The 60,948-nt window shown below is 40.4% G+C and overlaps 1 protein-coding gene, 1 long non-coding RNA gene and 1 pseudogene across 2 annotated transcripts; all 3 read right to left on the minus strand.

Moving 5' to 3' along the window:
* On the minus strand, positions 4,553-5,388 carry Gm7940 (predicted gene 7940; annotated as a pseudogene).
* Positions 19,016-26,855, minus strand: A830082N09Rik (RIKEN cDNA A830082N09 gene). The gene has a single exon (NR_015526.2). It is a non-coding gene; the product is annotated as an RIKEN cDNA A830082N09 gene (long non-coding RNA).
* Positions 26,856-28,354: 1,499 nt separating this feature from the next.
* Rwdd1 (RWD domain containing 1) lies at positions 28,355-51,416 on the minus strand. The gene is made up of 7 exons (NM_025614.3): positions 51,166-51,416; positions 43,872-43,937; positions 40,793-40,923; positions 34,224-34,367; positions 33,458-33,590; positions 32,937-32,999; positions 28,355-28,648 (listed from the first exon to the last, which is right to left on the minus strand). Exons 1-7 carry the CDS (start codon positions 51,236-51,238, stop codon positions 28,527-28,529), a joined length of 732 nt encoding a protein of 243 aa, NP_079890.1. The 5' UTR covers positions 51,239-51,416; the 3' UTR covers positions 28,355-28,526.
* Positions 51,417-60,948: the final 9,532 nt, after the last annotated feature.

Below are 60,948 nucleotides of genomic sequence, written 5' to 3' on the forward strand. Positions count from 1 at the left end.
TTTTCTAGCATTTAGCATATGTGCTTTTACATTATCTTATCAATAGTTTTGATTTCTGAGTTTTCAATTATTCTTGGTCTAAGAATGCAAATGGGAAATCTGGAGTTAATTCATAAGCGTTAAATTGCGTGCCTTTCTACACACCATTATGAAACTTTCTGCTATCCTACCCCATTACAAATATTTTTTGTTCACACTGTGAAGTGCTTTTTTAAATGAAAATATGAAACTTTTTGATTAATGAAAGAAAAATTAAGTTGAGGTTAATGAAATATATGGTAAGGGGAAAATCATTTAACCATAAAATTATAAAGAACTAAAATGATTTTGTTGTTGAAACTTGAACTTTAGTGCCTGACAAGTACTTGGTTAAATTAGAAAGATATTATATTTGTGTCTATGTGTATAGGAAAACAATATAGACCTGTGCATGATTTTAGGCGTCCACTGGTGGCTGAGAATGTATTGTCAACAGAGAAGGAATGAGAATATAAGCCACTACTTTGTATCTGAGGGATGAGATTAAGGGATATATGAGGTTGCCAGTTTAAAAAAAAAAATCGATATAAATTGGGAAGAGACTCAGTACTGATAGTGGGGGGAAACGAGCTGATATTTGAGTAAGTTTTTGTATGCCAGGCATTTTTCTTAGCTACTATATACATTCTTACACATCCAATGGTTCTTTTTTATGCATATTTTGCAAGAGAAGACATTTGGATATACATATATTAGGTAATTTTTTTCATGCCACAGAAATTAGTAAATAGTATTTGAACTAAAGCTCTCTAGCAGGAAGAGAGCGAAGATCACAGAATTGATGTGATTTAATTTTCTATTTTCCAGGCTTGGAAATAGTTACCGAGATCTGCAAAGTGTCTTGATCACTGTTCACTTCATGGTGTTCAGTTATAGTAATAAGAGGGGTTAAAACACTTTTGGTGCTGGAGGGATTAAGACATTTCTTCTGTCATGTTCTTAGTTGGTGTTCTTGTTGGTTTGTTTGCTTGTTTCAGACAGTATTTCATTATGTAGCAAGGGCTGGCCTCAGAGTCTACATCCTCCTGCCTCAGCCTTCTGAGAACTGGATTACAGATGTGCATCTGAGCACACCTATTGATTTTTCTTTTTAGTAGAAGATATATGACACCATTCATTACAATATAAAGAACTAGAACTAGGCCTGGTACACACACATGCCTGTAATTCTACATGAGGCAGGAGACTGAAGTTTGAGACCAGGAAAGATACTTTTTTAGGGCTCACCAGTATGTGCAGGATACTTAAGTTTGAGCCTCAGCATCTTAAAATAAAACTAAGAAAAGAAAATAAATATATACTATTAGTGGTGGTTTCTTTTACAAAACCTTTCAGATCATTTTTTATTACATTTTCTCTATCTTTGCTACTCAAAAATTTTCAATTTATTTGTGTACATGTAATATATTTTAAAAAACTAAAAGAGTTTGCAAACATGAAGCATTTAGGCTTTTAGTCTTGATGTGTGACTTAAATATTAGAAAGAGATATCAAATACACAGTTTATTGTTTTAAATTATTTCATTTAATAACCAATTAATAGCAACTATAATCATTTTGATACCCATATCTTGCATAATCTTAAAATAATAGGAGAATTCCCTGGTACTATTATCGTATTAGATTTTGGTTTTAATCTAAATTTCTACATTTTGCTAAGGAAACTTGATATTAAATAAGGAAAATAATTAAATATTAACTCATGCTTTTTCTTCAGGTTTCACCTTGCTTAAATGTCTTGCTTAAATGGTTGTTGTTTAGCAGTGATCTAGATGTGTTAGCAGATGTGTGCTGGGCCCTTTCTTATCTCTCTGATGGACCCAATGATAAAATTCAAGTAGTCATTGATTCTGGAGTCTGCCGAAAATTGGTGGAACTTTTGATGTAACTATAATTTTTGCTTAGTAGCTGTGTGATTATGTATTAAGTTTAACAATTAAGGTCATGGCCTTAAACATTTCAAAGTCACCTTCTTTAAGAAGAATTAAAAAGTTACCAATTCTACCCTTTCTAGAGTAGCTATAATCCTTTAATTTATATCCGGAAATTCAAGAAAATTATTTTTTTAAGTTCATCTCTGTATGAATGAACCCTTTTCTTTATGAAGAAGCTTAATTCAGCAAGTATTTAAAGAATGTCTTTTGGTACCAAAGGTGACATGTGAAAATGTTATTTGAGAGAGAACACAATTCTTGCTTTCCCAGAACCAGTAGTCTAGTTTATTATTCATTACAATGATTATTAACTTATTTACAAAGCCAAAAAAATTCATTTAGTGTCTCCATGATGTTTTTCTTACTGGCCAGTTATTATTACCTGTGTTCAAAGTCATAGCTTCTCCATGCAAAGAAATTAAAAGAAAATTATTGTTTAAAAAGAAGTTATAGCTGGAGAGATGGCTTAGGAGTTAAGAGCACTGTCTGCTCACCCAGAGGTCCTGAGTTCAACACCCAGCAACCACATGGTAGCTCATAACCATCTATAACGTGATTTGATACCCTCTTCTGGCATAAGGTATACATGCAGATAGAACACTCGTACATAAAAAGATGTTACAGATTCTTTATATTCCAGCCTTCTTTTAAAATTGTCTTCCTTTGTTTTGTGAAAAAGCCGATAGTAGTAAGCCAAGCATGGTAGCTCATGCCTTTAGTCCCAGCACTTGAGAGGCAGAAGCAGGTAGATCTCTTTGAGTTTTAGGCACAGCTCTGTCCAGACCAGATAGAGCTACATAGCAAGACCCTGTCTCAAAGAACAACAGACCCAAAGCAAAAGGTCATTAGTTATGCCCCAGTAAGGCAAGTAGCACAAAGAACGAGTTGTGTTAAAGGGTTGTCATTCCAATATGAGGACAGTATCAGGGAAAGAGAGATAGGTACAGTGGGATGGCCAAGACCCTAGCTTGAGAGTGGTTTCTACTTTAGTCGACAGACAAGCAGCCAGAACAAGGTTTAGAACCAAAAAGTCATGACCTGGTAGCCTGTCTGTCAGATTATCTGTATGTAGGAAAAATGTGAACTAAAGCAACTAACTTCTTGTCAGAAAACGTGAAGGGAAAAAGTCTTTAGATTAGAATGAGATCCCTCAGTGCAAACTCATGGCTGTCAAAATAAGGAGCTATTTAAGTATGTGTGTATGTATTGCATTAAAGTTCTTGGAGCAAAGACCCCTCTAAAAATATGTTGAGTACATTGAGGGCACAATTCTTGGTTTCTAAACATCACTGTTCACTTACAGAGTGTTGGTATTTTAGAGAATGGTTGGATTATGGAGGAGCAAAAATGAGGTGAACACAGAAAATAATGATCTTGGTAATAAATTACAGTAATGTATTATAAATTAATAAATAGCAGGAACCCCAGAGTCCACATTAAAATAGGTGGACGGATCAATAGGTAAATATGGCTGAGATGATAGTATTATAAAATAGCTAGTAAAAAAATGCAAATAGAGCCAGGCATGGTGGCGCACACCTTTAATCCCAGCACTCAGGAGGCAGAGGCAGGTGGATTTCTGAGTTCGAGGCCAGCCTGGTCTACAGAGTGAGTTCCAGGACAGCCAGGGCTACACAGAGAAACCCTGTCTCGAAAAAACAAAAAACAAAACAAAACAAAAAAGTAAAAAATACAAATAATTTCTAATTCAAATAATGAGCATACCTATATAAGTATTTATACTAGTGGTTAAAGTGTGTGTGTGGGTGCCCTGAGAACATATATTATGTCGACTGAAAAAACTTATATTTAGGTATATGTATAGACATGTACATATATGCTTGGAATAACAAATTGTGAAAAAAAGAGGCTATGAATTTGAAAGATAGAGGTGATGGGTATTGAGAGGGTTTAGAGGGAAGTAAAGGAAGGAAAAAAATGTAATTATAATCTCTAAAATAAATAGATTAAAGAATGGGAATTTTACATGGTCTCCAGTATTTCTGCATCAAATACTGAATATAAAGGAGATATTAGGACTTGTGAAGAATAGCATAATCTTAATTAGTGACTGAGTTAAGTACCACAATAATGGGATAAAGCATATACAATATGCCACCCAATAAGATATAATGGCATTATATTAGCATTTATGATATAGGATTAGATTTTTGTTTTGTTCTAAAAATATTATTAGGATGTCAGGTGAAAATTGAGAAGGGGATCTGAGTGAAGAATATGGAAATTTTCAGTACTGATTTTGCAACTTTATATAAATTCTATCTTACCTCTTATTTTTATTTTTAGGCACAATGACTGTAAAGTTGTATCACCTGCATTAAGTGCAGCTGGTAATACTGTAACTGGTGATGATATTCAAACACAGGTGAGTTCAAGATTTATGGCACATTGTTAATATTTTCCATATCACTTGATTGTATATTCATAAAGGCCTTAGTACTATAATTATACAGGTATCTGTGGCAGTAAGTACAGTTTTCAACTTCAGTTACTTTATTGGGAATTGCCAAGTCCACCAGGTGTTCTGCTTGCAGGATTCAGAATCCTTTTTTTTTTTTAATTTTGTAATTATATTTATGTACAAAAAAACTTAGTGTACATTTAACCCAATTTAGTGGCGAGTTCTTTAGCCTTTGCTTTTTCCAGCTTGGCAATGGGAGCCACAGACTTAGGACCCAGGACGTTGCCTCCCCAGTGGCGACTGATCTTGTCATAATTGATCCTAATAGCTTAGCCAGAGCACCTTGTCTTCCGAGTTAACCTGGGTGAAGGCAACAGTGGTGCTTGTCTTCCTCTGGACCAGGTGCCCCAGCCTGGCCTTTCCCTTGATGATGCAGTAGAGCACCCCCATCTTTCAACACAGGGCAGGCAGGAAAACCACCAGCTCAATGGGGTCTACGTCATGGTCAATCACCACCAGCTGAGCCTTCTTGTTCGCCACCAAGGTGGTGACTGTATTGACTCCTGCTCAGAGGACAGGTGGTCTCTTAGTTGGGACATCGCCTTTGCCAGCAGCTTTCTTCTCAGCACGGGCCAGTAGCCTTTGCTTCTTCTCTTGCTTTGTCTCTGGTCTGTACTTGTGGGCAAGCTGAAGCAGCTGAGTAGCTGTTTGACTATCCAGGGCCTGGGTGGACTGGTTAATGACAGGAGGGACTTTGAGCCGCTTATAGAGGATGGCTCTTTGCCACAGCAGCCTGATGTAGCGGGGCCATTTGACGACGTGTGTTAGATCTCTTTTGGGCTGGATGTCCTGCCCAGTGCCAAAGTTCTTGGGTCTTTTCTCAAAGGATTGACCACCTTTTTGGCCTCCTGTTTCTTGACGACAGAGGGGGCTGGGGCCACCTTCTTCCCGTTGGCCTTCTATCCTTTGGGCATCTTGCTTGGCTGGTGGAGAGAGCAGGATTCAGATTCTTAAGTAGGTAAAAGTCATACTGAATTAGGTCACTCAGTAGAGCTTGAAATTCTTAAAGCAGACTAACAGGGAAATACATGTGCTATGAACTGATCAAGTTCATATGAGAAGATGCTGTAAAGGTTTTATAAAAAAAGATATGATGAGAAGCTGTAGTTTCTGTAAATGAGTGGAACTGAACAAGTAGAATAGTATGAAGGTAGATGAGATGAGATTTACATGGTCATGAAAGAGGCAGATACTTTGTTGTGTGTTTAAGAACCATTAAACTCAACTAGAATAGAAACTGGTTTATTATAAATAGGTTATAGGGCTTAAAATTCAGATTATGAGATGAAAGATTATTATAGCAAGAAAACAGTTCCAGAATTGATAGTCAACTGTGTGTAAGTGTGCCTCTTTTGGAGAATGGTAAGATGTTAGGATTGACTCCAGATTTAGGCTAGAATTCTATTTAGATACTCACTAAAGCTGTTACAGAAGTAACAGTAGCAATTGGTAATACCCATTTTTAAGTAGTGCTCTATATTGGTATACACTGTGCTCACAAGATGAATTTTCAGTGTACTGCTACGCCAAACCTTTCACCTTCACTAAGTCAAAATCACTATGGGTAATTGTGAATAAAAGGACAAAGTAGACACTTTTGACTGGTTGGTTTTTGTTTGAGATAGTAGCTCCAACTGACTTTAAACTCAGAGACTGGAATTAAAGGCACGCGCCACACACTTGAATAGATAATACTTCATTATAAAAGTCAAATTGTGAAAATTCTGTACTTGAAAATTTTTTCTAATGTTATAGAAATGTATGTTGAGAATGAATATTCAGTCAGTTTTGAAAATGAAGATGAATCTTCTATCACTAAGTCATTCTTCAAATAGTTTTGTATGTTGAACTTTACCTGCATTTTCATGGGTATGACTAGAAGTCATTACTGGTTCACATTCTCAAATTTCAATTCTTTTCTACTTGGTAATATTCTTCAAAATACAATCTATGTTGATAATGCTATAGCTAAGTTACTTTAATTTGTGTATTTGAAGGACATGTTTCTGGTTCACACTTTAGTGGAAAACAGCCATTTACTACACCAGTATTAAATAAGCTTTGCTAACAGCAAGGTTTAAAAGTTAGCAGTTGCCTAGGTTTTACTTTGAAAGGAATTTACTTCTTGTTTTTCAGATTTATTTCTGTACTTCTAAGTAATTCGTAAGATTTTTGCATTTTTACTAAAATACTTTTTGTTTTCCGTCTTATCTATTTTAGGCCATTTTGAATTGTTCTGCATTTCCCTGCCTTTTACATTTGAGGCCAGAATGAGCTGTATGGAGAGACCCTGTCTGGGCAGGGTGGTTTGCTCAGCTTTAAATGTTAGGAATCATCTTCCTGTTAGCTTTAAATGATTATTAGGATCTGTCAAGTTTCTTGCGTCAGAGAATACTTACACATTTTGGTTAGTTGCGTGCTTACAGCTTATCACTTTAATATTTATGTTTTACTGACATGAGCTTTTAAAAAGAACTTTCTGAAGAATGGAGAATGTCAGTTAACAAATCCTCCATTGCAAAATCATCTAAATGCTTGTCTGCCTCTGTGTACATTTTTTAGTATTTGCAATTCCGTTATTGCTAATTATGTGAAACTGGAGAAGCTTGACCGATTGTAGAGTAAATAAAAAACTTGCCAGATATGGTGACTCCAAATCCCAACACTCAGGAGACAGAGGCAGTCAAATATGTGAGTTTGAGCCAGCCTGGGCTACATAGTGAGTTCCAGGCCACCAAGGGCTAATGGCAAGACCCTAACTCAAAAAAGAACAACAAAAAAGTATGTGTCGAACCCTTTCATGATTGGTAATATAACATTTTATTCTGGTTTTGTGTTACTATAATAAACAACATATATTTAGGTAAAATATTAATATAATATTAAATCCTCCCTCCCCCAATTCTCTATTTTAAATTTCTGTGAAGGTACTTGGTAACCTCGGGCTGTATTAAACCACTTTGTGACCTTTTGACTGTCACGGACTGCAGATGGAGAGAGGCTGATTGGGGCTGGTCCGCGGCATTGGAGAACAAGAATCTAAGCAGAATGGAGTGGGTGTCAATCCATACTGTGCTCTCATTGAAGAATCATATGGTAAGCAAGTAGTTGGAAGTTTGTAACTGTAGTTACTTCTTAATTATCTGCCCTAGGTGGCCTCTCCCCAATATGCACCTCTACCTTTTCCCATTTTATAAGTTGTTTTCATAATTATAAAAGCTAGTCCCTAATCTCCTATACTCACAATTCTTACTGAATAAGATGTAAGTGTGAAGTCATTGATTTGTGCAAAAAATAAATTTAAAGAAGTGTCCTAGTCTTTGTGGAGTGAACGGATGCTATTGGTTTGGTATTGTCATATAGTATACCCGGCAGCTCTAATTAATAATTTGTTTCTTTTTTGTGTTCTTTCTGTGATAGGCTTGGATAAAATAGTTTCTGCAAAGTCGTGAAAACCAGAAAATTTACCAGAAGGCATTTGATCTAAATGAACAATGTTTCGGTGTGGAAGATGATGATCCCGGTATTGCACCTCAGGTGGATGAAAACCAACAACAGTTTGTATTTCAGCAGCACGAGGCACCAATAGAAGTGTTTCAACTCTAACAGGTGGTGGGGGAAATGACTGACAGAAATGAGCAACTTCTGATAGCTCTTCAACATGACCAGTACTGGTAGAAAGGGTTTTATACAATACAGGAAAGAGAAGATTGCATGCATTTTTTAAAAACAAATATAAAGCAAACGTTTCCATACCAATGCACTGTTTCTGTATAGATTTTCTGTTTGTTGTTTTGGTTATTTGTTTTGATGTTTGATAGCTGTTTATTTGTCTTCAGTTGTTTGGATTTTTGTATCTATTTGTGACTATACATTATGCAAATATTTCATTCAAGCTTGAAAGGGAGAACTTGGTGAATGTTACGTGAATGATTCTGAACTTTTCAGGTGTTCTTGAAGACTGCATAATAGCAGTGCTGTGAATATTGATAATTGCATTTTTGTCAATAAGACTTGACAATGCCCAATCTTTACTAAATCTACCTCTGTCTTGAAGCCAATGTAAAAACAAAAAGCTTCAGAAGCATGAAACCACGTAAGAGCTGAGTCAGAGTGAGATAATCTTAATTACTGTAGATTATAAATCACTGTGCTTTAGGTTATACTTCACAGAAAATTGCAACAGAAAACTTAAAAAGGTTTTATAAAACTGATTGATGCATTGATGGATAAAATATGGCAGTTATGAAGAGAGAAGCTGTTCATGTTGATCACAATACAAACCTATAAAACAGTTGTGTTGTTTACATAAAATACTATTATTCTAGTGTATCTTATATTTTATCCCAAGATACTACCCTCTTTGGAATAGTATTTATTTTCACACTTCATTTTAAAGAAGATCATGACAGAGAGGTGATCATGTATCTAAAGTAGTGCTGCATACCTAAATCTGTAATAATTTCCTTTGATTTTTCAGAAGATATTAAAACATTTTATTCTTTGTATAATAATGGACTTGAGTACTAGAAGGGCAAAAGTATCCTGAAGAAATCACCTTGTTATGCATTAAATATTGTTAATGCATTTAATGTTTTGACTAAATACGTGATGCTAATGAAAACTGCTAAGGATTATTTAATGTGTAGAAGTCTATATTAGGAATCTTCATTTTGGTGATGCACAGAGGGTCATACTGCTGCTGATTATAAACTAAGTGGCGATGACCTTTGCATCAGATTGGCCAGTCTCATTTATGCTTTATGAGTTAACAGCAAAAAGTCTCTTGAAATATGAAAGTCTAAAGTGTTGTAAGCTGGCCCGAGGCCTATATGAACCGGGTACACCTGGGAGGCAGGCTGGGGCTGAAAGAGACTTAGATGCCAAGAAAGGAATATGAACCCAAGATAAACGTGGTGATCAAGGCCCGAGAGTTTACTAAAGAGAGTGTGCTTATAAGGGGGAAGGCCCATCCCCTGCCAGCCCATTCTTGGTGCCTGGAGCCAGCCCGTAGGCAATCTACAGGGAGTGTCTTCAGAATGTCTGAAGGACCTTTCAGCAGGAAGCAGAGTCTTGGAGAAGAGCAAATCAAGGTCAGAAGGCTCTACCCTAGGTAATCTCCTTCTTAGTGGCAGCAAGTTCAAAGTCTGGATCAGCCTGCTTCAAGGCTGAGGGAGGCTACACTAAAGGTTTTGATAGAAAATTTACATTTATTTACATATGTGTGTTATTCTGTAGCTATGTAGGATAAAGCACCATAGTTCAGTTACTTAAGGAAGGAGGGCACATACTTCCAGAGGGATCAGAGTTGTCAACATCACTATTTTGAAGCCTCAGAGTTCATCACCAGTGATACACTTCCTTCAGCAAGGCCTCACCTCCTCTGCCTCCCGAACAACCACCAACTTGGGAGCAGGCATTTAAATGTCAAAATTTGGGGGGGGGGGATCTCATTTAAACCACCTCAGTAGTGTGTATCTTACAAAGACTATTTAAAATGGAGAAATTGTTCAGCAAAGTTAGCACCTCTCATGCTTTTTAGACATTTGCACGCTTTTCTCCAGCCTGACCTTACTAATCTTACTCCCGTCTGTAGCGTGTCAGAGTCCTTTCTTGCAAATCTTCACGAACACTTGCTGGTTTTGTTGTTGTTGTTGTTGTTTTTGTTTTTTTGTTTTTTTCTGCTTAGTAAGGGCCATTCTAGTGAAGGAGACACTATCTCATTTTGTTTTGATCTATGCCTCTCTGATGGCTAAAGAAGGTGAACCCTGCAGTCCATATTCCAAAGCAAAGAAATCAATATAGCAAAGAGCTAACTGCACCCACAGTTTCCACAGCACTGATTTCCTAACAGCCAAGATGGAATCAACCCGTGTGCTTTGTTCTTGAGATGATTAACAGCCTACAATTAAGTTATGGGGAAAAAATCTTTTTTTTTTCTTACAAGCTTGTTTAAACTTTGTAAACAGCCTTTTTTTTTTTTTTTCTACATTCATCTATGTTGATGCAATATAGGTTAAAAAGGAATAGATAAGCTGTCCTGGAAATTAACTTACAACATTGAAGATTCTTTACATTCTTAATTAGTTGTAATTCTAGATATCAAAATTTAAGCCAGCTGAGACTTTCTTGTCCTTTCTATATTTTTATTTGAATCATCATCATCATCATCAGTCATTATTTGGGGGATTTGAGACAGGGTTTTTATTTGTCATTTTGGCTATCCTGGCCCTCACTCTTTTGACCAGGCTGGCTTTGAACTCACAGAGCTCCACAGTCCCTGCTTTCCTAGTGCTGGGATTAAAGGTGTTCTTCACCACTGCCTGGCATAAAATATTAAATTTTAACAAGCAGAATTTATGCTATAAATTTTTCTTAGACTGATTCATATTCTCAGCAGTTTTGAGTCTATAAACGTCAGAGTGAAATTTGCTTAAAATAATTAGAAAATACCTTTAAGTTGAATAACCATGGAAAGATTTCAAAAGGTCCCTTTTTATTTTTTAATGGTTGCTCAAAGAACTGAAAGAAAGAAAACTAAATTTAAGACTTCAAAGCCCTAGCCAGAAAGTTTATTCAAGGTCCATGACTCATGCGGCTTGCTAGTTAGGAGGGCGTTTTGGGCCTAGAGCAAAGAACAAAGGCCATAAAGTCATCTCAGGAACCAACTAGCCATAAAGATAGGGAAGACATACAAGAATGTCCAGACTGGCCGGGTGCCTCCCTATCTCCCGCCCTTCTGACCTAAGTTAAATGTTAACCAGATGCTCTGCTGTTACCTCAATCTACATGTACAGCCTGCTGCTGTTTAAATGGACCAATCATGTGAAACCACGCCTCCCCCAGACCCAGAACCTTTTCTATAAAAATCCCTAGCTTTCAAGCCTCGTGGTCGAATCCATTGTCTCCTGTGTGAGATATGTTTTGATCCAGAGCTCCGTCACTAAACTACCTCGTGTATTTACATCAAGATGGTCTTTTCTTGATTCTTTGGGTGCACACCAAATCGGGAATTGAGTGGGGGTTTCCCCACTAGGTTCTTTCAGAACAGGAAATGTTTCAGAATGAATACCTAGGTGTGCATTTTTGCAGCATGTGTTTTCCCTTTTCCATTTACTTGAAGCCATTTATGATGAGACCAACCATGCTGAAGCTGCCTAGCTACCCAGGACCAGGAAACCATGTCATTCTCCTGTACCCTAAAAGTCATACCAGGACTCTTTCCTTGTATCGAACAGTAAGGAGACCCCTCTTTGTTTCTTTTCTCTCCAGCCACACCACTGGTATGGTGATTGAGGATGCAGTCTATCGTGGGCATAAGGCCTGATGTTTGTTGCTGAAATGATCATATGAATCGCCATGAAGTCAAGAGTGACAAAGGCTTAGACTCGGCTTTTTTATTCAGTCCACAAAACTCCACCACCACCAGTTTATAGTTGGTCTTCCCTCCTCAGTTAACCTACTCTAGTAATAACCTCACAGACATGCTTAGAACAATGTCTCTTCGGCAATTCTGTATCCTGCCAACTTCCTATTAACCATCACAGTACTCATGAGCTCTCCAGGAACCCATAGCTGCAAGACTAGGAATTGTCCAATAAGCTCATAAGTTCTCAATTCAACTTGTGCACTCTATAATTCCAGCTACCCACTGTCTAGTCGAACATCTGACCTGTAGGGGAGTAAACTCGCTATGTCAGTGTTAGTTGGAAGAACTGTGTAGCTCTATGGCTGCCTTGCTCTGGGCACCAGCAAAGCAGTTTGGAAAACACATCCCATCCCAGGCTGCAAGTCTCCCATCGGACGAAACTCAGGCAAGGACCCATCTTCACCCTTACTGTACAGTGGGTGGGATCTCCTCTATAGATCTGAAATGCCCGGTCCACAGCAGAATTTTCTTGTTGAATTTCAAAGGCTTGTACTGGGCAAGGATCCTGTGAACTTTTCTCTACAGCGAATGCAACAGGCAGATCAAGAAGCACATTGTATCCACAAGTTGGATTCCTCCGTAGCCCACTCCCTCCCAGCCCTGCCCTACTCTGACCTGGGATTCTGGCCACTGGAGCTACAGGGCTGGCACATGGCCTGGAGACCCCATCCCGGCCAGCGGGTGATGATTTGAGGAGCACAGTGGATGGTGAACCTCAAGCCTAGGTGCAGAACGCTGCCGGGGACCCAGAGCATCTTACACACTTGCTGGAGCCCACTGGAGAGCTCGGGCCTCCTCCTAGTCCTGGATGCTGAGCTACATGCGTGTGCATTGTCTACACCCCGTTCCCGCCCTAGGGGGACACAGGACGATCCTCCTGTGGGCGGGCTGGGTCCCAGGGAAAATTTCGGGGCGCAGACCCACCAATCCTTGAAGCAGCTCACTGAATCATTTAAAAACATTTCTTGGTATTGAGAAGATACGGTTCTTATCAGGATTTGAGCTTTGGCCCCATTAGAGAATAAAGCCAAACTTTCACTGTCTTTTGAATGCAGGAAATGTAACTCTTTACCAAGCAAGGGCCAGGAACTCTATAAACAAACTAGAGATTCCCGTGAGGAAGCTCTGTGAAACCAGCTCTACTCTTTCACTCTGTAATTTATTGCCTGTCTAGGAAAAAACAAAAACAAACCCCCCCCCAAAAAACCCCAAAACCTCAGTTCCTACAAGTGTTTTTCTCTACTTTTCATTTCTTAGTCCAATACTTGAATAAGGTGGGGAGCAACTGCGGAGGTCAGAGGTTAACTCCCAGAGTTGATTCTCACTTTCTACCCTGTGGGTTCAGGGAAATGAACGCAGGCCCTCAGGCTTGGCAGCAAACACCTTGAGCAATTGAGCCGTATTACAGGCTCCCAAAGTGTGCCAGTCTCCGGTTTCTTTCTACCCTCTCTCTGCTGCTGAAAGGAGAAAATTGTTCTTTACCACTAAACAGGACTAAAAGTTCAGAAAGAAAGGATTTAGACAACAGCCCTCTGAAGAAGTCCTCACTGGATTTCTCCAGCATCAAGACTCATGAAGTGGAATTGCTCTCAGGGACACAGAATCACCTGTACCTATTTCTGCTTCCTGTCTTTCAGCTTCCTTCCACAGCTCAGCCCTGCCGCTGGTTCTCCAGCTTGTTGTCATTCTAACTAGGCTGATACCCTGAGAGAAGGCCTTCTCTGCAATCTCTGGTTCCTCTTAAACCAAGGAGCTCACACGACTAGTTCTCTAACCATCTATGGAATAGTGACTGTGGCCAGAACATAGCTTAAGCATTCATGCCCAGCTTTGAAGCTAAACTGTGTAATATAAGACTTGTACAATCATTGATTCATCTTAATCTCATTTGTAAAAAGACACTATATTTGCCTTTTGTTCATTTAATCCTCAGGCTACTCTAGCCTTTCCTTGAATGAGCGAGATATTTTTCAGAGCCAGGATAGAGCAGTGATATTAGGTGGAGAGCAGTGGGGTTTAAAAAAAATACAGTAAGCCAATATAGGATTTGGGTCGCAGGCTGGGGCATTGGGAATGCTGAGGTCTTACTCTCTATATAATACTTTAGAAAATGTGAGGGCCCGAACTCAGCAGACAGTCCCAGGATGACTCTCCAACCCAAAGGTGCCCTAGCAACCCCAGGATCTTAGAACCACTGGTGAGTGGAGCACAACATCTGTTCCAACAGAACCTGGGGTGCTTGGGGACAACTGGAGCAGACACAGTAACCCTGCCTGATCAAGTGGCTCGGGTTCCTTCTAGTCTGTACTGGTCTACCTTGGTTTAGAACTCAGCAGACAGCCCCACGGTCCACAGTGGAGGTACCAATTCCAGGCACTCTAACACACCCAGGATCTTAGGATCCCAGGATCCCATGAGCTTGGTCACACCAGGATCTCAGGGTCTCAGAGCAAGCTTGACTGCCAGGAACTCTGACACACCCAACATCACAGCATCACATGATCCCAGAATCACAGGATCACAAAGAAAGCTAGACTCTGAGAAGTTCTGATTCAACTGGGATTACAGGAAGGAAAGGCTCCAATCAGATATATCAAGGGCAGGGAGCACTTGAGATAATCAGATGGTGGGAGACAAGCATAAGAACAGAAGCAAGAGAAACAAAGGTCACTTGGCATCATCAGAACCCAACTCTCCCACCATAGCAAGTCCTGGATGCACCATAACACCAGAAAAGCAAGGTATGAATCTGAAGTCACTTCTCATGATGATGATGGAGGACTATAAGAAGGATATAAATAACTCCCTTAAAGAAACACAGGAGAATATATCAAATTGGTCAAACAATTGAACAAAAACATCCAGGATAAAAAAATGGAAGTAGAAACAATAAACATTATCACAAAAGGAGACAACTCTGGAAAAAGAAAACCTAGGAAAGAAGTCAGGAGCCATAGGTGCAACTACAACAAGCAAAATTCAAGAGATAGAAGAGAATATCTCAGGTGCAGAAGATACCATAGAAAACATTGACACAAAAATCAAAGAAAATGTAAAATACATAAAGCTCCTAACCCAAACATCCAGGAAATCCAGGACACAATGAGAAGACCAAGCATAAGGATAATAGGTATAAAAGAGAGTGAAGATTCCCAACTTAAAGGGCCAGTAAATATCTTCAACAAAATTAAAGAAGAAAACTTCCCCAACCTAAAAAACATACAAGAAGCCTACAGAACTCCAAATAGATTGGATCAGAAAAGAAATTCCTCCCGACACATAATAATCAAAACACCAAATGCACAAAACTATGGAAGAATATTAAAAGCAGTAAGGGAATCCATCTGGAATAACAAAAAACCTAGGATAGCAAAAACTATTCTCATCAATAAAAGAACTTCTGAGGGAATCACCATGCCTGACCTCATGCTGTACTACAGAGCAATTGTGATAAAAACTGCATGGTACTGGTACAGCAACAGACAGGTAGATCAAAGGAATAGAATTGAAGACCCAGAAATGAACCCACACACCTATGGCCACTTGATCTTTGACAAAGGAGCTAAAACCATCCAGTGGAAAAAGAGACAGCATTTTCAACATATGATGCTGTCACAACTAGCAGTTATCATGTTGAAGAATGCAAATTGATCCATTCTTATCTCCTTGCACAAAGCTAAAGTATAAGTGGATCAAGGAATTCCACATAAAACTATACACACTAAAACTTTTAGAGGAGAAAATGGGGAAGAGCCTCGAATATATGGGTACAGGGGAAAAAATTCCTGAACAGAACAGCAATGGCTTGTGCTGTAAGATCAAGAATTGACAAATGGGACTTTATAAAATTGCAAAGCTTCTGTAAGGCAAAAGATTTCACTGTCAATAAAACAGGAAGGCCACCATTAGATTGGGAAAAGATTTTTACCAATCCTAAATCCAATAGGGACTAATATCCAATATATACAAAGAACTAAAAAAGCTGGACTCCAGAAAAATAAAAAAATCCCCATTTAAAAATGGGGTACAGAGCTAAACAAAGAATTCTCAACTGAGGAATATGTAATGGCTGAGAAGCACCTAAAAAATGTTCAACGTCTTTAATAATCAGGGAAATGCAAATCAAAACAACCCTGAGATTCCACCTCACACCAGTCAGAATGGCTAAGGTCAAAAATTTAGGTGACAGCAGATACTGGCGAGGATGTAGAGAAAGAGGAACACTCCTCTCTCTATTGCTGGTGGGAATGCAAGCTTGTACAACCACTCTGGAAATGAGTCTGGCGGTTCCTCAGAAAATTGGACATAGTACTACCAGCAGATCCAGCAATACCTCTCCTGGGCTGGTAATAAGGACACATGCTCCACTATGTTCATAGCAACGTTACTTATAATAGCCAGAAGCTGGAATGAACCCAGATGTCCCTCAACAGAGGAAAGGATACAGAAAATGTGGTACATTTACACAATAGAGTACTACTCAGCTATTAAAAACAATGAATTTATGAAATTCTTAGACAAATGAATGGATCTGGAAGATATCATCCTAAGTGAGGTGACCCAAATACAAAAGAACACACATGATATGCACTAACAAGTGGATATTAGCCCAGAAGCTCAGAATACTCAAGATACAATTTGCAAAACACATGAAACTCAAGAAGAAGGAGGACCAAAGTGTGGATACTTTGATCCTTCTTATAAGGGGGAACAAAATACCCATGGAAGGAGTCACAGAGACAAAGTTCAGAGCAGAGACTGAAGAAAAGACTACCCAGAGACTGCCCCATCTGGGGATCCATCCCATAAACAACCACCAAACACAGAAACTATTGCAGATGCCAACAAGAGCTTGCTGATAGGAGACTGATATAGCTGTCTCCTGAGTGGCTATGCCAATGCCTGACTAATACAGAAGTGGATGCTCACAGTCATACATTAGACAGAGCACAGGGTCCCCAAAGAAAGAGCTAGAGAAAGTACCCAAGGAGCTTAAGGGGTTTGCAGCCCCCCTAGGAGGAACAATAAAATGAACTAACCAGTAACCCTAGAGCTCCCTGGGACTAAACCACCAATCAATGAAAAACACATGGAGAGACTCATGGCTCTAGCTATATATGTTGCAGAGGATGGCCTAGTCGGTCATCAATGGGAGGAGAGGCCCTTGGTCCTGTGAAGGTTCTATGCCCCAGTATAAGGGAATACTTGGGCCAGGAAGCGGGAATGGGTAGGTTGGGAAGCAGGGGGAGTGGGGAGAGGATAGGGGATTTTTGGAGGGTTAAGTAGGAAATTGGATAACATTTGAAATGTAAATAAAGAAAACACCTAATAAAAAATACATGTATCAATCAATCAATCAATCAATCAAACAATATAAATCTTTATGCTTATATAGTATTTATAATAGGTATGTATTTATACTTAGCCAATAAAGATTTTTAAATAAATATAAGATCTGATAAATAAAATTTGTTTCCATTACCCGGATAGGTAAAAGGTAATAGATTATTTACCTTAAAGAATGGGTGCACAATGGCAAATATCTAATAAATTTCACGTTATTTGATATGTTTCTTTTCATTCCCATGTCTGTATATGCAACACAATCACTCAACCGTCAAGGTAAAACAAAAATGTAGAAATTTTGTGCCCAATGCTAAAAACATTTTTTGGTAATTTTTGTTCATTTATTCCATAAATCTCTTGGAAAATCACCAAAACCTCAAATAACTAACATCTTTAAGTTACATGAAACAATTTGAATGAGGCAAATTAATGAAAATTAATTCATATATTCTTCTTTTCTAATGAAATCTAGTTTTATATGAAGGTATATATTTTTTATAATATATTTTTATTAATTCTTTGAAAATTTCAAACGATATTCTTTTCAGTTACTCCCATCTCCTCCTAACTCCTCTCAGGTCCATTACCATCTCCTTTTGATCCCAATTTCATGCCCTGTTTTTGTTTGGTTTTGTTTGATAGCTCATAGACTCCAATATGTGTTTTCTAAATACTCCTGGGTTTGGGGCCATTCAAATGCCCCCCTTACAAGGAGCCACACCTTTAAAATGAGAATTACCTACCCCTACACACACACACACACACCCCAAAAAAACATCGACGTCCATTACTCCTCAGCCTCAGTTGGTGAAATCCCTCTGTCGTAGAAAGCTGACTGTCTTGCTCTTGTGCAGGCAACCATAGCTGCTGTGAATTCATGAGTGTAACAGTCCTGTCATGTCCAAAAAACATCACTTCCCTCCAGGCCTCTCCAACCTCTGTCTTAGTCTCTCTGCCTCCACTTCCGCAATGGCCCTTGAGTTTTTATTGCTATAAATACAGATATCCTACTAGTGGGTGAGCACTCAACCAACACCTAAGTCCCTGCCCTTTCAGCAGTTTGAGGTTTTTGTATTTAAAACAAGAAACTCCTCTGGGGAGTTCTGAGTGCTGCATTGATCTGTGGGTAAATGAGTTTCATTTCTTTTGTATACTATATTGTGACTATACAATACTTTGATCTAAGTTCTAAGTGACTACATGCTTCTGTTCACAGGAGCTACCACTCTTATCCAACATGTGTCTAAGAAAACAGCCTCCATCATATCTCCCCACTTGCAATGAAGATTAAAATGGAGGGAAGAAATCCTTAAGACAAAACTTGTACCAGTTACCATAAAAAGTACTCATACTTCTAATGTATTTTTTTCATGTGTGTGTGTGTATGTGTGTGTGTGTGTAAGGGGCTTGGGAAGACGTGGAGTTCAGAGGAAAACTTTCAGCAGTCTCTCTCCACCATGTGGCCAGACAATTCCACCCAGGTCATCCTTGGTTTTTGCTGCTCAGAGATGCCATTTGCATAACGGTGCTAAGGTAGAATGAATGAATGCTTTCACCACTAGGTGGCACTCGTGAACACTGCACTTTCAAGACAATTTACTCCATGTGGTTGCTAGGTGGCGATAGTGTCTTTGCATGACCAAAATATTGTATATGCACATTACAATATATAAAGAATATACTCTAGGTTTAGAAAAGGGTCTGTATTATGAGAAAATATTGATTTATGAATGTAATTCACCATATCCTATCTAAAAGTGAAATTAAGATATATCTCAATTTTGTTAAACAGACATCTTTATTTTCATCATAAAAGACCAATAAAGAAAACCACATAGCATAGCTCCAATAGAAACACTGCTGTCTCTTTGATAGCTACCAAAATCCTTGAAGTATGAGAACCTGTTGTGCCTTCTGTGTTAACAGGGATCTTCTTTCTCCTCTATCTCTGATGTTGACTTGCTAGCTAATGTCAACAACAATCCAGTTCACCTCTAAGAGAACACAAGAGTTTATTGTAAGCCAAATATGAGTTATTGTGTCTCAAGAACACAGATACAGGTTACCCCAAATGACATTTCATCACAGAAGCAGTTACATGAATTTTTTTATAGTTACAGAACAAAAGAAAGTCACAAATTAAGACATTCACAAAATAGTGAGAGCACCAGGTAAATGGGTTTCAGCAAAGCAGGGAGATATTATGTTAAAAAAGATTTAGATCTTCTCTGGTGGCAAGTTACTGGTCTGTTGACATAATACATTCCCAAAGTTGCCCCGGTGGGGAACAAGATGAGAATTCAGATCCAGACAGGGTTGACAAATGGCTACTATACTAAAATGATTAAGAGAAGTTTGGCTGTGGATCTGCAAATTTCTAACTCTCCACAATCACCAACTTCTCATCAGGCAGTTGGTCTTTTGGTACCTTTAACATAGGTATGGTTTTTGTTTTTGAAATCAGCTCATTCTAATTTGTGCCCTAAAAGCCACTGCTAGAGCTGAGTCCAACTTAAATCTTAAGCTTCAGTTGTTGTACTGCATTTAATTTTCCCATAACTGGTCAAGACAGAAGTCCTATGATTCCCACCATGGAGCAAGGAGTTCTTTTCTGTCCAATCATCTTTTAGTTTCTCACTCCATCATAAAAACAATACAAAAAACTCAATGGTTGTCTAGTGTTTTAACAGTGACCTCAGATTAACATCAACACAAGTTCAGTACCAACAGGACTATATTCTCCCGTCTGAATAAATACTTCTTTCTATAATCCACAAAATCAAAGGCCTCCAAAGGAAGCTTAGTATGGGCATGTCAGCAGAGGCAGGACCTTCTACTCTGATCTGTGTTATCTTCTTGATCATTGTTGATCTTTTCTAAGATCATTCTCCCTGGACAGTCACACAGGTGTCTCATACATGACAGTGACAAGTACATCAGGTAGCCATGGAGCTTGCCTGTGCTCTCATTCACCATGCTCAGTGGCCTCCTGATTCCTGCCATAATCTCCAGTAGATGCCACAGGCCCTAGAACTGAGTCTCAAGAACACAGATACAGGTTACCCCAAATGACATTATGGTAAAACAGTTCTCAGCCATAGTGTATACTCAATTCCTTTATTGGTTATTTCCCTTTTATAATACCATTTAAATTGGGGTTGAATTTACACAGGACAATATTCACGAGTTCTGACCCACAGATTTTGTAAAATATATATTTCTATCAACCCACCTTTCCAAACAATTTCGTCTACCTCATAGGTAATATGTAAATGGCATCATTTTGCTTTCCATAATATTGTTGAGATTCATCTATTTCTTTTTGTTTTGTTTTGTTTTTTTGTTTTTGTTTTTTCCAGACAGGGTTTCTCTGTGTAGCCTTGGCTGTCCTGGAACTCACTTTGTAGACCAGGCTGGCCTCGAACTCAGAAATCCCCCTGCCTCTGCCTCCCGAGTGCTGGAATTAAAGGTGTGTGCCACCACTGCCCGGCTGGATTCATCTATTTCTAATGTGACCTAGAGGGTTCTATTTCATTCCTGGATAGTATTCTACCCCATGAGAACACCATACATTTCTTGTTCACTCACCTGATGATGACATTTAGGTTGTTTTCAGTTTGGACTTTTTTTGAAGAAAAGTTGCTGGGAATAGTGTTGAGCAGAAATGAGTTTGGGATTTCTAACTCTCCTGCAAAAATACTAAAACGGCTGGGCGTTTTAAAGGCGCACGCCTTGAATCCCAGCACTCGGGAGGCAGAGGCAGGTGGATTTCTGAGTTCGAGACCAGCTGGTCTACAGAGTGAGTTCCAGGACAGCCAGGGTTATACAGAGAAACTGTCTCAGAAAAAAACAAACAAACAACCCCCCCCCCAAAAAAAAAACCCACGTAAATTGGCTGACTTGTAGAGTAGAGGAATAGTGCCCAGTTCCCATTATACTGTTACACACCAGTGTCACTGGGCAATTTCAGCTGTTTCACACTCCTTTTTTTTTTTCCTGTTTCATACTCTAACCAACACCAAGTTAACAGTATCCATGATTACTACAACTGCAATATAAGCTTCCTTACATGTAAACAAACATTCCATACTCAGCTATATATTCGCAGCAAGGAATACCCAGTACATTAGAAACCTGCACAAGATTTCAGACTCTTATCAGTGTTGTCACACCAAGAGGACATCAGAAGAGTGTGTGGTACCGGTGCTGTCCGGATTCACTCACCCTAGCACAGCATGGTCAGTGAGAAGTCATGGAGCACATGAGCTGAGAACCCAACAAGCTTTCCTGTTGGTTCTACTGTCATTTGCTATTGAGCCAACATGGTGTTTTTTGTTTTTTTACTTTTCCTTAAAAAATTAATATCACACTTAATTAGTGCCAAAACAAGAGTTGTTCTTGAAAAAAATATAGTTACATAAAACCCAACAGCTATAAATAATAATCCAAACAAAACAGCAGGCTAGTCATATATAGTAGCACACACAGCTATTCTCCCTCACTCAGAGACCCGAGGCTGGGGAATTTCAAGTACCAAACTATCCTGGATACTAAGGTTCCCATAAAAAACAAACAACTAGTAACAGTGGAATTGCCTGAGCCTTGCTCTTTAAAAATAGCTCATTTAGTGTTGGGCATAGAGTCCAAAGGTGCAGCACTGGCCCTGCATTTAGGAAGCCCATGGTTCAATTGAAAGAACCATTTTAAAAATGCCCTAATTCAATTTCCACGTCCACTAACACCATTCCTTCCCAGAACTCTTATAACTCACTTTCGGTAACTCATAGCACACTACCTGCCCATACTGTTTTTAACCAGAAAAGAATTATATGCTAAGGAATTATATCTGGAAGAAGAAGGTAAACTTTATTAGAGACTTTTTTTAGTAGCATTTTACAGAAACTGTAACGAGTACTCAGTAAGAACTGGTTGGTGTACTTTTTAGGAGTCACATTTCCACAGTTCAGCGGCAGTGAATAGGTGTGCTATCACTAATAGAATGCACAATGAACGTAAGAGGGGAAAACATACATCCATTATACATACAAAATCAATACCCAGTAGGTAACTTGCCTGAAAAAGATGTTAATAGAGCTACTTAACCTTGGGCAAACACTTGTTACTGACCTGATTTTATTTAATTCTAAAAGTAAAGCTGTAATGTTTTTCACAGTACTGACAGAATCAAACACACACACACATTTTTGCAAAACAAGTAGTAACTGTAAATCCTAATATTATCAGGATTTGTGGTTAGTTGTTCTAGTTGGTTTTTCAAGGACAGTGTTCATACTGAATTCTTGCGCCTCATAATGAATGGTAACTCAGAAATCTGTTACCACTCCTGTCTTCTTCAGCAATATAAATGAGTTCGGACTACTAAGCTACGGCAGAATCCTTAGGATTCAGAATTCTGCAGATCTGCTGGGATCATGAGTGTTAGCAGGTCTTACCACTCTATTCAAGTAAACAATAATATACTTCACACATTTGTTTCACCTTAGCATCTATATTTTCTGCTGATGTAAAGGTTTTCTCTTGCTCCTGTCTTTGCAGCAGATTTAGGCAGGCTCTGTTCCTTCCGACTCAGTCGACAAATGCTTTAGTTCTTGCTGCGGTAACATGAGACCGCCCAACTCTTATTCTTACCTTTTCTAATCCTAGAATTGACTTGGTTGGCCTTGGTGAAGAAGGAACCTCCCTAGACCTTACAAGGTCCTCTTTGTCCATTAGCCACTGGACCCCCGTATCATCACAGGAGTTACTACTGAATTAAGAGCCAGGTAAGAGTAAATAAATGTTGACCAAACCAGTGCTATAAACTAATACAAGTTGAAGCCACCATTAATCATAGTAACGGTATTAGGGATGACCACAACAGTGGTAGTTGTGGATGACGAGTTCCATGACAGCCATGGAGGCAGAAACATTTGACACTGCAGTAAGCAGGGACCTTGATGCTTACTGTGATGACAACAGTTGAAGATGCTAGAACCAATCTTAGCTACAGACAGAAGATGACAAAGTAAGCATGCAGACCTCTGAGACTGCACAGCACTGCAAGGAGCAGATCCAAACCCTGACCTACTCCATGAGGGAAGAAGTGAAGTCCTAGCTGAAGAGTGCTAGACCCCAGCAGCCTGTTTTAGGTCAGTTAGGAGTTTTAGGTTGGGTTTCCCCAGGAAGCAGACTGGGGAATATTTTAGGGAGCAAACACCTATGAGAGTAAAGGAAGCAGCACTGAACAAGAGAGAAGCAACCGAGACACAGGTCGCAGCTATCAATATAGTTCTCAGGACATCCCTAGTCTTCTTTTCAGAATTATTCAAAATCAAGGCGCTGCTGCTCCAGACAGGGATGAAGGGCAAGAGTGGTGGAAGGAAGAGTGCACCTCACTCTGCTCAGCAATCAGGAGTGTTGGCCTGGTTTACATTGGCTTTTGATGAAATAATGACAAATAGGAGATGGTGTGCGCTTACTTCTTATGGTAATGTTCAAGAATAATTTATAGATAAAAGCCCAGGAACGTTTTCATTACAAAGTACTGATCTTAGAGCAGCTGACCAGATTTTTTTTTTTGAATTCTGTAAATATGTATAAATATGGTGGTAAATGCAGGGCCTACAATGGTCAGAATACGGTATTAGACTCCATGGAGCTGGACTTACAGGTGAGCTGCTTTAAGTAGATGCTGGAAACAGAACTTAGGTCCTCTGGTAGAGCAAATAAGAGTTCTTGACCATTGAGCCTTCTTTACAGTAGCCTTCAGCTTTATTTTTTGAAAAATGGATTACTCATCATCTTCCTCTTATAGGCCAGGAAACTAAGAATCAGACATTTAGTAACTTCACACTCCATGGCAGTTATTCCAATACTAGACGCTGTTAGTCCAATTCTCCACCATTTGAAACAACCATATATTTTTTTTTTTTAAAAAATGTTTGCATAGCCAGGCGCTAGGGGTGCATACCTTTAATCCCACCACTCAGGAGGCAGAGGAACGTAGATCTCTGTGAGTTGAAGGCTAGCCTGGTCTACAGATCAAGTTTCAGGACAGCCAGGGCTACAAAGAGAAACCCTGTCTCCAAAAAACAAAACAACACAAAACAAAACAAATTGCATTTGTATAGTATGTATACATATATGCATGTTCACCAGGCACATGCATACCATAGCATATGTGTGGGAGTCAGAAGATAACAGTAGATCCTAGCCATCACCTTCTACACTAAGATAGTCAGTCTCTTGTTCTGTACTACATACACAAAGCTAGGTGGACCACAGGCTTCAGGGATTCTCCTACCTCTAACTTCCATCTCTCTAGAGGAACACTGGGGTTATATTATATACATGCACTACCATGTCTGGCTTTTCCAGAGTCCTAGGGATACAACTCAGGCTTCATGATTGTGAGACAAGGTCTTTCACTCACTGTAATATCTTCCCAGTCTTGACAACTGAATCACACATATTTATGTGAAGAAATGTATCAGACCTCACTGGTGAGTAAAAATATTAAGAAACAAATCTTCACTATCTTGTTTTTCCTTTATGCTTAGTTTCCAAGGCCCGGTTCAAAGTGTCCAGGTTCATAATGAATCGCGTACCAATGGTAGAAAGATACAAGCCCCAACTTAACTATAAAAATAAGTGTTTGGAGATTTGCAATCAACAGAACTCCATATACCAGCTGATAATAGCAAGTGACTTTGACTGAAAGGCAGAAACTATCAGAAAATCACTGATCCCTTCCCATTTTCCTGCCACTGATTCTGCTGTGACTGGTAAGTCTAGATAGTTTCCATTTGCTGGCCTAATACTAAGCAGTTTTGAAGCTCATCTTTTTCAATATTTTATCCTCACCTTTTTACCACCTGAGACAGGATTTCTCTGTGTAGCCCTGGCTATCCTGAAACTTGCTCTGTAGACCAGGCTGGCCTCTAACAGAGATCCACCTGCCTCTGCCTCTGCCTCTGCCTCTGGAGGGCTGGGGTTAAAGTGCCAACACTGTTCAGCTTAATCCTTCATCTTTCTTTAAGCTAAAAAAAAAAGACCTATAAAAATTCAAGGATGTTCTGCGTGTAGTGAATGTCACTGTGCACTGTGTGCTCTCTGACAGTCAACGTGCCAGATGCTCCCACGAAGGCTTTCCAAGGAAAACGCTCTCCATCTTGTGCAAGGAAACAACATCAAGAACAGTAACACAAAGAAGTACCCAGTAACACCCATCTCCCCAGTTATGCCTAACTTCTCCTAACTTGCTACCTTTGTAAGGCCACGCTTTTCCATTAGCATTTGTCAGTCTGTCTCTCTTATTCCCTCAACCTCTTTTCCTACCTACTGCATCCTACCTTCTTCTGTGGTTCTGTATTCCTGAACTATTTACCCAGATCACACACTTATGGGAAACAACACAATGTAACGTTATGATTCAGGACCATCGACAGTGCCACTGAGTTGGCCTGTCTGGGGACCAACTGAAAATTTGATATATTATTAACCACATTTGTTGTGGTAGCTAAGAATAGCTAAGGTTCTAGTCACAACAGTAAAACTGTAGGCTGAGCTGCACTATTTCTCTTCATGGGAGAAGGGAAAAACATTTAACACTGCCACAAAGCACAAAGCAGCTGCCCAGTGTTACCGGCTTACTAAATGGAAGTTTTAAGTGATTGTCCCCAGCAAGCAACGGGAACACAAATCTGTGTGGTTTAAACTGCACATCTACAATGCTGATGCCATTATCTAGGTTGGGTCAAGGATAAGAATTGGGTGGCAATTTAGTTATTCTCCCTGGAGAATGCAAAATTAGTTCTAGATATAAAATGAAAATCAGCATAGGTCATTTTCTTTGATGATGTAAATAAAAAATCCTTTTGAATGTGCCTTAACAATTAAAACAATCCCTTTAGTCAACCTTTGATACAAGTAAACTGACAAACAGGTCACGTGAACTTTCACCTCAACAGCAGCAGCCTGACACTGGCTAAAGCCATTGCCTGTGGACACACTGCATGGCAAGCTAATGCCACCTGCCTGTGTACACACTGCATGTGCCACAGCTTCTGAAAGCTTCACCTACAGCTGATGGTTCCTTCAATGTAAACAGGTGATCACCCTGACACATACTCCTGCCTTGTCTTCCGACCTGACACAAAACACTTCAAGTGATGTCATATAGCTCACCTCCCTACATTCAAAGCCTGTGGCACCAACAATGGGTAACATGCACATGTTAACAACCCACAGGCATCTTTCTTCTAGAAACTAAAAGCTCATCTTTGCTGCTTACAAATATTCTAAACACATAGTCTGTGAAGAGTAATGAACTCATTTTCTCTTTCCAATGAGGTGACAGTGTCCTTTCCTTTTAGTCTGACCTCAACTGAACAATATTCAATTAACTCTTTGCATGTTTCTCAGCACTTTCTCAAGTTGCCCTAAAGAATCTTTGCTGGCAAAAAGAGCATGAAGGGATGAGAGGATGAGGTCTTATTCAAGAATGTGGGTATAAAGACTGGTTTGAACTCTCCTGAGAATTCTCATTCTTCCCATAATTTACACAAGTGTTTCCCTTTTTATCCTACTAATATTTTTATATGTCTTGGCACAAGTAGCAAAAGATCAAGCAAGTTTTCCACAGCCACAGTTCAGGCTGCTGCACAAATGGAGTCATGGGCTCACTCCCAGAATATGAATTCAACTGGGATTTATGTTCTCATGACAAATCTTGAAGTGTCAAGAGAACTAGTCAGGTTGCCTTTTTATCATTGCTTTCCCTACATTCTACAAAGACTAAGGTAGAAACCCACTTCAGTACCAAAGCACCTAAAAATCTTGTAAGTCACATGAAGAAAGAGGGACAAGTTGGCACTTGGGTCAAAGACCTGACCTTGGCACATTGTTCCTCGATGCTTCGTTACCCCAACTGAACAGCTTCGTCCAGGTTCTTACACAGCTACTGACCAGCTTCTCGCCATCGCTTTTATGGAGGAGAAAAGCTCATATAACACAAGCTTTTGGCTCTGCATAGAAACCCTGAAAGTTCTTGCCACCACCTGGCATCAAGATCAACTAAAACAATCTTCAAAAAGTATTAAATTCCAGAATGACAATTTTCCTTTTGTTTTTGCTTTTCTGTTTGTTTGGTTTTGGTTTTTCTCAAGACAGGGTTTTTCTGTGTAGCCCTAGCTGCCCCGGAACTCGCTCTGTAGACCAGGCTGGCTTCAAACTGAGATACTGCTGCCTCTGACTCCCGAGTGGGGAGGTTAAATTTGAGCGCCACCAACTCCCGGCATGATAGTTTTATTTTAAATAGTTTGAGTTTAATCATAAGTCTCGTTCCAAAGTAAGACTGTATTTGTGGGTATGTGACAGACATTTTTGACTGAAGGTAGGTACTTGGAACAGTACAAGTGATATAAACCAGAGGCAAGTCAACCTTCTAAACTGTAGACTGGGTAGCTAGCAGGAAGCCTGGCTCACCTACCTGATACCCACAACCAACCATCTTAATGTACTATGAAGAGGGCATTCCATATGCGAATATCTAGATATATTTCTCTTCCAATAATAAACAGTCCCAAGAGAGTCTTTGAACTGGTTAAATGGCCAGAAAAACACTAACCCAGGTAAGACAAACCAACAGGCCAGGGACTCAGGCAGAAATACATGTTAGAACAGTTCTAGAACTGCTGTAATGAGACTGAGCTGTTTTAAAATCAGGTTGGGATCTACTGCTCCTGGCTCTAACCCACAAAAGGCCCAGGAATGCATACCTCAAAACCATCAAATTTGGATTCAAATACTGCCACCACTATAATAAAGTCTATTTTATTCCTCCAAACATAATAGTTGAACTTCTAATTTGGTTAAAACTCAAAATTATTGTGCCAGGCACTAGGAGTCCAGGTTGGTTACTGTCACTCATTCTTCTCGTAAGACATTTGGAATCCAAAGTAACCACTGACCCCAGCATAGAAATTCCAAGTCACGCCCATTCCTTATTTGTAAAATCAAGCATCCATAGCAGCAGCCTACATCAGTGATACAGGTGGGGGCTCTCTGCAACACTAAGTCATAAAACATCTAAACTGTTCATCAATAAGAGGAAGTAAACACTTTATATTTGAAATTTTATGGGCAGTTTATTAAGTTCAATGATGAAAGTTATCAGAAGAATATTCTCCTGAAAAATATGTTTTTTCTTAGAAAAAAACAAAAGGAAGATCCAAACCCTCTAGCATAGCCACAGATGCTGTGGCGGTCACGCCTCTCTGGAGACTGGGACAGTCCATCAGTCTGAGGAGTCACTCCCTGGGGCAACAGGATTGTAGTCAGGATCATCTTCACCATCTTCTAGCTCCAAATCGTCCATTTCTTGGAACAATGACTCATCCACCTCCACATTGTTCCCAGCTGTGAAGAGTAAAACAGCCTCATCTTATAATCCAGAAAAAACGTGTGTGTGTGTGTGTGTGTGTGTGTGTGCGAGTGTGTGTGCGCGCGCTCAGGGAACTGGAGGTTGGGGGTAGGGATGACTCTCAGGCTACCAGTGCAAATTGTTCTGAAGTTGATCAGCAGAGACTGACAATAGAAGAGCAACTCCAATCTTCACAGTCATAGCCTAGAATCTTGCTATTTTAAAGTAGGCTCATAGACTACTTAATGTAAATGTAGCAAGCTATAGTTGAAAACGAGGACTCACTGGTGGACAATCACTGAGTCCAGCCCCACAGCTCAGCTTACCAAGAAGCAGCAGATATGCATATCATCAAAGCTGATCTGTAATTTCTTACTTAATTGACTGTCAGATGGGACTAGCCTAGTTCCCTTTACATACAACAGATGGAAAAGGCTCTAAATGTCTAAGCCCTATGAGAAGCAATGGCCAGGCTCTGCCTCAACAAACCTACTTTGCAGATGGCCTGAAGTCGCTATAGCAGGATACCACAGTACTACTCCATCTGTGCAAAGGTTATCTTCCTTCCCTCTTAAGAATCTAGGTTACTGGTATTCAATCCAATGAGAATATAGAGAGCCTATGTAAACTATAGTCTATATAAACAAGATATAGGGCTGGAGAGATGGCTCAGCCATTAAAGGCTAGGCTCAGAGCACTGAGTCCAGGCCACAGAGTAACCGAGTCAAGAGCAGTGAAAGCTTCTCAAGCCTCTTCAGGGAACATTTGAATCCAACAGAGCACAAGGATCAGGACAAGCGATTCTAAAAGTATATAAAACGTACAAAATGATAAGAGCTTGGTATTTCCAATTAGAAGACAAGAATCTTGAGAAAAATACCTGGAAGTAACACAGGTAAGGGCAGATCGAAATGGAACTATGTAGTCTTTCCCCTATCAAAGAATTCTAAGGTTTTATGGTTAAATATAAGGTTCTCATTTTCAGAAGCAGAGAAGTTAACTATAGAAGATTCAAGGCTCCAAGAAACCAAGTGATTCATGGGCTGGAGAGATGGTAGAAGGGCTGGCTGCTCTTCTAGAGACTCAGATTCAATTCCCAGCACCCACATGGTGGCTCAGAGCTATAACTCCAGCTTAACAAGGGAGGGCAGGGGGGACACGTAACGATAATGAAGTTTCTAAAGCACAAGGGAATGAGATGACTGAGGGAGCTGAGAGTCCTCAGCAATGCAGAAGAGAAGATCCTAGGGAATTTCTCATTTGTTTGGTTTTAGCTTGTCTGAGACAGTCTCACTCTATAACCCAGACAGGCCTACTACTCACAGAGTAGAACAGATTAGCCTCAAACTCAGGCAATTTTGCTCAGTCTCCAAGTGCATAGATCACACAAGTGATGAGCCAACATGCTCAGCTTTGAGTTTTATTTTTAAGATCATAAAATTAAGAATCTTGACCTATTTGCTAGATAAGGTAATAATGTATTTGAGGGGAAAAAACATATTGAGGGCTAGCAGTGTAGCTCAATGACAGAGCATTTTATGTGCATACACAAGGCCCCAGGTTCCATTCTTATCACCAAGAAGAAAAGAAGGGGGCAAGTGCCAGTAAAGGCCCCTGCAAAGATAAGAATGATGTAGCAGTGGGCCACATCAGCAGTACCTAATCCAGGGCCTAGTGAACTCCAAAGGACAGGGTAGATATAAGAGGGTAATGAGGTGTACAACCTGAACAAAGTGCTACTTTGACCAGCTGTGATGAGCATGGGGCCAATGTAAACACAAGCAGGCCATCAGCTCCAGGAGATAGGAAGTGGCCCATGCAGCTCTTTGCTGTGTGCAAAGTGAGAAGGAAGGCCAGCACATAAGCATCTGTGAGTGGGCATGGTAAATGCAAAAAGTGCAGGAAGCAGGGGTAAAGGCAAACCTAAGGACAAGAAACTCCAGCAACTACACAGTAGGAGGAGGTCCAGGTGCTTAGTAGGGGATGCTAGAAGTTCCACATCTGAGGCTTCTATAAACCCAGAATGAACAGATTCAGTTCTCCCACATCTGTGATACAGACTTTTGAGGAAAATGGTCATCTGAGCCATGCTGTACCAGTTTCTAGCTGAGAAAGGCTTATATACTATACCTGCCACCCTTGAGGTACTTAAGTCACTTGAAAACTTTAAAACATGCATTGCTATACAATTTAACATTTAGATTGAGTGTATAAATTGATCAACTGTTAAACCTTCAAAATTTTGTTTTTAACAGTCAGCATGTAGAAGAATGCAAATTGGTCCATTCTTATCTCTCTGTACAAAGCTCACGTCCAAGTGGATCAAGGACCTCCACATAAAACCAGATACACTAAAACTAATAGAAGAGAAAGTAGGGAAAAGCCTCGAACACATGGGCACAGGGGAAAATTTCCTGAACAGAACACCAATGGCTCAGGCTCTAAGGTCAAGAATTGACAAATGGGACCTCATAAAATTGCAAAGCTTCTACAAGGCAAAGGACACTGTCAACAGGACAAAACAGCAACCAACAGATTGGGAAAAGATCTATCTTAACAACCCTACATCCAACAAGGGGTTAATATCCAATATACACAAAGAACTCTAGAAGTTAAGACTCCAGAGAACCCAAATAACCCTATTAAAAATGGGGAACAGAGCTAAGTAGAGAATTCTCAACCTGAGGAATACCGAATGGCTGAGAAGCACCTAAAAAATGTTCAACATCTTTAATTATCAGGGAAATGAAAATCAAAATGATTCCACCTCATACCAGTCAAAATGGCCAAGATCAAAAACTCAGGTGACAGTAGATGCTGGCGAGGATGTGAAGAAAGAGGAACACTCTTCCATTGCTGGTGGGAATGCAAGCTGGTAAAACCACTGTGAAAATCAGTTTGGAGGTTCTTCAGAAAATTGGACATAGTTCTACCGGAAGATCCAGCAATACCACTCTTGGGCATAAACCCATAAGATGCTCCAACATGTAATAAGGACACCTGCTCCACTATGTTCATAGCAGCTTTATTTATAATAGCCAGAAGGTGGAAAGAACCCAGATGTCCTTCAACAGAGGAATGGATACAGAAAATGTGGTACATTTACACAATGGAATACTATTTAAAACAATGACTTCATGAAATTTGCAGGCAAATGGATGGAACTTGAAAATATCCTGAGTGAGGTAACCCAGTCACAAAAAGAAAGCATATGGTATGCACTCACTGATAAGTGGATATTAGCCCAAAAGCTCGGAATACCCAAAATACAGTTCAGAGACCATATGAAGCTCAAGAAGGAAGCCCAAAGTGTGAATGTTTCAGCGCTTCTTAGAGGGGGGAACAAAATAATCAAGGGAATAAAGGGTAGGAGGGATTTGGGAGGAAGAGAAGAGGGGGAAAGGAAAAAGAGGGTAAGAATCGGGTATGGGAGGAGGTGTACAGAGGGTCAGGAATTTGAACAGAAGCCTGTAGCAATGGGGCACGGTGAACTGGAGGTAGTAAACAGAAAGACCCAGATGCCAGCAAAGCAAGAGCCTCCCAGGACCCCATGGGGATGACATTAGCTGAAATACCCCACAAAGAGGAGGAAGAACCTATAAAGACCATATCCAGAGTCACGGACCCCTGGTTGAGGGATGGGGAGACCTACCCATCTCCAAAACTTTAACCCAGAATTGCTCCTGTCTAAAGGAAATACAGGGACTCAGAGTATAGCAGAGTCTGAAAGGAAAGGCCATCCAGAGACTGCCCCACCTGGGGATCCATCCCATCAGAAAAGAAAGTCACCAAAACCAAGACACTATTGCGGATGCCAAGAAATGCTTGCTGACAGGAGCCTGATACAGGTGTCTCCTAAGAGGCTCTGCCAGATCCTAACCAATACAGATGCAGATGCTCACAGCCAACCACTGGACTAAGCACCCAATGGTGGAGTTAAGAGAAGGACTGAGGGAGTTGTAGGGGCTGTATCTGGCAACAATGGGAGAGGAGGCCCTTAGTCCTGTCAAAGCTCGAAGCCCCAGTGTGGAGAAATGCTAGGGTAGTGAGGTGGGAGTGGGTGGGGGAGCACCCTCATAGAAGCAGGGTAAGGGGGGGAGGGGAATAAGGGTTTTACAGAGGGGAAACCAGGAAAGGGGATTACATCTGAAATGTAATTAAAAATAAATAAGTAAATAGCAGTGTACTAAAATAAAAAAAATAAAAAACAAAAGAAAACAAAAAAAAACAGTACTCTGCTTTTCACAGATAGTACATCCACAAGGAAGTTTAACAGTATCTTACCATCCTCCAGGAACTGGATATCAGATGTGTCAAGATTGTGATCTGTTTCAAATAACTGTTTCCCTAAAAGAAATAAATATATTTAATTCAAATGGCATAGCATTGTTTCATCCCGTATAATCACTTAATGGGGTAAGACCCAAGAAGACAAATCTGAACACCAGTGTTTCTGGGAATTTCAATAAATTTATGAATTGTGCAATAGCATAGAATGCAAGACACGTATTCAGACTCAGAAAACATGAAAAGCCTAGGTTCCCTAGGTCTGAAAAATTATGGGTTTGATTCTATCACTCTGAAGGCTTTGGTGCTCAATATTCTTGTCAAAGGATCTAGACTATAAGTCCAGACTCATCAAATACAAAACAAAGCTATAGCATACACAGCAGCTATGAACTGTGTGTGAAGAGTGTATGTATGATTGCTGTGGAAATCTATCCCAGTCATCTCTGCTGTTGGGAGATGGTGTGGGCTATGGGGTGGGAGGACTGACCAGGCCAGGCAGGGGGCACCATACACACCACTTAGTTTATTTTTCCCTGCTTGCTCCTCTTCTTTCATTCGTTTCTTTTTAATTTCCAGGAGTTCTGCATCAAATTTGGCCTTCCAACTCAAGAAATTCTCAATCGTAACAGGGGTGCCATGGAACAGTTTCTTAGAAAATGAAAGACACAGGTGTCACGTCAATGAGGCAGTAATTTAACAAATAAAGCCAAATGAGTGTCTTCTAGATACCCACAGCCACACAGTTCACGGACAGATACCACTCATGTCTGCCTGGGCTAGCTCTCTATTTAATGTCAGCATCTTGCTCTGGAAAAGTCAAATTTTAAAAATATTCTTCTTGCAAAACTTAAAAAAATAAAGATAATGTGCAATATACTTATTGTCCTTGCCATAGCTATTTATTATTAACAAAGTGTTTGGCTTTAGTGTGTTTTCAATACACATCATACTTACAACACTAACAGCACTTTTTTACTTCAGAGTTTGGAGTTGGCCCTGTCTATATCACTGTGACAGACGTGACAGTTCTCAGTCAGACCCTGTGTTGGGAAGCACTTACATTTATTACACAAATGTGCTTTATCCACCTGTCATCTGTCACTCACAACATATCCTCAACCACAATGTCACTCCTAGGAAAAGTTACCTTTTAGTCTCACTATTGTGATTTCCAAAAGCAAGTTACTAACACTGTCAGGAAAAAAAAAAAAAGAAATCAAAGCTAAATATCAACTAGCCTATAGAGAGATGTGAGAACAGGAAAACAAGGTTCAAGTATACCTTCTCTGCTTCTTCTGCTTCCTTTTCTTTCTGCTTCTTTTCTTCCTCTCTTCTTGTTTTGATCTGATCAACTATTTCATTTAACTTTTCTTGAACAGCTGTCACGAGGGTGAAGATCATCACCATGCCGAGATTCTCCTCGGCCTGTGGGAAGCAAACAGAGGTGGATAGAAACACACTACTCAGGAAACTATAAACTGCCTAAAGAGACAAAGTTATTCTAACAACTAAATCCCACGTTTATACCCTGATTCCTCATTCAGTTATCCCATACAGTTGGCTAAGTGGACACTTAATTTGAGTGTAGAGCAGAAACAGTAGTAGTAAATCCCAGCATCTGTGAGAGGGAGGCAAAGGAATCAGAAACTTTTGACTACACACAGAGTTCAAGGCCACCCTGGGCTACATGTGCCCTTGTCTTTATTGACTAGGACACAGACCTAGGGAAAAAAATCAGACAATATAGACTTCAAGCAAAAACTAGTGAGGAAGATAAAGAAGGGTCACTTTTTAATAATTAAGAGAACTTCCAGAGGACATACACATAACATCACAGACGAATCCCAGCACAACAGAGTGGATGACTTCAATACCCCAAAGCATATCCAACCATGGAGAGAATCATAACAGCCCAGAGTGTGAGAATAAATAACTGTTGTCTCCTCATCCCTAAGTGGGACACATCTATCAGCCCATTCTGTCCCCAAGTTCAGAGAGCATCATTGAAGACTATAAGATCCAGACAATAGGGAGGTGTTCTACATCTTCTAGACATGATATAGCCATTATACTTATGATCTCATGAGAGCTGTTGAGGCCTACACAAAACCTGCACTAGACCAAACTTTCCAAAATTCCAGCATTGATGAGAGAGAGCATGTGGCTCCACCCTTAGCTGAGGAGCTCTGAGCAGTTAATAGCTTCTATAAGAGTAAGTCATTTTTCTTTGGGGTATGGCCAACAGTGGCTTACCTGTGATCCAGTAAATGGCCGCTAGCCAACTGCATATTGGTAGGACTAATTGGTCTTAGTGAGCTATTTAAAGCAAGAGCTGGAGAGAGAGCTGAGTGGGGTTAAGAAAACAAACTGCTCTTTCAGAAATCTAAAGTACAGTTCCCAGCTCCTTTATCCGACAGTCACAACTAACAGTAACCATAGCTCCAATAGGACCTGATACCTCTGAGGACCTGCACTCATATGAGTATACCAACCTAGAGACATACACATATATATGCATAATTAAAAATAATACAAATCTTTTTCTGTTTGTTTGTTTTTAAGACAGAGATTCTCTGTGTACTTCTGGATGTCCTGGAACTTGCTCTGCAGACCAGAATGGCCTCAAACTCAGAGATCCTCTGCCTCCTGAGATCTGGTATTAAAGCTACGTGCCGCCGTGCCCAGGAAATAAATCTTTAAGACAATAAAAAAGAAATAACAGGCTACGCTGAGGGGGAATCTTGGGAGGAACATTATATACATGTATGAAATTCTTAAACAATAAAAATTTTGTCTTTTTTAAAAAAGATCCTTTGTGGTTATGTATCATGAATTCTGATTGGTCAATGTACTATTTACATGTATTTAAAAACATCTTCTCCCTGTCCACCATCTGCACCCTGGAGCTGAGGCTGTTCCACAGCCCACTGTACGTGGGTCCCGCTAGGAGAGAGCTGGTCTTCTCTGGTCATACTCCCGGACTAAGAGGTGAGATTTCCACTTGCTCTCCAACTACTGTCTGGAGCTGGACCAGCCAGGAGCACATGGAACACAGGAACAGTGGTCCAGTTGGGACAGGATCCTTCCTGTCCCCATCTGAACCCAAAGCCTGAGCTGTTCCAAAGGCCTCTGTGCACAAGTTCCTCCAGGAGAGAGCTGTACGCTGACACAGGCTTACAGACCCACAGGAGGGGCAAGCTCAGCCAGAGATCATCGAACGCCAAAGATAACCAGATGGCGAACGGCAAACACAAGGATCTTACCAACAGAAGTCAAGGATACTTGGCATCATCAGAACCCAGTTTCCCACCTCTGCAAGTTCTGGATATCCCAACACATTGGGAAAGCAAAATGTCTATTTAAAATCACAACTCATGATGCTGATAGAAGATATTAAGAAGGACATAAATAATTCCCTTAAAAAATATAGGAGAACACAGGTAAAGAGGTAGAAGCCCTTAAAGAGGAAACACAAAAATCCCTTAAAGAATTACGGGAAAACACAACCAAACAGATGAAGGAAAGGAACATTCATAAAAGAAACTTTACTAAAGCTCAAAGCACACATTGCACCTCAAACAATCATAGTAGGAGACTTCAACACCCCACTCTCAGCAATGGACAGATCTTGGAAACAGAAAATAAGCAGCGACACGAACAGAAGTTATGAACCAAATGGATTTAACTGAAATCTATAGAACATTTTATCTTAAAACAAGTACCTCATGGTACCTTCTCCAAAACTGACCATATAATTGGTCACAAAACAGGCCTCAAAAAATACTACAAGACTGAAATAATCCCATGCATCCTATCAGATCACCTCGGACTAAGGCTGATCTTCAATAAGAACATATAACAATAGAAAGCTCACATACACATGGAAGCTGAACAACACTCTACTCCATGATAACTTGGTCAAGGAAGAAATAAAGAAAGAAATTTTAGACTTTAATAAAAATGAAGCCACAACATATTCAAACTTATGGGACACAATGAAAGCAGTCCTAAGATTCCTCTTAACTCATAGCTTAACTCATAGCTCTGAGTGCTACCAAAAAGAATCTGGAGAGAGAATACACTAACAGCTTGACAGCACACCTAAAAGCTCTCGAACAAAAGGAAGCAAATTCACCCCAGAAGAATAGACAGCAGGAAATAAACAAACTCAGGGCTGAAATCAACCAAATAGAAACAAACAAACAAAAAACTATACAAAGAATCAACCAAACCAGAAGCTGGTTCTTTGAGAAAAATCAACAAGATAGACAAACCCTTAGCCAGATTAACTAGAGGGCACAGGGACAGTATCCTAATTAACAAAATCAGAAATGAAAAGGGAGACATAACAACAGAATCTGAAGAAATCCAAAAAATCATCAGATCCTAATAAAAAAGCCTATACTCAACAAAACTGCAAAACCTGGATGAAATGGACAATTTCCTAAACAGAGACCAGGTACCAAAGTTAAATCAGGATAAGATTAACAATCTAAACAGTCCCATATCCTCTAAAGAAATAGAAACAGTCATTAATAGTCTCCCAAAAAAAAAAAAAAAAAAAAAAAAAGCCCAGGACCTGATGGGTTTAATACAGAGTTCTATCAAACCTTCAAAGAAGACCTAATTCCAATACTACTCAAACTATTCCACAAAATAGAAACAGAAGGTATTCTACCCAATTCATTCTATGAAGCCCCAATTATTTTGATACCTAAACCACACAAAGACCCAACAAAGAAAGAAAACTTCAGACCAAATTTCCCTTAAGAATATTACTCCAAAAATACTCAGTAAAATTTTCCCAAACCAAATAAAAGAACACATTAAAACGATCATCCATCAGATCATGTAGGCTTCATCCCAGGGATGTAGGGATGGTTCAATATATGGAAATCCATCTACGTAATCTACTACATAAAAAAACTCAAAGAAAACAACCACATGATCATTTCATTAGATGCTGAGAAACTCCAACAACCCTTCATGATAAAAGTCTTGGAAAGATCAGGAATTCAAGGCACATACATAAACATAGTAAAAGCAATATACAGCAAACCAGTAGCCAACATCAAACTAAATGGAGAGAAACTGGAAGCAATCTCACTAAAATCAGGGACTAGACAAGGCTGCCCACTCTCTCCCTACCTATTCAATATAGTACTTGAAGTCCTAACCAGAACAATTAGACAACAAAAAGAGGTCAAAGGGATACAAATTGGAAAGGAAGAAATCAAAATATCACTATTTGCAGATGATATGATAGTATACTTAAGTGACCCCAAAAATTCCACCAGAGAACACCTAAACCTTATAAACAACTTCAGCAAAGTAGCTGGATATAAAATTAACTCAAACAAATCAGAGGCCTGCCTCTACTCAAAAGATAAATAGTCTGAGAAAGAAATTAAGGAAACAACACCCTTCACAATAGTCACAAATAATATAAAATACCTTGCTGTGATTCTAACTAAGGAAGTGAAAGATCAATATGACAAAAACGTCAAGTCTCTTAAGAAAGAAACTGAAGAAGATCTCAGAAGATGGAAAGAACCCCCATACTCATGGATAGGCAGTATTAATGTAGTAAAAATGGCCATCTTGCCAAAAGCAATCTACAGAATCAATGGAATCCCCATCAAAATTCCAACTCAATTTTTCATAGAGTTAGAAAGAACAATTTTATCTGGAATAACAAACCTTGGATATCAAAACAATTCTCCACAATAAAAGAACTTCTGTTAGAATCACCATGCCTGACCTCAAGCTGTACTACAGAGCAATTGTGATAAAAACTGTATGGTACAGTGACAGGCAGGAAGATCAGTGGAATAGAATTGAAGACCCAGAAATGAACCCACACACCTATGGTCACTTGATCTTTGACAAAGGAGCTAAAACCACCCAGTGGAAAAAGAACAGCATTTTCAACAAATGGTGCTGGTTCAACGGGCAGTTAGCATGTAGAAGAATGCAGATTGGTCCATTATCTCCTTGTACAAAGCTCAAGTCCAAGTGGATCAAGGATCTCCACATAAAACCAGAGACACTGAAAGTAATAGAAAAAACAGTGGGGAAGAGCCTCGAGCACATGGGCACAGGGGAAATTTTCCTGAACAGAACACCAATGGCTCAGGCTCAAGAATTGACAAATGGGACCTCATAAAATTGCAAAGCTTCTGTAAGGCAAAGGACACTGTCAATAGGACAAAAAGGCCACCAACAGATTGGGATACGATCTATCTTTACCAACTCTATACAATATACACAAAGAACTCAGGAAGTTAGACAGCAGCAAAACTAATAACCCTACTAAAAGATGGGGTACAGAGCCAAACAAAAAATTCCCAACTGAGGAAACCTGAATGGCTGAGAGGCACCTAAAGAAATGTTCAGCATCTTTTGTTTTTCTAACCTTTTGTTTGTTTGTTTGTTTGTTTGTCTGTCTGTTTGTTTGATTTTGAGACAGGGTTTCTCTGTGTAGCCCTGGCTGTCCTGGAACTCACTCTGTAGACCAGGCTGGCCTCAAACTCAGAAATGGCCTGTCTCTGCCTCCCAAGTGCTGGGATTAAAGGCGTGTGCCACCACTGCCCAGCTATGTTCAGCATCCTTAGTCAACAGGGAAATGCAAATCAAAACAGCCCTGAGATTCCACCTCACACCAGTCAGAATGGCTAAGATCAAAAACTCAGGCAATGCTGAGTGAGGATGTGGAGAAAGAGGAACACTCCTCCATTGCTGGTGGAATTGCAAGCTGGTACAACCACTCTGGAAATCAGTTTGGCAGTTCCTCAGAAAATTGGACATAGTACTACCTGAGGTCCCAGCAATACCTGTCCTGGACATATATCCAGAAGATGCTCCAACATGTAATAAGGACACCTGCTCCACTATGTTTATTGAAGCCTTATTTGTAATAGCCAGAAGCTGGAAAGAACCTAGATGTCCCTCAACAGAGGAATGGATACAGAAAATGTGATATATTTACACAATGGAGTACTACTCAAATTCTTAGGCAAATGGACGGAACTAGAAAACATCATCCTGAGTGAGGTAACCCAATTGCAAAAGAACACACATGGTGTGCACTCACTCATAAGTAGATAGAAGTTCAGAATCTCAGAATACCCAAATACAATTCACAGACCACATGAAGCTCAAGAAGAAGGAAGACCTAAGTGTGGATACTTCAGTCCTTAGAAGGGGGAACAATATACCCATGGAAGGAGTTACAGAGACAAAGTTCAGAGCAGGGATCCATCACATATACAATCACCAAACCCAGACACTATTGTGGATGCCAACAAGTGCTTGCTGACAGGAGCCTGATATAGCTGTCTCCTGAGAGGCTCTCCTCTGACAAATGCAGAGGTGGATGCTCTCAGCCAACCATTGGACTGAGCACAGGGTCTCCAATGGAGGAACTAGAGAAAGGACCCAAGGAGCTGAAGGGGTTTCCAACCCCATAGGAGGAACAATATGAACCCCCAGAAGTCCCTAGGACTAAACTACCAACCAAAGAGTGCACATGGAGGGACTCATGGCTCTAGCTGCATATGTAGCAGAAGATGGCCTTGTCAGTCATCAATGGGAGGAGAGGTCGTTGGTCCAGTGAAGGCTCTATGCCCCAGTGTAGAGGAATGCCAGGGCCAGGAATCGGGAGTGGGTGGGTTGGTGAGCATGGGCAGGGGGAGGGGATAGGGGGCTTTTGGAGGGGAAACCAAGAAAGGGTATAATATTTGAAATGCAAATAAAGAAAATATCTAATAAAAAATAAAAAAATCTTTTCCAGTCATAATTTAATAAAGGCAAATAAAATATGCTACTATAAAGAAAAATGATTTCCTTACCTGCAATGCCAGTAATTTTAAAATGTCTGAGACATCATTGTCTTCTAGATTTTCCTGGGAGAATATTTCATAAAGTGGAGTCTCATCAGGGTACTTTTCACTGTATGTAAACTTGAGAGTAGTCTGGACAGCTAAGACACAAGATAAAATTTAATATGAACATATTAATAGTATAAAAATCAGTGTTTCTATTGAGTCAATAATTTGAAATATCAGTGAAAAGAAACACAAAATAATTACTAATATAAGGAACAACCTCAACAAGATGAGTTGAAGAAATCAAGAGAATGGCAGAAACTCTTTCTTGCCCATGAAACACACTTGCCACATAGTATATTTCAGAGGACAGACAAAAAACATTTTTTAAGCATCATGACTAAATAAACAAAAACCTACTTCAAAATAGTATTAACAAAATTACTGCCATAGTCTCATATACAGGCTTTACTAGCAGAAGTTCCTGACTACCGATGATTTAGCTAGAGCCTGGAATTAATATTCAAGTATACACAATGCCAGGAGGATGTTGCTAACTGAGTGGCTAAGTGGCATGTTTTCGCACTGGCAGTTTTCAGAGGTTAAATGCTGGGACTATAAGCTTGTATTACCACACCTGCTGAAAAGCATAAGCTTTAAAAAAGACCTTACTGCTTCTACTAAGCAATACCAGGTATTCATTATAGAAACATATTGCTAGCCACAATGCTATCTGTGCATGTAACTGAATCACTTTACTACATGTAAACTTACCAAATCAGAGCACTATATCATGCCTATAATTATTTACCAATTCAAAGTAAGAATGAAAGGCAGGAAATATAATCCATGGATAAAACACTTGCCACATAAAAGCTGGGTAAAATATACATATATAGCACACATGGAATTCTAGTGACAAGACAGGAGGCAGACACAGGGAAATGTTTGTAGACCATGCAAAGCAAAGACCAACACCGAAGATTGTCCTCTGATCTCTACACATGTCTAGATACAATCACACATACACCAGGGGCTGTAGAGATGACTCAGCAGTTAAAAGCTCCAGCTGCTCTTCCAGAGGATCTAGGTTAATTTCCTAGCACCCACATGGTGGTTTACAACTGTAGTGGCTATTCCTGGTTGTCAACTTGACTATATCTGGAATGTACTACAATTCAGAATTGGAAGGCTCACCAGTGATCCTAATCTGGAGCTGGGAGATATAAGTTTCTGACCTGGATCTTGGGACCAGAGATCTTGAGGCATGGTGGTTATGAATTCCAGAAGACAGGGAGGTCAAGGTCATCTGGGATTAAAGGCGTGGTGACACACACCTTCAATCTGGGCTACACCTTCTGCTGGAGGCCTACATAATGACATTGGAAGAAGGAAGATACTCTCTGTCTCTCTGTCTCTGTCTCCTTTGACTGCTGGCCTTGTGGGACTGAGTAACTCCTAGATCCTTGGACTTCTATTCACAGCTGCTGCTGACCATTGTTGGGAGTTGGACTACAGACTGTAAGTCACCAACAAATTCCCTTACTATATAGAGACTACCTATTTAAGTTCTGTGACTCTAGAGAACCCTGACTAATACAACAACCATCCATAACTCTAGATCTAAACCCTCTTCTAGCTTCTGCAGCAAGCAGGCATGTACACTTACATACAAGCCCAGAAACACTCATGTACATAAAATAACATTAAACTTTTAAAAAGTGAAAACAAAAAAAAAAGGAAGATAGAAGAAACAAAATATATAGGCATATCTATAATCTAAAACCTAACAAGTACATCATTCCAATTCGCTTTCCTAAGTATGTCACCATTTCCTGGTTAGGACAGAAGTATGCTTTTTATAACATTCCAAGTATCATTTACTTGTGTTGAAATATTTTCCTTACAATAATATTCCATAAGTAGAAACACACAAAGGGAAAGCTCTCCTGTAGTAATCTAAACCCACAACAGCATATTTTTCTATTCATTAACACTGAAAATGTATTGGATGAGATAAAATATTTTCATTTTTAACTTGCCTGAAGTACTAGTGAGACAAGGTTTTAAAGATTCATTTATAATGCCACGTCTAGACACTAAGTATCAACTCTCTTCACCCACTCTTCTACTAGTCAGTTCATTCAAATGAAGGATAGTGACACAACCAGCAGAATCTAGGCATTGTTTCAAACAGTTAAAAACATTTCTCAAATTAAAGATGAACTGCACACAGCTGTTTTTACAAGAGTACTATTAGCTCCCAATAAAGGTACTGTTCAGAATATGAGAATCTTCTCTGCAAAGTTTAATAAGAAGGTTAAATTCTGCCACAAGGAGCAGTGCTTTCTGCACAGATACTGGTTTCACATAGTCAAAAGGAGCTCAGGGGGCTTTGAGCAGTATTCATTTGGAACTTTAATGGAAAATTTGTAGATACTTATCTATAAAAATACAGAAAGAGTAACTGTGTCTAACATCCTTTTCTTTGAGATTTTAAAATATCTCAACATGGAACTCACTTCCCATTATTAAGAAACTAACCGTTTTCAAGTGAAACCTCTAAAATTGATTCCTCCTGACAGAACTTGTGTTGCCACCTGAGAAAACCATACTTGAGACTGTCAGCTTATATATAACTTTTTAAATTACTATATTAACTGACTTAGACCAAAAATAGATAACCTTCATACTATTACTAAATTTATTTAACTTACTAGTTTTAAAGCTGTTTTACTTTGAGGGACGGGATCGGTAGGTATACATACATTCAGTCTGTTTATAATAGTAAATGGTCAGTAAATAATTTACACTTCCAAAAACATAGCAGAAATCAAAATGTAATAATCACTTGACAAATTCTTTGGACAAAAGTCTCTACCGTCCATTCATCTGCTGCACTGTTAACCTACCTGCTTTATTTATAAATACCACACATACTGACTGCACCTGCCTGCGGAACCTGGACTGCCTCTGTCCCTAAGAGTCACACTCACACAGAAAACACAGGCTACAAACACAACACAGCACCTCCACACTTGCAGTGCCCTGTAACAATGACTGCAGAAGGAGCCTAGGAAAACCATGAGCTACTCCATCTTACTTTCATCATTTTCTCCAGCCTCCGATGTCACAGTAATGGTGAAGCTTGGCGGGCTTTCTGATAACACTGCAAGAAAATACATATAGCGGTTACTGATGGGCTCCTATGGCAGACTTGTCCCATGATTTATTGCTGCTCAGCACTAGAAATTCATACCTCACCTGTATTTTCATTTCAAACAACCCAGACGAACAGAACACTGAAATGATAAACCCACTATTTCAATCAAGAGTAATCTCAATCTGCAATGATGTACCTTTAGTAAATAGCTCTCTAACTAATTAAATATTAAGTCATTTATATTTTATTCCAAAATCTAACTGTATATGGACTTCCCTTCCAAAAGACTCCTGAACAGAGTGGTAAACAAAAACTGTGGGTTTTTTTTTTCACCAGCCACTACCCACTGATATTCATGTTTTGATGGGTTATTTTCTACAGCTTTAAGTGACTTGAAGTCAAATCTAATCTTTCCAAGAGATTGAGCCACCTTTCACACAATTATAAAGAAATCGGCTATGACTCTGAACATCGAATTATTGAACACTCACTAAGCAAGACCTGTATGTAACATTTACATAAATAAGGAAGCCTCCAAGACCATTTTAGAGCATGTCTAATAACATCTGTTGATCATCTACTCCCACACAAGAATATAGAAAATGCTGTGAGAAACCCCACACCAGGGCCCTGTTGGTTCTGCAAAGTCAGCAAATACTGACTTGATGGACTAAACTAATGGATGAAGATGAAAAAAAGTAACGAAGAAGATTAATATTAAAAACCAAGTGATAAATAAACCAGGAAGCTCCTGGCTGGAGGGGTGACTACAGGGCCTACGCTTTTTTTTTTTTTGTAAATTTGATATTTTCTTCATTTACATTTTTCAAATGGTATCCCCAAAGCCCCCTATTACCCCCACCCCGCCCTGCTCCCCAACCCACCCACACCCACTTCCTGGCCCTGGAATTCCCCTGTACTGGGGCATATGATCTTCGCAAGACCAAGGGCCTCTCCTCCCACTGATGGCTGACTAAGCCATCCTTTGCTACATATGCAACTAGAGACACAGCTCTGGGGGTACTGGTTAGTTCATATCGTTGTTCCTCCTATAGGGTTGCAGACCCCTTTAGCTCCTTGGGTACTTTCTCTAGATCCTTCATTAGGGACCCTACGTTCCATCCAATAGCTGACTGTGAGCATCCACTTCTGTGTTTGCCAGGCACTGGCATAGACTCACAAGAGAGAGCTATGTCAGGGTCCTGTCAGCAAAATCTTTCTCAGGGCCTAAGCTTTATGCCAGGCCTGGGAAGTACTGGCCTCTCAAGGTTGGCAGCTGTTGTGTGAACTCTGGAAGAACTCAGATGACTCAAGTCACCAGGGAGACTGCATGGCTTTAAAGTGCCCAGGACACCTCAGACATGTGTTATCAATAATGTTTTTAAAACACAGGCCTTCATTGTGACTCAGGTTTAAAATGTCATGATGAACATCTACACTGACTCAAAAGAAGTTTGCCCAACCGATGAAGCACACTCCCTGGACTCAAACTGTGCATCAGTGTCTCAGATAGCATACCCGTGCTGAAAAGGCACTAAAATCTTGTTATATGCTCCCAGGTAAGCTCTTCTTACTGATTTTAGGTCTTTATTACATAAGGTTCAATCCTCTTCCTTAGCATTAACATACCATGAAATGTAAATACCATGACCACAGAAATCAAAGCTTTAACCCAACAGCATACCAAACAAAAAGGACTCCAGGAGGCTTTTAATTAGTCTAACAAACACAGCCATACTGAGCACTACATTGTACTTGTTCTGGACTATGCAGTTAAATAAAAATCCTTTAAATTCAATACCAAAACCATAGTTTTATACTCTTAACTACAGTCAGCTAAATTTAAGAGGTTAAACATAATTAATTTACCTTATATACCACTAATAAAGATGCCAAGCTATAAGGTTTTCATTTCATTGAAATATATGATGTGCATCTTAGAAACAGTTAAACCATCATCGCCTTGCTGCCACAGATGCAGGCACTGAACCCTGGAGCTTTCACATAAACTGCCTACAATTCTTCAGCTCTAAGTGGCAGGGCTGTATAAGCCACACAGGACTTCATTTAAAAAGAAAAAGAAAAATATTCCCTGCTGACAAATTTCAGGGACATTATTTGAATGAGGTTAAAAGCCATGAATTACCAAGTAGGCAGGAAGAAGGGGGACATGTGTTAGGAGACCCTGGTGGCAGAGCACAGTGGCTGGGAAGCTAAGAAACATTTAGAGAATTAAAGTTTTCTGTTGGATGGGCATCTATGAGTGAGTGAACTAGTGAGAGTCAGTATGTTTGACAGTGTAGTTCTAGACAGTAACATTTCCAGCAGCTAGAACTTCATCTCTGCACAAGATAGTAAATCTAGCAACAGTGCACAGAATGGGAGGCGGGTGAAACTAGGCAACCTCTACAATCAATCAGGTGAGGATAATGAGGTTCTGAACTAGGAAGGAAACCACAGGAATAACAGGAAATTAAGACGGGTTGGGTTTGCAGCTGTGAATATGGTGCCACTAAGCCAAATTTCGAGTACAGAAGAAATCAGACATGATGTACTTTATACAGAGAAACCTGCAGAGGTGAGGAGTAGACAATCAGAAATGAGGACACAGAAGAACCAAACAAGGCCTGAATCCAATTTGGATCTTTTGGTAATAGCTAGAGCTATCCCATTAAGGAAATCACTCGACTCAGATTAATGAGATCATTAGAAAGAAAAAAGACAAAGGACAACAGCAGCTTTGTAAGGAGAAAAAGTGAGAGGGAAAAAATTGCCAGAGATTGAAAGCAGCAGCCACAGAAGATAGTAACAAATAAAATGCAAATGTTATACAATCAAAGGACCAATATTGGGGTGGAGGGTAACCCCACTACCCCGCCCACCCTACCCCCATCTCTGCTCCATTTTCTAGCAGAGGTTTTATCACTTCTTTACATGCTTCTAGTAGCACTTAAGCACCAGTGTGGTGGCGTTTAGAAGATGGAAGTAGGACAGTCAAGAATTCAAGGATGTTCTCAGGGCACTGGAAGCTAGCTAGCTATGTGAAAACCGTCAAAGGGGTGGGATTGGGGGGTGAGCCAAACATCAAAAACTAAAAGCAGTTCTCTATTTGTCCCCCATCAGTTAAGATCACTTATAGAAAGTGGTAAGACTGTATGGTCCAAACACTAGAAAACCTAGTCCTTCTGAGAACACTGGGTTTGATACATAAAACAGTGTCTATGAGCACTGTACACAGTTTGTGCATGGAGGACCTACTGACAAATTAGATCGTATTAACCCCTGAGGAGGCCCTCAGTCATCTGATTCCTGCTCACTTGTTAATTCTTTCAGTGCCTCGATCCCACCTCTTAGCTGATGATCTAGCAATGTCACCACTTGCACTCAGAGAGGCCTGCTTTTACATGTGCCATGTCCCTCTGAAAGACTGTTCCCTAGTTCCACTTAACTCATCATCTCTCAGTTTTCCAAAACAACTGGGCTATCCTCTTCCCTTGAATGTATACTGCCTACTTCCCTAATATCCTCTTCCCTTGAATGTATACTGCCTACTCCCTAATATCCTCTTCCCTTGAATGTATACTGCCTACTCCCTAATATCCTCTTCCCTTGAATGTATACTGCCTACTCCCTAATATCCTCTTCCCTTGAATGTATACTGCCTACTCCCTAATAGACTGAATCCTTTACTGTGTAGCTAATCAATACTTGGTAAATAAATATGCCTAAAGGACACAGAGAGGTAACAGCAAGAAGACTGAATAGTCTAATCTTGGACAACAGAAAAGGTGGAGCAAATAAAGCAGAACTACCAGTCACTGAGAACCCAGCAACAACATAGGACCTCAAAGTCAGGAACAGGACTCGCCCTGGCCTTTCCAAGGTGTGCTGACATCCACATGCAGCAGAAAATCAAAGGTATGATCTAATGAAGACAAAGAACAATTAGACCCAATTAACAGAAGGACCAACAACAACTAAAACAGTATTATTTCTAGTAAGGAATGTCTTATGCTTATCGAACTGCTATAAAGTATTTACATTTACATTACTTCCCATCAAACATTTGAAGAAATCCAGGCTTGCAAAGGAAACCACACTGACCTGCTACTATGAAGAGGAGGAAATAAAGGAAAATGTGTACAGCTAAGAAAAAGAAATTCTAGAAAACTCTACACATGGGATAGGTCCTTACAAACAAGATGAAAACAGAAATACCTTCTAACAATTACCAGGAAATCTTTAAAACCCTGCTAGCTCCCCGCCTCTTCCGTCAATCATTTATCTATCCCAGGTGCTGCTTCTGCTGCTCCTTCACCAAGATAACCAAACTAGGTGCTGCCAAGAGACTTTCATATACAATAAAAACAAACCTTTACTTTACTTTTTAAACCTAGTGTTATCTGGGTGGTGGCACATGCCTTTAATCCCAGCACTTGGGGGCCAGAGGCAGGAGGATCTCTAGAAGTTTGAGGCCAGCCTGGTCTACACACTGAGTTCCAAGACAGCCAGGATTACATAGAGAAACCCTGTCTCAGAAAACCAAAGAGGTTGTGGGGAGGTAATTATACTTGCAAAGATTACTAACCCCTAAATTTTGTTTTGTTCTTTAAGATGAAGTTTCATCACATAATCCATACTGGCCTAGAATTTTCCATTCGCCTGATTCGTGCTTCCAAGTACTGGAAGATAGCCATGTACCACCACACACTGTGGATTCCCACTTCTGATGATAAGCACCACTGCTTGTTCTAATGCACTGCTATGGATAGGATAAACCGCATGTGCAGCCTCCCACCACCGTGAAAAGATCACAAGGATTTCTCCAGAACATCTGCTTTCACAATATGATCTCTCCTCTTCCTCCATATCATCGTGTCTGTGGAGTGCCAATGACTACTCCTCAGGGGACAGATGAAGCACATATAGGATGTCATCTTGGTAAAGCAGACAAAATTAAGGGAACTTGATTTTGATTTACTAAAGGTCAACCACTGACTTCCAAAAAGCTCCCCTCTATCAGCTATTCTAATAGAGCAATGGAAATAACTAAATTCTACTACCTTACCAGATCCTTGTCAAGTGATGCACAACTGGTGGGAGAATGGTATTGAGACAGTCTGTTTATACAGGTTGTTAGGAGGGTCAAAGTGCAACCAAGCTACCGAACAGGCAAAAAGAAGAAACTGGGGTGTGATGACAGTTCGCGACCAATGTAGCACTAGACTACAAGGTCACCAACAATAGAACAGCAACTAATGCTAAGGCTCAGCTAGGTCTGTGGGCCACAAGTGCACCTTTTTGACATCACACAAGGTCAGTGGACCTAACAAATGCTTCTCTCCTAGTTCACTGGGTATGCATTAAAGACAGGGTGGGGTGGGGTGGGAGAGCCAATTCCTTCCTCAGACTGAGCAGTTGCCAAATCTAGTATTAAGTAGGATATAAAATGAAGTAAAAACCTGCAAACTAGCCGGGTGGTGGTGGCGCATGCCTTTAATCCCAGCACTTGGGAGGCAGAGGCAGGCGGATTTCTGAGCTCAAGGCCAACCTGGTCTACAAAGTGAGTTCCAGGACAGCCAAGGCTATACAGAAAAACCCTGTCTCCAAAAACCAAAAAGTCCTACCTTTTCCCTAAAAGGTTTCAAAAAAAAAAAAAATACCAAGAGCAATACAAAATCCCTAAGAACAATTAATCAAGATTGTTTTTATTGCAAAAATGTGTATGGATGCAGAAAGGAATTACAAGCAGGCTCAGCAGGTTGCTATGGAATAGGTGAGTGCATCAAAATAATCGTAAGTCGTCATTTGTTACCCTGGCTCACTCAGGCTCCTTATGCACTTGTACATCTGACAAGAATTCCATATACTACTACTACTGGGACCTAGCAAAATTCAATACAATACTGCTTTAAGACATAAAAAATGTGCCATTGTAAGACACACATGCGCGGAACTTAGTGAAGGATAACCTAATATTTAAGACAAGTTAAAAATACTGTATGCCTCATGCATTTTTGTTTCTGCCTACAAAGGGTTCATGCCTATTATATTTCTAACGTGCTAGAAAGGTCTAAACATCGTAATTCAGACTATATCGGACAACTGACACTAGCGCTTTATTTTAGTTTGACACTGACATATAAGCAAGGATAGAGAAGGAAGCCAGACTCCACACATACACTCACCCAGGTAATGACACTCTCAACCCCCTCTTCACTCATCCCTTAACATCCGCAACACAGCTGTATTGCTGGTGCGAGAGAACATGAACTCGACTGGAGCTACACAGGAGTAGCTGAGAGACATCTGCCTGTTGGCAAAGCAGAACAAAATTTGCTTCCATTGCAAAAAGTTGGTCAAAAAGTGAAGCCAAGAAAGAAAACTAAGCTAAGCAATGAAAGGGATGGTTTAGGATTTAAAGTAATATGCCTTGGGTTCTTAATTCAGACACTAAGTAATACTTGACAACACTTGGAGGAAGGGTTGTGGAATGTAAATCCCATCAATCCCCAGCCTACGTTCATACTGACTTTACCTTGAGTGCTTCCCTAATTTGAGAAGACCCATAGATAGGTTTTCCATGGAAACAGACTCACAAGGAAAGATTCTACTAATGAATTTCCTGACGGATGCTTTCCCTTAGACCCAATCAGCTCTTCCTACATCTAAGCTGAGGCTGAATCCTTAACCGAAGTCTTCAGGATGTAAGAACTAAGGACCTCTGGCTGGAGGAGGGAGAGCACAAGCCACTTGCCTTCCCTGGGCCTCCAGAACCTCGACGACGTCTAAGATACCTAAGAACCACAGCGACCACATCGTTCATCAGGCATTCTGCAGAATGCCTGATCACTCTTATAGAGAGAATAAGACATCCCCGAGTGTGCTGCTCTCAAAAGCCAGCATCCCAATCTTCTCAGCAGGGAAAACAGCTGCTACTTCACCAGAGCTTAAAATAGGAGGTAAAGGGGGGACATTAAGCGGCTCTGGAGAAACTCATCGCACTGCTAGTTCCCCCCACCCCCCGCGTGCTTCAGTGAATCTCGGATGACGGAGGTTACGCGAAACCAAAGCGGTCAGGACCAATTCCAGGGCCTCCGCAGAGCCACCCGGACCTTCGGATTTCAGGACAGTGGGGAAGGAAGCAGGCGAGTGCTGGAAACTGTCTGGAGAGCGGCAGGAAGGGCCGCGGGGCCCCGGCCTCCGCCCCGGAGCAGGAGGCCGCCAAAGTCACCTGTGAAGGAGTCGGGGTAGATGGACTCCAGAGCCTCCAACTCGTTGCGTTGTTCCTCGCCGTAATCTGTCATCGTGGCCCGCGTTGTTGCCCGTGCATCGGCGCGACTCCCTGGCGGCGGGCTGCAGCGGACACCGCGGCCGCCGGCTGCCGGGCGGGCGCACGCGCAGAGTCGGAGTGGAAAGGCCTGGAGCCACGCCTGGCACGGATTGCTGAGAAACAGCCCCGGCTCCGCGGGCCGCCCGATCCCCGCGTCGGAGTTCGACTCATCGCGCCTGGAATGCCGGCCGCCGATTCGCTGCCTGTCTGCGACGGCTCGGGATTGGCTGGGGGGTGACCGCAGCCCGCCCGGCGTTCGGGAAGGACAGCTACTGCCCGCTGCTGGGCTTTGCTGGCTTCTGATGGAGACGCCTGGCAGAGAGGCATCGCCATTCTGCGCTCGATGTGTCTGGTCTGAGTCTCGCGCAGGGCGTGGTAGTGGCGCCGAGGGCGGGGCGCGGAGGTCCAAGGGCTTCCGCTTTTCCGCGTTCCTAAACCACGTTTGTCGCCCAGAGCAGCCTGTGGGCGACAGCCAGCCCGGCTTCTTGGAACTTTCAATGGCCTGATCTGTGCAGACTCCTGGAAGCCGAGCTGGGACTTGGGGTCGGGGTTCGTCCAGAGGTCTGTCCCAGGAGGAACCCGGGAGGAAGGCTGAAAGTCGAACCAGAGGTTCTTGCACCTCACTTTAAAGTTGTGAAATAAGTGAGGCGGAAAAATTGACCTAAAGACTTGTTCAGTTGTTATTTCAGCGAACAGATAAAGGGGCGGATCTTAGTGACAGATTTGACTTTGCCAAAACTACAATAAGATACCGGAAAATAATACCTTTGATTTAGCTCTACTTCTGCTGATAGATTTGACAGCTTCAAGTCTATCACTACAACCAAAATGTCAAATGCCGTAACGGCAAAACTAAGAAAACAGATAAATATGTCTTCTTTTTTAATGAACACTAAATAGTTACTTGGTTTATATTTGTTTATAATAAAGGAACACGTACTAGCCTAAACAAAATGTGGGGAAATGTACCTCGGGAAGAATACCCCAAACATACTAAAAATGTTTCCCCAAATTTCTCTACCTTCCTTGTGTATTAAAGCTGGCTTTACTTGTATTATGCAGGTTCCATAGATGGGCTTTTTTGGCTTTGGCTTTGTGGTGATTGTTGCTGTTGCTTGCTTGTATCTTGCTTACTAGCCAGGATTGCCAGAACTCGTGTTACCCCTACCCTGGCCTCAGTGGTGCTGAGATTGTAGGTGTGAGCCACAGTGCTCCAGTTACACAGAAAGAGTTTTTTGTTTTGTGTTTAATTAGCAAGTATTCCTTACTTACAGTAAAGGAAATGCATTATGTCAAAAGTATTATGGTTTCTTGTTTTAAATAGATTAAGGGTTGCTTTTTGCCTTCTTTTAAACTTTAAAGGGGAGAAAAGGAAACTTCTGAGATGAGGTAGCATTTCAGATATAAGCTGCATATTTGTTTATTCAAAGGAATTCCGATGATTAGTTACCAGAATAGACTTCTAGGAACAGCTGCTTTAAAGTTCTGAAGGAGACAGATCACTTGGCAGGTTGGAAGACAGTGTGGAGCATTCGCCATGATCTAGTTGAGGGGCTGAGGCATAGATTATGAGGAATTCTGGAAGTGTTAGTGACTCAGACTCTTAACTTAAGAAATGCCACCATGGCCACTCAATCGGACAAAATCTGAAAAGAGAGACTGGTGGCTATGAAAATAAGCTAAATAAACCTATGCTAATTTAGGCAGGCATTGATTGTCGAGATAAGGATCAAGTTCCCAATACGTTTTATATAAATGTCAGGACTTGATGCTGATTAGTAAGGAAAGAATCAAGCTTAACTTCTGACTAGACTAACTTGCATCATGAAGTTCTGATATCAAAAATGACAGGTGAAGAAGACATTTGACAAAGATGTTACTGACTTGTGGGACATTTGGCTATGCACAGACAGCCTGGTTTCCAGTTGACACTTTATGTTGAACCCCGGGACCCAGTGGTGATAATTCACCTACATGGGATAGAAGGAGTTCTCTCATGTCTCCTGGAACCCTGGCTCCTGTTGAAGTTACTGACCCCCCGCCCCCACCAGCCCCCACAAGAGAACCATGGTTAGTAGTCACGTAGGCAACATCCCAAGCTTCTGACCTTCAGGCTAGACTCTGCCCCAGTTACCTAGCAACAGTAAAGATAGCAGCATACCATAAGAGGGGCTGCTTGGCCCCACCTCACTCTCTTACTCCCCTTACACTCTTCTTACTTTCTCCTCTCCTCTCCTCACTCTCTTCCTCGCTCTCTCCATTTAACTCTCTAGCCTTTCTTCTCTCTCTCTCTCCTTTTCCCCCTTCTCTCCGCTTGGCCATGGCCAGTCTCTCTCTCATTCCACCTTCTCTCCTTTCTCCCTGCCTTTCTACAATAAAGCTCTAAAACCATAGACTGTCTCTGTTCATCAAGGCCCCCCTGCACTTACTCTCATCTGCATGGGAACCTCACCCCTTCTGCCCTCTCTTCCATAACCCGGTCAGGGATTGCCCCTTGTCCACCTCCCCATCCCCCACCAAGTGAGGTCAGTGGCATAGATGCCCAAGAGCATAGGAGGAACTCTGGCCGGATGTGGGCTATCCTCCCTCCCCCCTCTTCCCTTACCCCTTTTGTTGCCAAAACCAAAGCAAAGTTTGTTTCCTAACAGAATATCAAGGAAAAGAGTCTGCCAAAGTTGGTGAAGTACAAACAACCATCCTATAATTTACAGAATAGTGACTATTTGCATGTTTTCATCTATTAAGTGTAATGCCCCTTAATTGATCACCACTTCATTACAAAAAGCCTGAGGACATCCCTAACTTGTCTACTTGCCTCAGAGTCACAGATGAATGTAGTCTTCATGCCTCATTCAAAGAAGCTACTTTTCAAAGCAGACTGATAAACAAAAACCTCAATTAATCAAAATGCAGAGTTCTGTGACATGCCCCACTGATGACACATCTTGAACACAAGTGTATGGTAGCCATATACCTGAGGCCAAAGGAACGGCAGAAGAGGGAGGGGAAAGATTGTAAGAGCCAGGGGACCAGGAATTCTACTGCAAGATTGTTTTCTAGATATGATGAGTTTCTATGAGCAGGAGATCTCAAAACTAAGACAGTTCAAGATCTAAACGATGACACTAACAAGCCAACATGGAAGGGGGAAATCTATAGAACCTCACCACTTGATGCAGAGCTATAGGCAATTAACTGCTGAGAGGCAATTTAGTCTTCCTCACACATGGCACCCTAAATAGTTATCCAGTCCCAGGTTATCCTAAAAAATACACATACAAGCAACACTAAATGGACTCAGCAGATTGCATTTATACATGTAGTATTCCCCAATAAAGAATAAGGTCATTGATTTGAAAACAGCATGTGAGGTGGTGGGGGGGGGAATGATTGTATTTTAATTAAATTTTCAAGAACAATTACCAAAAAAAGGGGGGAGGGATTTTGGGTAAACTCCTTTTTATGCCTATTATATGTTATAGCAAACTTAAGTCTTCATGAATCCTTGAGAGAGAGGGGAAAAAGAAAAAGAAAGAGAGCGTGTGTGTGGTATGTGTGTGGGGGAGGAGGTTCACTGGAGATCAAACTCAGGGATTTACACAGACTAGACAACTGCTCTACCACTGGGTTCTATCCCCAGTCTTTGAGTATTGTTTTTAATCCTGAAGGTCATGCCTTGAGAGGGTTTCGGGGCAGCTCAAACTTTGTCATACATGAATAAGGATTATTAAGCATTTTCAGTTGATCTCTATTTCCTTCTGCAGTAACAGGAGCTCTTGTAAGACAGGAAGTTCACCACTGGAAGTGTAGAAAATTCTCAAAGGGAAAATTATCCTTTTAGTGATTTGTTTTAAGCTGTAGTTAATAATGTTAGGAATGGGTCTGTTTCAGGCTCTGACAGACATCAAACAATGTAATGAAAATGGTCACCATGATACAGGGGCCAGAACTAAGGACCCTGTGCTTAGTCATTCACAAGCTACATAAGTTTGTAAGATTGCAAAAGGTCCATGAAGTTGTGTGTATTAAAGTATGTAGCAAACTAAAAAATACAATGTTAGTTTTATTTAATAATATTTTAAAATACAATATCGACCAAAAGCATCAGGAATGAGGGTCTGGAATGGTGACAGGTGAGGTGAGGTGTTGAGTGACAGGACGGGCGATGAGAAATAAAGAAGACAAAAGCAATGGTGATCTGGAGGTACTGCATAGGCTGAGGATTTATCTCAATCCTAGTTCATTAAGAAGGACAGTATCATATATACTATTTGCAGAGAGGAAGTGGCCATGGTCAACAGAGAGCTAAATCAGGCAATGTTAGTAAAGAGAACATGGGCTACCTCAGACACAGCTGCCAAAGGACTCATATGCACAGCCCAAGAGGAACAGTCATCCCCAGAAACCTTAACATTGACTTCTGCAAGGCACTAGCTGTAGCATCAAATGGGCTTTTTCAAGTCCTTACCATATGAATTTGGATATTATACAGCCTTTCGGGCTCTTAACTTCCCTGTCTAGAACAAGAGAGCTTTGAGTTATTTTCAGATTTCTAGATATAAGGTACTGTGATTCATCAATACCTTGCTTATGTTGGAGTTGGTATGTAACCAGACTTTCAAGTTACTTAACTTCTCTGACTCAAGGTACAATGGGCAAAAGAATAGTATTATTTTTTTAATATTTTTAATTAGGTATTTTCTTCATTTACATTTCCAATGCTAACCCAAAAGTCCCCCATACTCTCCCCACTACTCCCCTACCCACCCACTCCCACTTTTTGGCCCTGGAGTTCCCCTGTACTGGGGCATATAAAGTTTGCATGAACAATGGACCTCTCTTTCCAGTGATGGCCGACTAGGCCATCTTTTGATACATATGCAGCTAGAGACAAGAGCTCCGGGGTACTGGTTAGTTCATATTGTTGTTCCGCCTATAGGGTTGCAGTTCCCTTTAGCTCCTTGGGTATTTTCTCTAGCTAAGAATAGTGTTTTTACGTGTGGCCATGTTTATCACCTAACAGACAAAACCTACTTTTTTCCCTTTTATTGAGAATGGAGGTTTTTTTCCCTCAACATTATATCCTGATTGCAGTTCCCATCCTACTCCCAGATTATCCCCCCTCCCATCCAGATTTCTGTCTCCCATTAGACAACAAACAGGTTTCCAAGGAAATATAATACAACAAGGTGTAATATTATATAATATAATGAGATATATTATAACATGATATAATATAACTAGTTATAATATAAAAATACACCCCAAACTAACACATCAGAATAGGACAATGGGGAGAAAAGGATCCCAAGAAAAGGCACAAGAAACAGATACAGATGCAGGGACACCACTAATTTGCACACTGAGGGATCCAATAAACACTAAACTATATGCCATAAAATATAGGCAAATGATGTGTGGGGTTTAAAAAAAAAACAGAAAAAAATGCTTATAAATAAGACAAATTTTTTAAAACTGTGTCCTGGCAAGTTGTTAGTGTGAGAACTCTCCAGTTTTTTATGTACACACTTAGTGCTGTGGACTTAGGTCTTAGAACCGCTTTCCTTGTGTCCAGAAGCTTGGGTATGTTGTGTGTTCATTTTCATTCAGGAGTGCGTTGTTCAGTTTCCATAAATTTTTAAGCTTTCTGTGGTCTTTATTATTGTTATCCAGTTTTTAATCTGTGCTGGTCAGATAGGATTCCAGGTGTTATTTCAGTTTTCTTGTATCTGTTAAGACTTGCTTTGTGTCCAAGAATGTGGTCAAATTTTGAAGAAGTTCTCTGGGGTGTGGAAAAGAAGATATATTGTTTGTGTGAGTATGTTAAGTCCATTTGGTTTACAATATCACTTTACTCCCCTAAGAATTGGGGCAGAGTTGAGGAGAAGCCGAAACAGGTAGTCTGCTACAGAGCTGGAGAGGAGACTTGGGGATTAGAGTTGGAGGAGAGGAGGGTAAGGTGAACATCTGTAGCTAGTCTACCTGCTTCCCTGAACAGACGCAAATGCTGCTCTATTTTAATTTTACCTTTCTAGTTCAGGTTTTGTCTTTTACTATTTATTGTAATGCTAAGTTTTAGGCCCCCAAAACCTAGAGTCTGCATGTAGGCCCTATTGCCTTGCCCCCAAGTTAATTTTGATTAGTTAATAAAGATGACAACACTCCAGGGAGGGCTCTGACAGCAGGAGCAGATGAGAGCGCCATCTTGTATCCCGGGGCCCTCAGTGACCAGTCTGCTCAGGAGAGCACTCGGGCTGCAGAAACAACATAGCTTCTGGGACAGGGTCTATTTAGGGTCTTCATCTTCAGCCAGGAGGCAGAGCTGAGCTCCAGACCTCTGCTCACATTCCCCGCCAGAGGAGAGTTGGTCTCCAGGAAGGGCTCTGACCACTGATACTCAGAAGAGAGTTGGACTCCCGGGAGTGCTGAGAGAGGCTAACAGAATCACAGGAGGAACAAGCTCCAGACAGAGACAGCTATAACAACTAACACCAGAAATTACCAGATGGCAAAAGGCAAACATAAGATTCTTACTTACAGAAACCAAGACAACTCAGCATCATCAGAACCCAGCACTCCCAACACAGGGAGTCCTGGATACCCCAACACACCTGAAAAGTAAAATTCGGATTTAAAATCATATCTCATGATGCTGATAGAGGATTTTAAGAAGGAAATTAATAACTCACTTAGAGAAATACAGGAGAACATGACTAAACAGGTAGAAGACTTTAAAGAGGAAGCACAAAAATTCCTTACAGAATTACAGGAAAACACAACCAAACAGGTGATGGAATTAACAAAACCATCCAAGACCTAAAAAGGAAAGTAGAAAAAAATAAAGAAAACCCAAAGTGAGACAATTCTGGAGATAGAAACCCAAGGAAAGAAATCAGGAACCATAGATGCAAGCATCAGCAACAGAGTACAAGAGATGGAGGAGAGAATCTCGGGTGCAGAAGATTCCATAGAGAGCATGGGCACAACAATCAAAGAAAATGCAAAATGCAAAAAAAAAAAAAGATCCTAACTCAAAACATTCAGGAATCCATGACACAATGAGAAGATCAAATCTAAGGATAATAGGAGTAGATGAGAATGAAGATTTTCAACTTACAGGGCCAGACTAACTAGAGGGCACAGAGACAGTATCCTAATTAACAAAGTCAGAAATGAAAAAGGAGACATAACAACAGAACCTGAGGAAATCCAAAACATCATAAGAGCCTACTACAAAAGGCTATACTCATCAAAACTGGAAAACCTGGATGAAATGGACAATTTCCTAGACAGATGCCGTGTACCAAAGTTAAATCAGGATCAGATTAACGATTTAAACAGTCCCATTTCCCATAAAGAAATAGAAGCAGTCATTAATAGTCTCTCAACCAAAAAAAGCCCAGGACCAGATGGGTTTAGTGCAGAGTTCTATCAGACTTTCAAAGAAGACCTAATTCCAATTCTCCTCAAATTGTTCCACAAAATAGAAACAGAATGTACTCTACCCAATTTATCCTATGAAGCCACAATTGCTCTGATACCTAAACCACACAAAGATCCAACAAAGAAAGAGAACTTCAGACCAATTTCCCTTATGAATATCGATGCAAAAATATTCAATAAAATCCTCAAAAACTGAATCCAAGCACACATCCAAACGATCACCCATCATGACCAAGTCAGCTTCATCCTAGGGATGCAGGGATGGTTCAATATATGGAAATCTATCAACGTAATCCACTATATAAACAAACTCAAAGACAAAAACCATATGATCATCTCATTAGATGCTGAGAAAGCATTTGACAAAATCCAACATCTGTTCATGATAAAAGTCTTGGAAAGATCAGGAATTCAAGGCACATACCTAAACATAATAAAAGCAATATACAGCAAACCAGTAACTGACGTCAAACTAAATGGAGAAAAACTTGAAGAAATCCCACTAAAATCAGGGACTAGACAGGCTGCCCACTTTCTCCCTACCTATTCGATATAGTACTTGAAGTCCTAGGCAGAGCAATTAGAAAACAAAAGGAGATCAAGGGGATACAAATTGGAAAGGAAGAAGTCAAAATATCACTTTTTGCAGATGATATGATAGTATATATAAGTGACCCTAAAAATTCCACCAGAGAACTCCTAAACCCGATAAAGAGCTTCAGTGCAGTAGCTGGATATAAAATTAACTCAAACAAATCAGTGACCTTTCTATACACAAAGGATAAACAGGCTGAGAAAGAAATTAGGGAAACAACATCCTTCACAATAGTCACAAATAATATAAAATACCTTGGTGTGACTCTAACTAAGCAAGTGAAAGATCTGTATGATAAGAACTTCAAGTCTCTGAAGAAAGAAATCGAAGATCTCAGAAGATGAAAAGATCTCCCATACTCATGGATTGGCAGGATTAATATAGTCAAAGTGGCTATCTCAAGAAGGTGGACTCCAGAAAATCAAATTGGACATAGTACTGCTGGAGGATCCAGCAATACCTCTCCTGGGCATATATCCAGATGATGTTCCAACTGGTAAGAAAGACACATGCTCCACTATGTTCATAGCAGCCTTATTTATAATAGCCAGAGGCTGGAAAGAGGAATGGATACAGAGGAATGGATACAGAAAATGTGGTACATTTACACAAGGGAGTACTACTCAGCTATAAAAAACAATGAATTTATGAAATTCTTAGGCAAATGGATGTATCTGGAGGATATCATTCTGAGTGAGTTAACCGAATCACAAAAGAACTCACATGATATGCACTCACTGGTAAGTGGATATTAACCCAGAAACTTAGAATACCCAAGATACAATTTGCAAAACACATGAAAATCAGGAAGAAGGAAGACCAAAGTGTGGATACTTCATTCCTCCTTAGAATGGGGAACAAAATACCCATGGAAGGAGCTACAGAGACAAAGTTTGGAGCAGAGACAGAGGATGGACCATCCAGGGTCTGCCCCACCCAGGAATCCATCCTATAATCAGCCACCAAAAGCAGACACTATTGCATATGCCATCAAGATTTTGCTGAAAGGACCCTGATATAGCTGTCTCTTGTTAGGCTATGCCAAGTGCCTGGCAAATACAGAAGTAGATGCTCACAATCATCTGTTGGATGGAACAGGGCCCCCAATGGAGGAGCTAGATAAAGTACCCAAGGAGTTGAAGGGGTCTGCAACCCGATAAGAGGAACAACAATATGAAATCAGTACCCCCTGAGCCCGTGTCTCCAGGTGCATATGTAGCAGAAGATGGCCTAGTCAGACATCATTGGGAAGAGAGGCCCCTTGGTCTTGCAAATTTATATGCCCCCGTACAGGGGAATGCCAGGGCCGGGATGTGGGAGTGGGTAGGTTGTGGAGCAGGGCAGGGGGAGGGTATATGGACATTTGGGATAGCATTTGAAATGTAAATGAAGAAAATATCTAATAAAACATTGTTAAAAAATTAAACTATAATGGCAATGAAATAAAATAATAACTTTTTAATAACAAAACAAAACAACAACAACAACAAATAAAGATGCCAAAAGCCTATAGCTGGTCAGAAGAGATATAGGTGGGGTTTAAGTTTTCACAGTCTTGGGAGAAGAGGAGGACCACTTGAGGGGAAGGTGTTGCAACCTCCCTTTGTCTCTGCAAAACAATATATATATAAAAAAATCTCATAGTA

Source organism: Mus musculus, chromosome 10 (assembly GCF_000001635.26).
Source record: "Mus musculus strain C57BL/6J chromosome 10, GRCm38.p6 C57BL/6J".
In the NCBI taxonomy this organism is placed as follows: Eukaryota; Metazoa; Chordata; class Mammalia; order Rodentia; family Muridae; genus Mus; species Mus musculus.

Coding starts and splice junctions, on each gene's coding strand:
- Rwdd1 (NM_025614.3), bottom strand. CDS start 51,238: ATGACAGATTACGGCGAGGAACAACGCAACGAGTTGGAGGCTCTGGAG. Junction 40,924..43,871: donor GGCTGGAGAAAATGATGAAA/GTAAGATGGAGT, acceptor CTTGTGTCTTAG/CTGTCCAGACTACTCTCAAG. Junction 28,649..32,936: donor TATCCAGTTCCTGGAGGATG/GTAAGATACTGT, acceptor TACTCTTCACAG/CTGGGAACAATGTGGAGGTG.